This window comes from Cheilinus undulatus, linkage group 22 (genome assembly GCF_018320785.1).
Source record: "Cheilinus undulatus linkage group 22, ASM1832078v1, whole genome shotgun sequence".
Lineage (NCBI taxonomy): Eukaryota > Metazoa > Chordata > Actinopteri > Labriformes > Labridae > Cheilinus > Cheilinus undulatus.
In genome coordinates, this window is record NC_054886.1 from 15,954,267 (window position 1) to 16,025,664 (window position 71,398).

The 71,398-nt window shown below is 39.3% G+C and overlaps 5 protein-coding genes across 6 annotated transcripts in view; 2 read left to right on the top strand and 3 right to left on the bottom strand.

Annotated features, from left to right (window-relative positions):
- Positions 1–2,761: 2,761 nt before the first annotated feature.
- On the bottom strand, positions 2,762–19,851 carry acadvl (acyl-CoA dehydrogenase very long chain). Of its 2 annotated transcripts, none has more exons than XM_041779770.1 (21): positions 19,697–19,851; positions 19,347–19,433; positions 19,190–19,259; positions 17,096–17,167; positions 16,688–16,760; positions 16,510–16,574; positions 15,988–16,122; positions 15,743–15,887; positions 15,066–15,195; positions 14,814–14,939; positions 14,529–14,727; positions 11,893–11,997; positions 11,502–11,588; positions 11,069–11,131; positions 7,022–7,123; positions 6,315–6,412; positions 5,803–5,875; positions 5,527–5,599; positions 5,363–5,435; positions 5,164–5,239; positions 2,762–3,715 (listed from the first exon to the last, which is right to left on the bottom strand). In XM_041779770.1, the coding sequence occupies exons 2-21, from the start codon at positions 19,418–19,420 to the stop codon at positions 3,578–3,580; spliced, it is 1,977 nt and encodes a 658-aa protein (XP_041635704.1). In that variant the 5' UTR covers positions 19,421–19,433; positions 19,697–19,851; the 3' UTR covers positions 2,762–3,577. The 2 variants fall into 2 exon arrangements, with proteins under 2 accessions (XP_041635704.1, XP_041635705.1); XM_041779771.1 differs by having other exon boundaries at positions 19,347–19,453; positions 19,697–19,812.
- A 1,151-nt stretch (positions 19,852–21,002) lies between these two features.
- Positions 21,003–56,264, bottom strand: dvl2 (dishevelled segment polarity protein 2). The gene is made up of 15 exons (XM_041779690.1): positions 55,744–56,264; positions 42,350–42,419; positions 38,676–38,830; positions 32,242–32,351; positions 31,887–32,016; positions 31,145–31,235; positions 30,940–31,009; positions 30,652–30,791; positions 28,547–28,623; positions 28,386–28,453; positions 28,163–28,297; positions 27,731–27,862; positions 25,977–26,153; positions 25,464–25,688; positions 21,003–23,099 (listed from the first exon to the last, which is right to left on the bottom strand). Exons 1-15 carry the CDS (start codon positions 55,902–55,904, stop codon positions 22,537–22,539), a joined length of 2,304 nt encoding a protein of 767 aa, XP_041635624.1. The 5' UTR covers positions 55,905–56,264; the 3' UTR covers positions 21,003–22,536.
- A 2,626-nt stretch (positions 56,265–58,890) lies between these two features.
- On the bottom strand, positions 58,891–59,924 carry si:ch73-335l21.2 (RING finger domain-containing protein). The gene has a single exon (XM_041780133.1). The coding sequence runs from the start codon at positions 59,922–59,924 to the stop codon at positions 59,274–59,276; it is 651 nt and encodes a 216-aa protein (XP_041636067.1). The 3' UTR covers positions 58,891–59,273.
- Positions 59,925–65,910: 5,986 nt separating this feature from the next.
- Positions 65,911–67,973, top strand: si:ch73-335l21.4 (E3 ubiquitin-protein ligase-like). The gene is made up of 2 exons (XM_041779662.1): positions 65,911–66,490; positions 67,212–67,973. The coding sequence occupies exons 1-2, from the start codon at positions 66,004–66,006 to the stop codon at positions 67,268–67,270; spliced, it is 546 nt and encodes a 181-aa protein (XP_041635596.1). The 5' UTR covers positions 65,911–66,003; the 3' UTR covers positions 67,271–67,973.
- Positions 67,974–68,479: 506 nt separating this feature from the next.
- Positions 68,480–71,398, top strand: part of LOC121504132 — a 4,762-nt gene continuing 1,843 nt past the window's right edge. Inside the window, exons 1-3 of the mRNA XM_041778762.1 lie at positions 68,480–68,635; positions 68,769–68,830; positions 70,457–71,398. The exon at positions 70,457–71,398 is cut by the window's right edge and continues 1,843 nt beyond it. Of these exons, the coding sequence (XP_041634696.1) occupies positions 68,607–68,635; positions 68,769–68,830; positions 70,457–71,398 (1,033 nt within the window). The 5' untranslated portion in view covers positions 68,480–68,606. The remainder of the gene's footprint in view (positions 68,636–68,768; positions 68,831–70,456) is intronic.

Consider the following 71,398-nt stretch of genomic DNA (forward strand, 5'->3'; position numbering starts at 1 on the left):
TTTTGCACATTTTAAAGCCCCAAAAGAGGAATGAAAGGCCTGAAAATGAAAACATTTTATATTCTCAAGCTAACTGAGCTTCAAATTTGCTTAGTGATGGATTTTATTAATCTACTGGCTTTGTAAAGCTAGCCGTCTTTATCTCTACAAAAACAGCACATGTAGGAGTATGATTTCATCTGAAGATAGAAATATTCACAAACAAGCACCACTAGAGCACACTTAACTTGGGGGAAGTTGTTCACGTCACACAGAGGCTAAAATGTAAGACATTTCCTGTGTTCATTTGAAAGCTTTAAGATGCTAAGTGTTGTGGTTAGACAGTCTAGATCAGTGATATAGACGATGTGTAGCTTTTGAGCCACATGTGGCTCTTTTCAGTCTCACTTGGAAAAATAATTTGCCCAGAAAACCTTCAACCCCTCAGAAATGATCTACTGCAAGTCGCATCAATCAATTTGTTCCTACACTAATACAGTAGGCTTTAAATATCATATCTAATATTAAACCTTTGTTCTTTGTATATTTCCATCCGATATGTGCAAGAAAGAAGATGCAAAAATTTGACTTTGTACTTTTTACTACAATCATTTGAAGAGATTGGTGTAGGCTAAAGTCTCAACTAGTAGTTGCGTCTGGGAACAGATTCTTCCTTTAGCATTTTTTGTCCAAAACTCCCTTTTTTTGACAATCTTATCTTTATTTTCACCAGCTCCCTCAGGCAGTCTCAATGTGTTCTATGTTTCATTTGATCAATTAAGTATGAATGTTAAGTTTTATCTAATACTGGTATTCAGTAGACCAATGATATTTAGCAATACAGTGCATTATTTTCAATTATTTATTTTTCACTCGTCTGGAAGTATCCTACTTCTGAATTTCATGATTTTCTAGTTTTATCTTTAATATTAAACTTAATGAACTGGTCTTTTTACATAAATTAGTCATTACTGCATAAAGATTAGCTGGTATTTAAGCAATTAAGCAGAATAAATTTAACTGAGAATAACTCATTTTTTTTGTAAATTAAAAACAATCAACATACAGAGTTGACAACGGGAATAAAAAGCGATGGCTTAAACTAGCTTTTTAACCCAAATAATTATCTTAACCTTCTGTAGAGGAAGAAGGTGAGGGCCCATCTCCACACGGGATCTGTGGAGCTCAGGTAGAGTGACTGCCAGGTTCCTGCTCACCTCTTTTACTAAGGCCCTTCTCCCTGATTGCTCAGTTTGGCCAGGTGAACAGCTCTTGGAAGAGTCCTGGTTGTGCCGAATTTCTTCCATTTGACAATTATGGAAGCGACTGTGCTCTTGAGAACTTTTACGGAAATTTTTTGTAGCCTTTCCCAGATTTGTCTTGCTACAATCCTGTCTCTGAGGTCTGCCGGCAGTTCTTTTGACCTCATGGCTTGGTTTCTGCTCTGATTTTATAGAGAGGTGTTTGCCTTTGCAAATTATATCCAATCACTTTAATTTACCTTAGATGGACTCCAATAAAGGTGTAGAAACATCTTAGCAATGTTTAAAAGACATAGGAGTCACAAGAGTTAAATTTCAAGTGTTTTTTGCAAAGGGTGTGAATACGTATGCAAATGTGATATTTCAGCTTTTTATTTTTCATAAATTTGAAAAAAAAAAAAAAATTCAAAAGATTTGTTTTCACTTTGTCATGACGGGGTACTGAGTTTCTGAATGCGCTGTATGTGGCTCTTTGGTTGAGTACCACTGAGTTGGACTAACAGTTTGCTTGGTTTTGACACAATGTGCTTAACTAGATAAAATCTGAAGCTAGCCAGAAATCCCTCCTGTAGAATTGGACTAAAAAAAACAACTACATTTCTTTTCATAAACTGACTTCTTTTTCGAGTGTCTGTTTACCGCAACGACAAAAAAGTAATTATATAATACAGGAAGTAGCTACACGGAAAAATGGTCCGTTTATTTTGACGGTTGCTACTTCTCAGTGACTTTCAGTCAGACAAACAGCAGGGGAATTCTCAGCGTTGAACCCCTGACTTGTGAAGTGTTGGCAGAGCTTTCTACCCCTCTCATTATCATACTCCCACAGTGCTGACACCTTTACTCAAATCAGCGGTGTATGTGAGGCAGGAAGGAGTTCTTCTTCATATTAAAAGCAGCGGCGTTGAGAAAGCGAGACTCTTACTGGCAACTCTGTGGCGTTTTTTGTTTTTCTTGCTCTGCAGAAGTGAAAGCGAAGTTGCAGAAATAGGAAGTGAGTCTAGTGGGAGGAAAGGGACTTATTTTACATTTTTTCCTCCTTTTTTGCTGAGCTTTGACATTGGGATGCTTCTACACAGAAGACACTGCAAAAATCTTTTTTTGACCTCTAAATTGGCAAATATCTTAAGACTCTTGAGTTTAAAGGCCTCAATAAGAAGACCTTAAAGGGGTATTTAATGTCAGAAAAAAAATCACTTGAGTGGTAAAGAAAGCAAACAGATGAATGGTTTATTAATACCAACTTGTCAAAAACCCACTCAAAAAAGATCTGCACAAAACTTGCCATTACGCCAGGGCTGCTGAGATAATCATCTTCATTCCTATACAATAGAATATCTTTTCAAATGCACATCCCATATGAAATTAGCACAAAGCTGAGTGATGCTCAACAAGATAGTGGTATACATAGCAGCATTGCTTATCACCATTCAAGTTAATGGGAAGTAAAAAATGTGCAGATTTAGTTCAAGTTTTCTAAATGCTTTGACACACTTTAACACATGAGATTATACAAGAAGTTTTTTCTTTAGAAGTACCAGGTTTATTTTCTGCATTTACAGTTAATGAGGCCTGCTGACTTCATCAGGAGGAGCAAAGTCAACCTGCACATAAAAAAGTAGCATCTGTGGACCGCTTTGTAAGGCAAAGGCTTTGCTCCTGACACTAATGTTTCTGTGATGAGCACCGAGTGAGCTTAGACATGCAAAAAGGCATTATAGAACATAATCACCACACTGTTATATACATTTGATCTTGACTATGTAAATAAGTGTACAAATTACAGCAGAAATAACACCTCTTCTTTAAAATACAGAGTTAAATCACTTAAACAGATGAGTTTACAGCTTCTTCTGTAAACTTGACTTCTATATTGTTGCATTGATGTAATGATTTAACAGATCATGAGCTAAAGTCATGAAGGTTTGGAGAACGTATATGCAAAATGTCTCAGTCTTTCAGTCATCAGCTGTTTTCCATGCAAAAACGAGCAAGGAAGGATTAAATGTCCCGTTGATTTTAACAGATTGTTGTTCAATCAAATTGAGTTCCCCATCCCATCTACTGAGCTCTTCATTTAGTATTAAATAAATAATGATAGAAAGTTTTTTAAAGACCGAAGACAATACAATCGAGATAACTCTGTATGAGGCTACAGACATGAATCATTCAGCTTTAAGTGCCTGAATCTTCATTTCACAAAGTAAAACGTGTAATGAAGCACTGATGGTGATTAAAAACTTTCCTAAGGACTTGGCATACATGACCAACAGCCTGGTTAGAGATCCAGAGGTAAAAAAATAAAACATGGAACATATGAGGGGGGTGCGATGCGTTTAGAAACCCAGAGGGTGAGGAGCCACCACACCACCGTTCTGCACCACAGCTGATGAGATGGCCTGCAGGTTCTTGAACAGCTTTTTGGACTCACTGGAGCGCAGAGCCTTCAGGTCGTGCATGATCCTATCATAAGCCTGGAGAGAGAAGGAAACTTTGGGTATTGGGTTTCATAGGCAGAGTATTATTGGCTTAGCATTATCTCCTTTTGCCCGTAATCATGTTTCTTCCTTGCAGATAGCTGGGTGAGAGCACTGAAATACCAATAGCCTACGTCTCTACGCTGTGACACTGTATTTGACTCTCTAGCTTTTGGATTTCATTTAAACTTTCAAGGTTTTGAGACTTCTACCATACCTCTTTTTTCCCACAGCTTCCTATTGCCCTACTCCTCATTATCATCTTCATTATCTAATAAGCATTCATCTTCTCCTCTTCTTTCCTCCCAATCATTGCTCTCCTCTCCATTATGTTCTGTTTAAGCCTTTAAACCTCCACAAAACCTCTATTCAATTTATCTTTTAACCACCAACATTGTTACTGACAACTTTTATTTTTGCAAATGGAAGAAATGTACTCCATCTCTATTCGCTGACTAGTAATCGACTAGTTCCATCTTCTTCTACAACTGATTCTGCTTCTCCTGCTACTGTTTCTTCTACTACTGTTTCATCTTCTACAACAATTTCTGTTCTACTGCTAATTATGCTATTGTTTCTTCTTCTTCCACCGTTTCTGCTACTTCTGCTAATAATTCTTCTTAAACCACTGTCTGCCTCTTCTACTACCATTCTTCAACTAGAATTTCTGTTTCTTCTGCATATTCTGCTACTGTTTTGTCTTCTACTACTGTTTCTGCCTCTTCTCCTAGTCTCTTATTCTACTGTCGTTTCTGTTCTTCAGCACATTTTCTTCTGTTTCTTCTACTGCTGTTTCTTCTCTATATTTTGGCTTTTCTTCTGTTACTTCTGCTGTACCTTGTGATTACCCTTACTTCTTGAACTAGTTACAGCTGTTTTTTTACATTTCTGCAAATGGAACTTTTAATGTCACTGACTTTGATGTTATTTCTAGCAATTATTTAAACCTTTTCAGCTATTTTAAGCAGCGTTTTCCACTCTTAGCATCCCCATGCTTTTTCTGCGAGGAAAAGCACTTGTATCTAGTCAAGCTCAGCCTCAGAGAGGGGCTATCAGGGAGCTTAGCTCGGTCCAGGGGACAAGTACTTCTACAGACAATGGATGTAGACTAAACACACCAAGTGAAAACAAATACGGTCCCATTAACAAAGAAAAGCATTAAAAGTAAAGATTTTTTTTTCACATGGTTTTATTCATCTTTGAAAAGTACTAATTCTAGTTTTTTCCTTTCTCAATGTTCTGTGTATGTAACTATTGTCATGTAAAAAAATTTCAAATTGTTTCAGTTAATGATAATAACATGTCTAGAAAAATACTGAGACAACTTGAATCTGAAGGTAAGCAGGTAATGTGGCATTTTATGTTTCTTTCTTTCCATTGACTGTGCTGTATTCCTCATACATATAGAACTTCATACAATTTTATGGCTTTGAAAGGGATCTTACCTCCACACACCAGGTCTCACACAGAATCTTCTCGTGCTGAGCTGAGGGGGAGCCCTGACTCAGAGAGCGAGAAGCTCTGTAGAGGAAAAAGTAGAGGAAAAAGAAAAATTCAGGTGGTGTAGGAGTAGCACCTGTGGGGTGCTTTTAGCATACATGACCATGAGCCCTTTTTATTTCTGCTGTTTAAGGTTCTACGTACCTGGAGAGGACAACAATCATGGCGTAGAGGTCAATGGCGCTGTCAGCAACTCTCTTCAGGACAAACTGTTCATCTATGACAGCACAGCTTGTTAAGTGAATTTGTACACTTTCCAAACAAACTAAGCTCAAACACCTGAATCTGAATGTCTATTAAACACTCACCAATAATTTTTTTGCCATGTTTGATCAGCAGGTCCTCAATGACACCCCCAAATGCCTCGATGGCCTTTGTGGTCTACAAAGACCAGATCAGTTAATGTTAGTAAATAAATAAAAAAACTGAAGAAAATTGCTATATTCAATTCATCAGCAGCCAATAAAATGAAGTGCTCTGGCGCTTAAACACAAACTTTTAAGCCAGAATGCTTCAGATGGGCCTCATCAATGAAAGCCTCAAATGGAAAATGAATGACAAACACATAAAAAAAGTTTCCATACCAGCTCTCCACTGTGAGCGAGCTCAGGATGTACAGTCCCCTGCAGTGTCAGCCCTGTGCCCAAACCTGCCTTCCTACAGAGACAACAGAGGGAGAAAAAGGTGAGATATCCAAACTGTTTGGATTTGCTTGAGCACAAACCTCTGGACAAAAAAGCTGCATTAGAATAATCACAGCAAGCTGTGAAAGCCTTCAGAGTGTGACTGAAAGCACAAACTTCATTCTCATAAGATTAAAGAGTGCATGAAATTTCTACCATGTGTTGTCTGTGATTGTTTGTAAAGCCTGGAAAAAACTGCATAGACTTCTTTATTTCTTCACAGCATTGGCCAAAAATTCTGGAGAAACTGCATTTGCAATGGGGCAATCATGAAAAATGGACTAACATTAAAGTTAAAAGGTCAAATTGATAATCTATCGTAATTCATACGGGAAGTCCAAGTGTCATCTACAGCCGTTAAGAACTTTCTGTTCCAAGAAATTAAATTATGTGTGTGCCTGCTGTGTAACAACCTCTTGGCTCTCTTGGTGATTTCTCCAGCGAGCAGCCCAGCGTTGCCGATGGGGTTCTTCAGGGCCTTCTGCAAGCTCTTCAGCTGGTTACCAGCACTCTGCAGAGAAGAATAGGTGGAAAGTAGCCTCTTTTATTTCACCAATTCAAGGCAGGACTTCTACAACGCTGGGATGTTTCACCTTTAACGTAAATGATGCTCCACTAATAACACAAAAGATTTCTTTATTCCTCATTACCATTGAATTTAGAAGTGTGCATTAACAAAGAAAGATCTGGTAAAAAAAAATATATAGCAGCTGTGATGTTTTAAACATCTACTCATAGTGAAAAATTTTGATAAAGCAAACATACTTCTTTCACATTTTGGAGGCTGATAAAGAAATGTTCTTTAGTATAACTTATGTATTTTGCACTTTTTAAACAGATTTTTTAACACTTTTAGGCTAAAAGTAATAAATCTGCATTGATGTTTGTTAGTTAAAAAAAGGTGCCTGGTTTTAATAAGTAGAGGAAGCTGTGTCTTGATCACTTTTAAACCAAGAGCATGTTACAGCTTCTTGTAAAAGCGCTTAGGAAGTACCGTTTGGAGTTTCAGATGTACAGAAACAACTTCCTCTCTACACAACAGAACATCTGTATTTTTCCACACAGATGTTCTCAGAGCCTCTCAACTAAGTCAGAGACAAAAACTATGAACTGGTTTTACCTGGAAGCCATTCAGGGCAACAAAGAGCCTCAGGATGTCGTTGGTTCCCTCAAAGATACGGAAGATTCTCAGATCTCTCATAATCCTCTCCACTCCAGCATCCTGTACACACAGAAAGATGACGGCCCATTTATTAATATGTATTTATAAGTATTAAAAGTGTTTTAGAGTAAATGTGAGTTAAAAAAAAAAAAAAAAGGAAGAAAGGAAGCAGAAATTAACAGAGCTCAAATGATCAGCTCAGAAAAGGGGCAGGAACCTCAGGGTAACCAACATTACAGTGCAATATGGGATACTACTGATGATGCAATAGGAAACAGCACCCTACATCAGGAGGCCATATGCAGCCTTGGAAATTATTTGTATTCATCCCCTGACTTGTACATTTCAATAACCTTCAGTCTGAGATGCTTGGAGTGTTTTTTTGTCTTCACGGTGTAATGGTAGCCAGGAATACTGATTAACCAGTGACTGGACCTTCCAGACACAGGTGTCTTTATACCACAAACACATGACTCCACTCAGATGATCCCCATTTCACCAATTGTGACATTGGAGAGGCCGCACCTCTGTTGAATTTAGTCAGTCACTAAAAGAAGGTGACTATTTATGCAGTCAATTATTTTACCTCACGTATTTTTGTTTGACATTACGTTGTAGAAATCTACTTTTACATTGACATTAAAGGGGTTACTTTGTAAAGCGTTTTGTCAGAAATATCAAATTACATTCATCATGATTGATTTATAAAAATCAATAAAAGAGAAAAACGTGCACATACTTGCACAAGTTTAACAAACTGATATAGCAAACAGGAATAGTAAAGTATTTTAAGAGGCAAAGTATGTGTATTTATGTCCAAAAGAGCAGAAATGAAAATGTTCAGGGATCACTTCTGACTGCTTCCCACTCTAAAATGAAACCTTGACTCAAATTGTGAACTGTGAGCATCTGAGTCTGTCATTTGTGGGTTTTCCCCCTCTTTCCTCTTTTAGACTGACAGGTTCACATTTAACTCCAAAATCATGCAAGGAGGACAACACTTGTGTCTACCAGCTTTTGTGAGTGTATTGTTGAAGTTTTGGGCAAACACCGAATTTAAGAGCATGTTAACTGTTCTGTAGTTTAACAAACGCATCAAATTATCGATTAAATATAAAAGCATTTTGTGGCAGAATTGCAGCCCATGCTTTTCTTGCTTTTAAGTGTTTGCTCCATGACTGAGCAAAGTTTCCACGGCATCAAGAAGCTGCCAATGTGTCTGTTTCAGAAGCGGTGTCTGGTTTATTTTAAGCTATGCAACATTGTTCACATGACACTGCTCGCCCACGGATCTTCTGCAGGCTTGCTCAGCTCAGAGTGCCTGCCCCGAAAAGGTTGTGGTGTCAGTTTCTACTGAATGTTCATGACTTAGATGACACAATTTCACTTTTAACCGCAATGGCAGAGTATACGTGTTTCTCCTGAGACCTGGGGGTCTGTAGAAGCTTCAACAACAATTGTGAAACGTGACTGAGGGTCAAAGCATTCTTACTGATGGCTTATTATGCAAATGATGGACTTGAAGCCGCTAAGTAAGTTAATATGCTGAGTTCTAGTCAGTGAGAACTCCAAAACAGGGCCACAGCAATGAGCGAATAAAAAGCAGATACAAAATGTTTTTTTTTTTTTTTTAATTAATGCATCACAAACTATAGGGACACAGTCAATGCACTCTCAACTAAATCTCATGTCACATAGAGTCACAAAAACCATGTAACAATAAAGCTTTTGATTTATAATGATTGTACAGAATGATTTATAATGAAAGTACAATTATTAATGCTGCTGCTTTATAATATAAGTGCGTTAAATATGCTGGCAAAACTGGAAATTTCTTAATTAGTTGTTGGATTTTTAGACAGGCTCCTGCTTTGACAACAGCTTATCCTAAACCAGAGGGGTGTTTTTTGTCCAAGGGGCTAACCAGAGAATGATTTAAAACCCCAGGAGGAAATCGAGGTAAAGTTCCAGCTATACTGAAATAATCTAGGTGCAGTAAGAAAATTGCAAAAGCACAAACTATCAATTACTCATTGAGGAATGTATTTGCCACCAAGGACTGTTATCAGTAATGACTCAAACCACAAGTGCTGAAAGTATCACGCTGTCTTCAGTGGATGATGAAATAATTATTTAGAAAGGTGTGTTAAACAAAGTTTAACAGTTATCATGTGTTGAATCTACGCTGAAGCTACGCTGTGATACTCTCCTCCATCATGAGTACTACATACTTTTACAGCAGTGTGTCTTCACTGCAATGCTCTACCATAATGCAAGCTAGGAAATGATGCAATTTTCCAGTTCGGGATAAATAAAGTAAGTCAGTCAGTGAGTAAGTCAATAATTAAGTCATTTACACAACAGTCCAATCAATCAGTAAGTAAACCTGTCAGTCAGTTAGCCAGCAAGTAGATCAGTTAGTAAGTCAGTAAGTAGGTTAGTCAGTAAGGAAGTCAGAGACTGTCAGCCACTCTACAGCACATGCATACCTTAAGTTCTATGTGATAATTTAAATAAAATCAAATAAAATTTACACATTAGTTCTCTGAAGGGAGAATCAAGGATTCTTGTAAATGATGATTCAAATATAAAGATAAAATGCTTGCCTGTTGATAGACGTCAGGATTCAGGTCATTGATGTCAGGTCAGGGCATCAAACTAGGCGATGATGTAAGAAAAATTCTGACATGCTAGTCTTGTTGAATTTGGGTTGTGGGGAGTCTTGGACACGTCGTTAAATATTTCACACTACAAGTCTGTTTGTTGCTCCTGACGCTCAAATCGTGCCAGAGTTTTGATGATGAGCTGCAACGTTGCAGTCGGGCTCAAATCTGGCTGAACTGGTGCAGTCTGAGCCGGCCTTATGTAAGTAGGTCAGTAAGCAAGTACGTCAGTCTGAAAAGCAGTACATTGGTGAGTTAGTCAGTCAGTACTACAGTAGGTCAGTCAGCCAGCAAGTAATAAGTTAGGCAGTAAGGGAGTAATTCAGCAGGTAAGTCAGTGTGAAAATCAGTAAGTTGGTGAGTTAGTCATTAACTCTCTCAGGAAGTAAGAAAGTAAATCAGTGTGCAAGTAAGTCAGTCAATAAGTGATTTATTAAGCAGGTCAGTCTGAAAATAAGTAAGTAAGTCAGTTGGGCTATCAGTCAGTAAGCACATCAGTCAATAAGTCAGCAAGTAAGTTAATCAATAAGTCAGTCATTAACTAAGTCAGTAAGTAAACAAGTTGGTAAGTAAGTAGATCAGTTAATAAGTCAGCAAGAGAGTAAATTGGTCAGTCGGTAAATAAGAAGATCTTTGAATAAGTCAGTAAGTAAGCTAGTCAGGGGGTTAGTAATTCAGTAAGTAAGGGAGGAAGTTAATCAGAGAGTCATTACGCAACTAAATAAGTAAGTAAGTCAGTCAGTCAGTCAGTCAGTCAGTTAGGAAGTAATTAAGTCAGTAAAGCCAATCAGTCACTCAGTCTGTCTAGTTGGTAGAATGATTTTAAATGCTAGTTACATCGCCAGTTTCCTGTCCTGTCGTGTTTTTTGCTTGCTTGTATACCAGAAACCATGGTAACTGAAACAGATTATGTTTGAGATGATTGATGTAAGTATGGTAATTGATTGATTGACTGACTGCAGTAAAAGCAGGCTGCTGAATCAGCTGAGGCAGAGGAGAAGGAGATTTTTCGTGCTTGTGTGGACTTTAAGGATGCGGAAACGCGTCTATGAGATTTTGGATGCCAAGTGTTTGTTGTCTGCAGCCATTAAACTCACACAAGATGCCTGCAGACATTACTCAGAGACTGACAGTCACCTGATGCTACCTAGTGGACCAATCACAAGACTTATAGTCTGCTTTGTTTCTAGCATAGTTGTATTTACAGGGAGGTGCTATCTTGAACTACATGCATAGTTTCCTGCGTAGGTTCAGGACAACTAAGTCAACATTGTAACAGGGGTGTAGAGATGATGCAAAGGTATGAATCAGGCTTTAAAAGGAATGCGAACTAAGGACTCACCTTCATGAAACCCATGCCGCCCATAACCTGAACACACTCGTCTGTCACTGACCAGGCTGCTTCCTGTCACAAGTAGAGAAGAAAAAAAAAACAGGAGCAGGTGAGTTATACTCTCCCAAATACAGAATCAATATCATGTTTAGTTGTTATCATGTTAGTCATGTTTAGCAAACAAGCCTGGAGATGCCTACTTCTGCTATTTACATCCTGAGTCTTCAGGTTTTGATAGAAAAAGCAACAGTGTTAACGTTACCTAAGAGACCCAAGAAGAAGTCCGCTGCTAAAATAAAAGGTATTCAAGTACAAAAAAAAACATGCAGACTTTCTAAAGTGGGTGAAAGATGCTATTTTGACATCAGCTAGGAATAAGTGAGCTGATCTCTCTCTGTTTGCACGTGAATGACAGGTATTTCTGTGTTATCTTTGTTCTTACAGAGGCAAAGATCTTGCTGATGGCAGCCTCTATCTGAAATTCAGTCGCTCCGCTGTCCATGTTGCCGCTGATCATGTAGGCCATCGACTATAAAAAGACAAAGGAAGTGAAACCAGCACACAAAAAGAAGTTTCCTATAGGTGACCACGTGCTAAAACATATTTGACAACTAAATAACTATGAATCATCTTTGTGCTCATTTAAATAAATGAGATTGTGTGACAAAACACAGGAAGCAAATGTAGATTAGACAACTCAACAGAAACTTTTGCCCATAAAACAGGAAATAAAGCCTGTTGTGGAAATGTGTTTTTTGCTGTAGTAATCAGTAACAAAACAGCTGAGATGAATGTGAATAAATATGAAACTGTTGTGCTTTGTGTCCTCCAACCTCAGTGACATACTGCAGCAGAATCATGCGAGCGATCTTCTCCTGAATGGCTCCATAGTTGTGGATCTTGTTGCCAAACTGGGTTCTGTTCACGGCATGATCTACCTGATGAGGATTTTAAAAAAAAATTGTGGTCAGTCTCTAACAGACTGTTGATCATAACAAGCACAGACAGCATGAAGCCAGGGCACTTCCTTGTACTAGCAGAGTGGAAAAAAAAACAGTCAAGCTCTCTTCTTTTGGTCTCTGTTGAAGTGTTGGTATTTGTTTTTGTGCATAAAAAGGAAGTTCTTAAAGGCTTTCAGGCAGCATGATACGGGGCTGGGTCAATGTGGTGGTAAGCTAGTAGCAGCTCAGCACAAGACCACACAGACCAAAAAGCTGAAAACAAACTCTGTACAATCACATGATAACAGATTCATTTAAAACCAGTGCTAGTGAAATATATTGATACCAGTTTTAATACCACAACAAGAAAAACAGCAATCCTAAGCACCAAATATTGGGCAATTGTTGGTTTTAATCAGCAAAACAGGTAACGCTAACTCCTGCACACTATACAAATGTTCTTAAAACATTGTCAATATTGCAGGACTGGTCCCAGGGCCACATTAGGCCCCTCAACATCTTCTTATTAGGCCCCCAGAACATTATTAAATTTAGAAATATGCAGAGGAAAAAATACTTTGTGGTATATCATTCATCTTTTATAAAATTTCCTAAAACAGACCCATTGGTTTAATGTTCATCCATTTCACAGGAATCCACCTAGCAGTCATTTTAGCAAATACGATTCATGATGAAAACAAACCGATCCGTTTGTTATTGACTGTGGTATTATTTTGACTTCAGGCGTTTTCCTGTCAGAGAATCAAAACTAAAGACTTGTTTCTTGCATGTGTTTTTCACCAATCAGGGCGCAGCATACTCAGTGATGAAGAACATGACAGCCCCCGAAACATTTAGTGAAATGTTTCATTCGTCCTCTTGTGACTGCAGGGCTACAGTACAGGCAATGATGTCATTTTTAAAGGCTAAAAATGTCATACATTTCAAAGAAAATAAAAATATTTTTCAAAAACATGCTAATCAGTGTAAACTGTCTATTAATTGTAGTTTATTTGAAAGTCCGGCCTCCGAAGCGTCCATCAAGGAAGAGCTGTCTGAGTACAAATGTAGTTCATGATCCCTGGTCTACAGCATTTGCATGAACAGATACAAAAACGTTATCTGACATATCTACTGCGAGGGATTTTAAAAACAATTGTTTGAAATATAAAGCACCAAAATGCACCCAAACAACATTAAATTATGATATGACAATAATAATAATAATAATTTTGAATTTTATCCAAGCAGAAAGCCCTACATTTATACACTTAATTGATGCTTGAGCAGCCATCTTGCTGATGATCTGCAACACATTCTAGGAACTGGTCAGTTTAAAGGGACACGTTCCCCTAGCACACACTACTCCTGACTTTGATTGGTAAAGATTTCAAACAACAGAGTTTTTTATGCTGAATGAAAGTTGCTCATTTCAAATGCAGAAACAATCAGTTCTTTAACTGCATGCTCTCCAACTGCCAAATATTTGCTGGTTTGAGTTTGTTAAGTGAAAAGATTTATTGCCATTTTATGTTTTACTTAGGTGTAAATGGATAATTTGATGATTTACCTTCACATTTCTCAACTGACAACTTTTCAGCACTTCTATCAGGGGTGGGCAACTGGCAGATCTGCTTCAAAGAGTCGATTTTAGATATCAGAAAACAATGAAAAATTGCCAAGAAAAGAGAAATTAAATTTATTATTGAATTACAGTAACTCTATTTGCTGGCATGTGTTCATTTCTTTGCAAGAAACTAGAAGTATAATTGTTTTTAAAACCTCTTTTATGAAGCTTCACTAGAATGCATAAGAAAAAAATGGAAACTTCAGTAAAATATACTTTAAAAACTTGTCAATAATCTGTGCATTGCATTGAAAAAGTATCTACAAGTATAAATCTTAGTATGACAGATTAAGCTGGAAGCTTTAGATATTTGTTCACTTGGTTAAATGTCCAGTAGTCATAATCATCATCATCAGGACTGATTCTCTGCATGTGTGTCATCACGTTTTAAGTGTCATCATGGCACAAAGCTAAAACCACCCCTTGGGTGTGTTTCTGCAACAATTTACCAGGTTGACTCATTTTTCACACGAGGCTGCTGGTATTGTTGACCCTTGCTGTGTTGAACTTTACACCTCTACTTATGCAACACTATCAGAGTTAAGAAGAGCCCTTAGAATTCACATCGACTACAAACCTAAAGTAGTCCAATTAGCTTGCTGATTTGTTCAAATTATGTTCAATCTGGAAAACAATCAAATTTTTGCAAAAAGAGAACCTATTCAACCGGAGTGCATTTCAGCCTTTGTTGCCTGTAACCTCAGCAGGAAGTCGAGAAGCAGAATCTCACTACCATAGCAAAAAGATGGGGAATTTCCCATAAACCAACACTGAAGAGAGTACACAGTAACACAAACAATAAACTATGTGGACGCCTTAATATCGGTAAGAAAAGCCCATCTTCTGCTTTCACACATCACTTCTCGTCCACATTTTTGTTATCAAAGCTTTTTGTACTTACAGCTTTAGTTATGACGCCCTTCATGGTGCCGGAGAGAGCTGCGGCCATGCCAAAGCGCCCGTTATTCAGGATGTTCATGGCCACCTTGAAACCTCCGCCCAGCTCGCCCAGGAGGCACTCGGCTGGCACACGGACATTATCGAAGTAGACCTCAGCTGTGTTAGACGCCTTAATGCCCATTTTCTTCTCAGGAGGACCGCTGTAGAGGAGAGGACAGGGTGAATAAAGATCAGGTCAGAGTCGGGGAGCTGAGCCATTCATGGTCAATCATGATAATGTGTTCACCTTGTCACGCCTCCAAAGCTCCTCTCCACAATGAAGGCAGAAATCTTGTCCTTCATCTCTCCAGTCTTCGGATCTTTCATGGGCGTCTTGGCAAACACGGTGAAGATTTCAGCAATGCCTCCATTGCTGAGAAGGAAAAACGGGGCATCAGATTTAAAAAGACAAATAGTGCAACCAACTTAGATTGTCCAGTGCTGCCCTCTTATGGTGAAAAGTACAGACAAAGTGATGATGTCTTCATTGTGTGCTCACCTGATCCAGATCTTGCTTCCGTTGAGGGTGAAGTATTTTCCACAGGGGGACTGGACGGCTGTGGACCTGATGGAGGCAGCATCAGAGCCACTGGCAGGCTCAGTGAGGCAGAAGGCAGCTATGGTCTCACCTGTAATATAAACCGACGCAAAAATGATAACAAATACTACTTTTTGGGAGGTTTGTTGTTTTTTTGTTCTCCTGTGACTGGCTTAGACTGGCTTAAAATCAATCAGAGTGGTGACATCTTCAATCAAACCTGGCATTAAACCGATTTGAACTCCTCTCTCTTACTGAATTTCCCAGTTTCTACACATTTTTATTAGTGTCTCTTCATGTTTCATTCTGAAGCCTGTGCTTTACAGCATTCTGACAGAGGGAAAGGGTTATTCTCTCAATCTGACCTCTTCTACGTGAAAGGGAGGTTTTCCATCTTTCATCCAGTTTGTTTCTTCACAACTATAAACAGTCTGATGTTTTTATATGTTCTGACAGGTCACCATGTATTCTTGTATCACACAAAGCAGCTGTTTATAGTAATTATTCAGCAGAAAATATTAAAAATACAAAAGCTTTGTTCTGGCATGATTTCTACTGATCACAGGGCTTCACTTTTCTTTCTGAAGATGCACATAAATCAAAACTCTGACAATATAAAATACCCTTCTTCTGCTTACCTGAGGCAAGCTTCGGCAGATATTTCTCCTTCTGGGCTGCATTCCCAAACAGCAGAATCCCCTTGAAGCCGATTGACTGGTGAGCACCAAGAGTGATGCCAACACCCAGATCATGACTGCCGACGATCTCAACGAGACGGGCGTACTGTGACACGCAAAGATTTTACGATATCACCGCCATGTTTTTACACAGACGTGCAGCAAATATGTAATGTAGAGGTAACACACTGATCAAGTAGTCATACCTGTGTGTTTGTTAGGCCAAGACCGCCTAGATCAGCAGGGACCTGCAGGCCGAAGGCACCCATCTCCTTCAGGCCCTCCATTGTGTGATCCTCCACCTTCTCCAAGGCATCATTCTTGGCAGGGTCGTTCACCTCCTGCCAATCAGAAGCAAAACACAAAGCATGCTGGGTCAAAATGAAGGGCTGGGAAATGTTTAATACTTTGATGCTTTTAGGTAACACATGTTAAAGGATATCATCTCTGTTATTTCAATTAAAAAATGCCCAGACCAGGGAAACAGTGGATTAGTGGTCAAATCTGAAGCTGACATGTAGAGGCTGTTGTGTCCAAAGTAATGGCCCAGGGTCTAGACAAACCTGTGACTACTTTCCTTTGTGTCACACCCTTCTTTCTTTCTCCCCAGTTTCTGACTATCTACTGATTCATCTTAATAAAAGCTGAAAAAAATCTTCAGAGATGAATTAATATATCAAATACTGCAGGGAAATTCATCCTGAGACTGCAAAGAAGTTTGGAATTACCTCAAAAAATTTGCTGCAAGGCCCCACAAGCTCTCGGAGAAACTCCTCCTGCTCTTCATTCAGGACTATGGCACAAAAAAAAAAAAGGTCATTGAACAACAACTCCTGTCACCACTGTTGAGCTTTACAAAGACACGCATGATCAAACGGGCATTAACACTACATCCTCTAAATTTACCTGAGGGGTAGGGGAACACTTGTGCTGTCTGGACCTGGCCTTTGAAAATGTTGACAGCAAAAGATTTGGACTCCTGTAGGAAATAGGGTGAAACAGAGATAAGACTGAGCAAACACAGAGTATGCAAATAATCCCCTGGAGTGCTGCCTTGTTGAAAGGTTATGGTGTGTAAACAAGAGTTATGTGACATTTGAGCTCTCTAGTTTTACAGTTTCCATTCTTTCTTTCTTATTATATCCTTTACTTGATGGAGAAAATGCTCACGACAAAATATAATTATTAATATGTGTGATGTGGATCAAACAAGCTGGTGTATGCTAAAAACTTTTTTAAAGATTCTTTTATTTTGAAATGAAGTGAGCATGATGTGATTTGAACATGATAATAACAGAGAGGGAGATAACATACAGTAACAACCGCCTTTTTTTCCGCTTTGGTGGCAGCCTCAGTGCTGACTGCTGCAGGTTTCTCCAGCACAGCCTGAAGGGAAAATTAAGAAAATAAAAAAAAAATGAGTTGAGATCAGACAAACAGAAGTCTGTACAAAGCAGAGCTCTTAAATAAACAACTTGAATAAGAACGGTGAAAAGATTTTGTAGGAAAACACTCCTTGAAAAAAAATACATCTGCCCTGAAGTGAAAGATTTCCTAAAACAGCAGACAACAAAAGTCAACAGAAGCAGACAGCGTGCTGTTCAAACTGCAAATAAAATGCTTAATGATTAAAATACAGTGTTACAAGATGAAGTAACAAGAGTGAAAATGTTTCCACTTCCAGCCAGGGTATCTGACTGAGAAGGTTTGATTTCAAGATCAAAATGGGTGAAAGTTAATGCCAAGGGCATAAATACACCTGAGTCAGCAGGAATATTTTAGAAGGAGAATTTTAAAACTGTTCTTCCCATAATCTGACTGGACTGCTTTTTGCATAACATATGAATAAACTACTTAAAAACAAGTCAACAGAGTTGATAGGCTTTGCAGAATTATAAAGTGAAAGTCAAATGTATCACATCAAAGCAGATTAATGACTAAAGCTCAGAAAAAAAAGGATTAAGAATAAATGAAAGTAAAAATCCACGTAGTCCCGCTTTCCACCAGCACCACACAACTGGGATCAAATCACAGTGTTTCTGGTCAATCTTTGGGTATTCAAAGTTCGTGCCACAAACTGTCTCTGGCCACCTGAAGTGCCACAAGCATCACTCTGCTCTGCTCAACATAAACATCAGGTCCATTTTCAATAGAGCCTTCTGCTGGCAGCAATAAGCACAAAGCAAATCAACCAAAACAGGCACAGGAACACATGGAGCATTTGGTCAATTCAAAACAAAACACCAGGAACAGACAGCCCATCATTTAACTAATCACTTCATCACCATTACATCAAAGCAGGCAGCAAATGAACAGAAAATCAACCTAAGACAGGCAAAGAGGCATGATGTTTTAATATCGTTCTCTTTGTTCCCACACATGAACAGGTAATCTCATAATTCTGCTGCTTTGAACAGCGCTGTACACAGTGGGCAAGGGCGTGTGCCATCAGTCAGAATAAAACTGTGGCAAAGGCAAAATGCTGCCGGCATTGGACGTTGTGGAAATTGCAGGAATGCACAATCATTTCATACAGACTGTCTATGACAGAGGAAAACATTTCTACTGATATTACATTTTCTATAAAACCCACAAAACAAATGTCGCACTAATTTCAATGTAAAAAAGTTGACTTTATTTCTTTTTTTTCTCCCCTCACGAAGAGATCAGTAAATAACTATGGACAGCGAAAAAAGTCACAGTAACTTGGAGGTGGGAGTGGGAGCATCATCTGAGAAATTAACTTTTGTGTACACACTTTATACATAGTAATTATTCTACATTAAAATCTACGTATTCTTTCCTATGCATATTCAGCAAAAAATTAAAACAACAGACACAACACCATACTGCCAATAGTGGCAATGAGTGACAAATAAGAATGCTGTTGCACTTAATTCAAGCTTCTCACCTCCTCTTGGAATGGAAATTTTGGCAAGGCAAAGCCCTTTAACCCTGGGGCTAAGATATGTAAAGATCAATGATCAACATATAATGCTTTCATGGAACTAAATAAAATGCATTCATGAGTTTAGACACCAGCAAGTCTAAATGAAATTTAAAATGTGGCTGCAGAGGAATGAAAGACATTAAAACCTATTAATTTGTTTGTTTTTTTATAGACAATGGATGATACTTCTGTCTGTCCTGGACAACCGCTGTCTCCCACTTTCCCAGTGTCACCTTTATGACGACATGTGACCAGTGAACTTTCCCCCACTTCCAGCAGGGGCTGTCAGTGTTATGTCAGCCAGCCTCTATGTAAGGCCAAACAAGGACAATCGACCACCTCTACGTGATAACAAAACCACCGCCTGTGTTACTGACCTGGCATAAAGCATGCTGAATCAAGATATTTATAAAACATACATGTTTTATAATAATGATATAATACCAATGTAACGTTACCTCTGCGGCTTGGCTGGCATAGAAACGAGCGTTTTGTGCAGCAATCACAGCCCCTGCATGACGCTGACCTCTGCAGTAAAAACACAAAGAGACAGGATATTTTTCATATTTTTGAGCGTCAAGGGAAAAAATCTGGTACCTTTAATAATAACCTTACCCAGACAGGACGGGAGGAATCCTCAGAATGGCGCCGCACAGTGCGGAGGACTGGCTCACTTTACGAAGCAGCATGACTTAATTTATTCTAGAGGAAAATAAAGAAACCTGAAAAAACAATATTTGCTTTACAAAGTCAAAACAAAACCTCAAAACACGGACAAGTGAGACGACTGAGATAAGCTAACAGGTAAATAGCCACAGGGAGGCTAGCAGGCAGCTAGCTACGTCATTACGTTGTCTTGTTTTGTAACTTGGTCAGTTTTGATTCCTCGCATAAAACAGGGAAAGTCGAGGAATTATGCTAGTTTTCTGAATCAAATATCAAGAATTTAGGTGTATAGTTATTACCTAGGCAAATGATAAAAAGATACTTCCCCAACGTCCGCGTTCAAGCCGACTGTTCCTCCAAATGACCCACTGACGTTTAACCTAAATTTTCCTCTTCACAGCCCGGTCCGCCGGATGCCGTCTGGCCCGCCGAGGTGCTCGATGGGATATGTAGTTGTAGAGTACAGACAGATGCGAGAATGCAGTTCTCTCCAAACAGCAGAGGTAACAACTTTACTGCACAACTTTATTTCTCATATTTCCCGACTTTTTAAAGTTTAAATCTTGATGATTAATGCTTACAGGTCACCAAAATCAAAACTCCGCTATCTCAAATGATTAGAATATCACAAAATATCAGTCCGTAAGCCTTCAGCTTGTCTGTATTGTTGAGTCTGGTGTCTCTCATCTTTCTGTTGACTTTTCCCCAATAGTTATTTGTGGAGTTCAGTTTGTAAAGCACAGTGGACCATCATCTACAATGACATGGCATCCCAAAAAATCAATGACTGTGGACACCGAAAACACTGGATTATAAGCACCTTGAATTATTTGCCTTACGATCATCCTCCAGACTCTGGGACCTTGATTTCCCAATGAAATAAAAATGTACTTTCATTTGAAGACAGGACTTTGGAGCACTGAGCACCAACCCAGTTCTTTTTCTCCTTGGGCTACATGGGACACTTAGGACGTTTATCTGTGGTTCAGGATTGGCTTGACTCTAAACACAACACTTGTAGTCCAATTCCTGGGCCTGCCTGTGTGTGGTGGCAGTCTGCCTTATGATTGTGTTTGTGTGTAATGAACCAGCATGAAAGAATCAAGGCTCGGGAAACCTTTGCAGATTGGACTTTACCAGAATATTCAAATATTTTGGGATAGTGGATTTTGAGCCGTGATCATCAAGATTAAAACAAAAGTCTTGAAATGTTTCACTTTGTTTGAGGTGAATTTAGAATATATGGAAATTTAATTTTCTGGAGTAAATTACTGAAAAAATGAACCTTTACGTGATATTCTATTTTTTTAGATGCACCTGTAAATACAGTTTGGTTCACATTCTAAAATGTGATTGTATATAAAAATCAAAGGAGCATTCATCTGAAAAACCTATAAGTATATGTAAGAAAACCACTCCTGCATCCAAACGACAAAAGATTTATCCAGGGATATGACACCTTATCTTACATAGGGAGCAAGAAAAAGATTGAAACGTAGCCTTTGGTGCATAAATATGAAGAATACAAGCTTTGACATAATTGTAGTGAGTAAAAGCCTGTTTAAAAGAAACTTGAAAATAAGAGTCAAAAAGTCAAACAAAACGTAAGTATCAAATTTATTTTCAAATACACAAACAAAGGTGGCATTATGAAATCAAACAACATGACACAGTCAATGTCAATCTTTTAGAAATGTTGAATCTTCATTTAGCACCTTAATAGTTTGGTTATACATGATTTATATAGTCACTCATACAAAAATGAAATGGGTGAATAATGCAAGTCAGTAACATAAAAATAAGCATGGGGAGCTGGGCTTTTGGGTCACAGTAACTTAAGATACACACTGAATGTAATCAAAAAGTACCGCTGTCAGTCAGACGTCCTGTTCCTAATAGTACCGTTAAGCCTCTACAGTCCCACACCGAGAAGTCCTTACATTTAGAGTTATTGACGACTAGGCCTAGGCATTGACAACTAAACACAAGTTCACCTGACATTCTTGGACCTATTTTCACATTAGCTGATCTGTGTTGTTGTATTTATGTAAGAGTAGTAGATATATACAGAGGTTCATTGTCAGACAATGTTGGAACATTAGGATTTATTTTAATGTACCTGGAGTGTGAAAATGTCTCTTAGAATAAAAGAGTAAGGCACTCATTAAATCTGTGCTGTAGTGGATTTGGGCACATGTTGTGGATATGTTTACAGGATTTGATCCTTTTCAAGCACAGTGTACCTGGCACCCTGGGGTGGTAAAATGTGCGATGTCTAGATGGACAGCTCTGGCGTACGTAGCGAGTGGAAAAAATGTAACTTCTGCTTTGAGAGGAGCTTGAAAAGGAACTCTGTGGAGTCCCTGAAGGCTCAAGTAAAAAAAGAAACTATTTCTAAACCATGGGCATCACGTAGAAAACTGTGGGTAATGATTTTCATTTAAATCTGCTCTCCCAGTCTGCAAATCCTGGGACACGGTTCCACAGCAGAACCCACAGTTAGCAGAGCCATGTCTGTGGTTTAGAAAAAAACATGCTCACAGATTGCTAACCATTAGGCATGGCTAAAAGATTTTTATTTCATCTAACTCTGGCCTTCAGAAGCTTTCAGAGACCAAGGAGTTTATTGAATCAGCAAAATAAACAAGCTCACTACTGAGGTTTAAAATGCTCCTGATAGCAATATTCAGTGATCAGCTGTTAACGAGTACCTCTCCAATACCAGTGCAAAAAAAAAAAAAGGTGGGAAAACTGATGGCTAACATTTGATATCTACAAATAAATTATGTTGTGTCAGAGTGTTGCATTGACTTGCGTACTCACAAACTCTGAATTTGAGGGTGTATCAGAAGGCTAATAGCAACACTGGTACCAGCACTAGCATTGATACTGGATTGGTAATGCTGGAATAAAGTTGGAAAAAAGGAGCAATGTTGTTGATTAGAATGTGAAAAACGTAACTGTGGAAATTATTTCGAAACATAACCTACTTTAGTCTATTTTTATTTGTTGATGTGAAACCCTGTTCTCACCATATTTTTAACAAGTGCCCTCACTCCTAAAGGCCCTTGTCCGCTCCAAAGCTACGACCAGATCCTCGTCATAGAAGTGTGAACCGTACTCTAACTTCACAGAGAAACTACATGACGTCCACAAAGAATTCGCTGGGATTTCCCATGGCCAGGTGGAAAGACTGGCGCGATGCCGTCAGCTCAGGAGGTACAGAGCCGAGGTCACGAGTGGGTGGGGCTCCAGGAGGCCCCCCTGGAGTGGAAGAAGGAGGTGGGGGCAGAGCTGGATGCATGGGTGCTGTCGCCATCTGCTGTGGGTGAGGAAGGGCGTGAGCGGTGGCCATGGCCGGGTGTGGGTGCTGAGGTACCATCATTACCATCATGGGGTTGTATGGGAGGATACCAGGTGGGTAGGGGGACATGTGGGGGGGTTGGGGCATGCGGTGGTGATGAGAGCGTTGGGAAGAGGCGTGGCTGTGCTCGCTGGGAGCCGCTGAGCCGTGGCCCCGTCTCAGGCTGCTGCGGGTGGAGTATTCTGATTCGCTGCCGCTGCCAGAGCGTGAATCAGCACCGCCGCCTTCTCCGGGAGCACCTGAGGGGGATTTTTCTCCTCCACCCACCGTGCTGCCAGGACCTTTAGTGCTGCGACGTCGCTCACCCTCGCTCCTCGTTGAGCCGCTGCTCCGGCTCCCTGAGGGCAGACAGAAATATGCTGTTAGATGGGATTAAACAGGTCTGAGGAGTTAAACTAGCTATAATAGCCTTTTTATCTTGGTCAGTTGAACAATTAACAGTTGTTTGTAATGTTTATTCTCCCTTGCAACAAGTCACAAGTATGCTGACATTTGTATTTGATTTTACTACCATTTGTGCAGCAGGAGCTTCATGGAATTGATTTTCATGGCTGAGCAGCTGTATGAAAACCTCACATTACCAAATCAAACACCAACAGAAGGATGGAGTGTTGTAAAGCACACCGACACTGGAGTGGAGCAGTGGAAACGTGTTCTGTGAAGTAACAAATCAAACTTCTCTGTTTGGCAGTCAGATGGATGACTCTGGGTTTGCCTGCCATAATGGTAAGGGGCTGTTTTCAGTGTTTGGGCTAGACCCCTTATCTCCTGTGAAAGAGATCAAGACTACACCAAGACATTTTAGAAAATTCTGTTTCCAACTTTGCAGCAACAGTTTGAGGTAGCCCCTTTCTCTAGTCCAACATGACTGTGCCCCAGTGCACAAAGCAAGGACTATAAAGACATGGCTTGATGAGTTTGTGAGGAAGAAGTTCACTGGCCTGCTCAGAGCCCTGATCTCAACGCCCTCGAGCAACTTTGGGATGAACTGGAATGGAGAATGGGAGTCAGGTCTTCTTGTCCAACATCAGTGCCTGACCTCATAAATGCTTTACTGAATGAATGGGCACAAATACCCACAAAAACACTCCAAAATCTTGTGGAAAGCCTTAAAAGAAGCACAGAGGCTGCTCTAGCTGCAAAAGGGGGGCTGACTCTATGTTAAAGTACATGTATTTTAATACAATGTCATTGCAGCCTGTGTTAGTGTAAAAAGCAGGCAGCCAATAGGTTTGTCCCTGGTTCTTCAAAAGTAATCCAAACGGATTAGTCCTACTGGATAAGATTAGACCTTGAAATAAGGTTGCTCTAAGGTTGATAGTACAGTATATTCAGGTAGGTGATCAAATTTTGGTTGTTATCCAGATAATATCTGATTTACTGAGATCCCAAAAAAATATGACTAATTTGATCTCAGGTAAAAGTAAGAAAATTAACAAATAATCAGGCAAAACCAGATTTTAGGAGGTCATTTGTAAGACATGCTTACAAAAGAATGCTGTATTTTCTTTTAATTTGTGTGAATTTTGGCGCCCCCCTCTGGACAAAGTTGTAGTGTGAAGTCCTTCTACAGCACTGATAATACTGATTTTATAAACCTAAAATGTCTGTACCTGGATCAGCTTGCTCATGTTTCTCCTTAAACAACCAGGATAACAGTGATTCTATGGTAGAAAAAAGTTGAAAACCGTATCTGGATGATTTCTATCCAGAAGAAACTTTCGAAGATCCAGGCTCTGATTATATAGTCTGTGAATGCACCACTGTCTGTTGACTCTTGCGTGTCAAAATGTCAGAGTCTCCCTAAGGAAGAATCAAGTAATTAAGTACAGAGAAGAAGAATGAAACCAGAACTTCTTGCTTCTTCTCCAGTAGCAAAAAACCCTATTAAAAGTCTCTTTGACATTTCTAACAATGCTAATAAAACCCTAAACGCTATCTCCTGTGGCTTGCTAGATTTATCCACTAAAGGTCAGACCAAAAAAACACCTAAACTGTTGTTTTGCATTTTTTAGCTGCATTTTAAAACCACAGGTCTACAATCCTTTAAAATTGGTGGCTCAACAAAAGAGGCAAGTTTATGAAGTTGTCACTGAGTTGTTGTGGCAAGAAAATCTTTAACAACATAGACTTAAGGGTCCTCTAGATTTAACTTTTTAACCATAAAGGAATTAATAAATAAAAGTATGAAGTAAGGTTTTCTGCATATAAATACATTATTTCCTAAGTTAGCAATAACTCTTACATTTTGAACCTCAACTGCCCAAAAAAAGGCTGTACAAAAAAATATTACACTTCATTTTAAAGGGACAAAATTTATCAAAACATAATGCACAAGCATTATTAAGAAAAACATCTACTGACCTATGTCATGTCTGTGGCTGTGAGTCCTGCTGTTGTAAAGTTATAGGACCATGAAATGGACTTTGAAGAAAAAATTGAATATTGGTGCTTTATTTTTGTTTTACAGGGGTTTAATATTCTTGATCCTATAGTTCCCATAATCCATTAGCAAACTTGATATTCATATCCAATGCCATAAATAAAATATCTTTTTAGCACAAATTAGGATAAAAAGAAAAAATGATGGAATTTCCCTTTAAAAAAAGAAAAAGCTTTCCCCCTCACAGCTGAAGAACCTTGTAGTTCACATTAGTGATCCATCCCTCCTTTAATTAGGACCATGATGCTCTCTGTCTCACCTTCGCTGTGCTGGCTGCCCGTGCTGCCGGGGGTGTAGCTGTAGCTGGTGAGCTCATGGTACGGGGGCGGCTGGCTGGAGAAGGGGTGCGTGGGGTACGGCTGGTAGGGGAAGGTGTGCATCATGGGCCAGGGGGACGCTCCAGGGAGGGGCAGAGGGGCTAGAGTGTCCTGGTCTGAGGCACCACTGGAGCCGTCATTGTCATTCAGGGACAGGTTGGCCATGTCTGTAAGGGGAGGAGATGAGTGAATTAGCAACTGTTAAAGAATTAGGATAAACAAGCTGAACTACTTCTGGTGCAAAAAAAAACACTTAAAGAGAAGCTCTAGAAGGTTCTTTTTCATCTGATTATTAGATTTTAGTTTACTGCTGGCAAGACATTAGAGAAATTCACAACCAGAATTTCCAATTTGACTTGCTTGACTCTCTGTGTGTCCAGAAGCAGCAAAATGAGAACAAGAACAACATTCATGCTGGCGGATAGAGTTTGATGTTTATGTTTCGTGTTACTCACAGTTCTCACAGTCGCTTAAATCTCCGAACACGTAGTAACACTGCTCAGAGAAGGTGATCTTGTTGACCGTGTGTCGGATGAAACCGGCCTTCAGCAGGTTGCTGGCGTACTTCCTGGCTTCGCGGCGATCCTGGAAGCCCTCGATGTGATGGAAGAGCCACTCCACAACATCAGAGCCTGATGGAGAGAGCAGGGCATGAAAGATGAGACAAAAATTACTCCAAAAAAATCAGTTTTAGAGCCAAACATAACAGGAGAAGAAAAGAGATCATTGTTAGTGCAGATGTTACTTTTTAATCATGCAAATCTGCCAGTGTATCCAAAACCTGCTGCTGCAGTAGCTATCAGCTCAGATGTAGCTGTAGAAAAGTGGCTGTTTAATCAGAACTGGACAACATTTTGTTTCAAAACAAGTACAAAGAGTGACACCAAAATCTTTTCTTGACAGAGATGTTTATGGTTGTCTCCTGACTGGCCTTGTAATCAATTGTATATACCGAAGAGCTCTGCCATTCACAATTTCAGCAGCTATGGAGAAGCGTATGCGTACTACCTTATTTGGTTTGTCGCTCTGATTGGCGCATCATGAATGTCACAGACAAAATGTTCCTCCAATCATCTGAGAATTTTTTTAAAAGTCCTGCCCTTCCCAAACGCTTTCTGTGGGAGCTTCCCCAAATAAATGTAAAACAAATCCATGCAGTAGATTTATGAAGCAGTCTATTTGGCGTTTCAGGTTATGGCACCACCACAGGGCGGCTGAAACCAGGATGTCCATATAATAGTCCTATTTTTGAAGAGAAGCTCTGTTTTCCTCTTTCTTTTCATGATAAAGTTGTGAATGTTGTCACTGACTCACTTCATCTGTCCTTTGGTAAACTCTCCTGTCTTCTGTGTGCCTCTGAGTATTTCTGGTATCAGTCATGAGCAAAAGATTTGATTGGCTGAGTAGTGTCTCGACCAAGAAAAGCTGCTCCATTTCAAAGAGACTAAAGCATTAAACGCTGTGCTGTTTTAAAGAACAATCACATGGGAAATAAGATATTAATCCTCCATTATTACCTAGCCAATAAATGGTGGCCAGCCCTTATTTGTTCTTGTGGATGACAACCCCCGCCACAGTTTGACTCTCAGTCTTAGAGAAATACAGTAGGTATTTAATTTACCATATTGCCCATCATAATACAAAATGAAATTTGCTAAGTTTTGCCACTAGGTGGTCCTCACCAGAGGCTTTATGCTACATGGAGGAGAAAGTTTGAGAACCCTGGATTCTGAGTAGAAAAAAACAACCAGTGCCTCTACTGGTAGAATGACTAATATTGATTATTGCCATTGCTAGAATAATCTTGAATTCTTCATAAGCCTGAGCTCGATACAGCCCTTAGTTAAAAGATTAGGTAGGTCATGGAACAACAGTTTGAGAATCTGAAATCTGTTTGATTTGTATTTATATCACAAAATCAAAGTTGAATTCAGGGACTGAAAAAAAGTATTTCAAGTTTGAATTCAATAATCACACAATGCACAGAATTGTAGTTTACATGGTTGTAATGAAGATGCAGGTGACTCCAATTTAGCAGATGTTTCCATTCACAACACACCAGCTAGTTTGGATTTGTTTTTTTCCCCTACAAGTCACACGGTTTTAATTCTGGGAACATAATGCCTGCCCTGTAAAGCCCTGTGAGGCTCCTAGTGATCATTAAATCAATGTTCTCTCTTTTTTCCCAGTCTCTTCTTCAGAGTCTTACCAAGGAAAGCGTTGGGGATGGTGATTTTCAGCCACATGCGGTCTCTGACCTCCAGGCCTGACTCTGGTGAGGCCATAGCCTTGGCGACTGAAGCCATGTCGGAGTGCAGCGATAAGTTGAAGTCATCAAAACCTGTAAAAAGAAGAGGAAATGTAGACGTGAGGATAAAAGAGATGACATCCAAACTGGGCTAAACTAGACAGAGGGGAGTGAAGCACTGAAGTGAAGATCAAAGGCAGGAAAGCAGCAGACTTCATTCGTCACATCAGGACACAACGGCAACAAAAGCAGAATGACAGATGTGAAATTCTGCTGCCAGGAGAACGACAGAGAGAGACAGGAGAGGAAAAAGATCCGACAGACGGACAAAGGAACAAGGCCAGTGTTAAAAGATGAGGATACAGCTTTATGAGGGACATTAGAGCGCCTTACGTTCAGTCTCTGTGACGGAGGATGAGGATGTGATGGTGCTGAGGGAGGAGCTGCCTGGAAAAGGAGGGTATGCCCCGGTCATGGCCACAGAGTGGCTCACCCACGCTGCCGGGTCGATGGGTCGGATTGGTTCATCTGCACGGGTGCAGAAAGAGGTTAGGATGCTTTTCAAAAACACAACAAAATAAAAACAGATGTTATATGAGAGTGTTTGAGGACTTACTGCGAGGCAGAGTGAAGTAGCCCTGAGGAGAAGGATCCCAACACTTCGCCACTGTGAGGATGATGGGCCTGGAATAGAAATAAAATAAGAAATCCTCACATGAACAGCTGACCACTTTATTTTTGATAGACTGGACTGAAAATGACAGAACGGCAGCTCACCCTGGCTTGTGTACAATCTCTCTCAGCACCCGCACCGCATCGTCGTTGCTCATGTTCTCAAAGTTGATGTCATTCACCTGAAAGTAGAAGAAAAAAGAACCTGTGTGAGCTCAAAAGAAACGATTGCTCACACTAATAAACTACAACTTTACCATCTCACATTTGAACAAACTGAAAATCTCTTAATTTCAAAAATGATGTTTATCTATTTACTACTTCACCACAATATAATTTAGCAAAAATTCAGAATATCAAATGCAAATTAATCAAAGATGAGACTGATATAAAAAAACAGAAGCACTAAACATTATATTTCTTTAAAACAACATCAAGCGTAAAAATTGAGAAAGAAATAATGTTTAATGTACGTAAATAGCAATATTCACCATTTCAATACATTAACAAACCTTTTATTCAAGATAATTTTTTGGGGCATTTTGCCTCTATTTCATTGGACAGCTGAAGAAAGACAGTAAACGGGGGGGGGGGACGTGGGAAGATGTGCACCAAGGACCAAAGCCCCCGTCTACGGGCGCCTGTTTGCTTCACCAGCACCCACACATCTCCTTTTTTGTTTTAATTTTTTTCAGCACCAAAGAATATTTGTTACTGTGGGCTACATAAAGTAAGTATTTTAATTCTATACAACGTGAGTGGAATAACTTAAATCTTTTTTGTGTGCTTGCAACTTTTGTAAAAACAGATGTACAGTTAGACACTTTTTAAAAATTTGGATAAAGCTATTGATTGATTTTGGGTAACAGTTTTCTTTACAAAGATGCATGGACTATAAACCTGATCCTATTCATGGTAATCAATACTTCTTTTCTTTCACTGCAATAAACCTCTTAAAGGGATACTTCAACATTTTGGCAAATTCCCCCATTGCCATAATCCCTATAGTCTTAGTAATAGCTTTGTTACCTTTAGTTGTCGGTGCAAGCTATTTTTAGATCATCGGGGCTGAGATACTAGCTGCTCTGCCAACGCTTTGAAGTCTTGTGGTATTCTGGCTTTCCCACATCAAACTCACCAAATACACAATCCAACAACTCCAAAACGCTCTCGTGGACAAGTTGTGACCTGCACATTCACCACGCTATGAAATAATCATGGAACATTACAAGACGGAGGGCAAATGCAAAGCTGGAACTACCAAGTAACTACAGCACTGCCTGAGGCACGCACTGTGTCACTCCGCCCAGTGGTTTACTCAAGAAAGTAGTTCAGAGTATTTGCTTCATGTGTCGTAATGTTACATAATTATTAGGGCTGCAACAAATGATTATTTTTTATGTCGACTAATCTAGCGATTATTTTGGTCGACTAATCGTGGCTATCTGGCATACTATTTTGGATTCCCGTTTTACCTTGCCTTCTTATGCATGCACACCTGTGAAAACTTAATGGTTTAGCAAATTGACATGACATGTCAAGTTGCTACATCATCAAGGTTTGTTTTTCCTCTAATATAAAAGTGTTGAACTGATAACTAAAGTAAATTGCACACTAAATAGCGTTACTGAAAAAAACGTTACCCTAACAAATATCAAAGATGGCTTTCCGACTGATTAACGTATGGCAACAACGTTATTAGTAGGCTACTGGAATTAATACTCGTGCCTGAAGCACAAAGGACTCAGTAACTAAATGCAAAAGATTTAAAAGATATTCATGCAACTTGCAAACTTGCCCACTCGCGGTATTTGAAGACGCGGCAGCTACAGTGTGTTTACGTTTTCAGGTGTTCGTGCATTGCCGTAGTGCTGCCATGGTACGAGAGTTTGACTTGACACAGTTTGCAGTTGACTTGTTTCGCCAATTTGTTTTCTGTAAAATGTTCCCAAACTTTAGAAGCTCTGGGTTGGCTTTTTGGTGCATTATCCGTGCTTTCCGCCATGCTTAACTTCTTTTTCTCAGAGCACCAAGAAATGGATCTGTGAACAAGTGTTTAGCTTCCTAAAAGCATAAAAGCAGGTGATAAACACCCTCAAAGCAGCATAAAAATATCACCAAAAATGCTACACCAGTGTTTTCTTCAGCCCAAATTTCATGTTAAAGCTAATTATGACTCCATTCAGTTTAAGATTCATTATTCTTCTTACCTGCAGCAGCATGTCTCCAGGCTCGATGCGTCCGTCTGCAGCCACAGCTCCACCCTTCATAATGGAGCCGATGTAGATCCCTCCATCTCCACGTTCATTGCTCTGACCCACAATGCTGATGCCCAGGAAGTTGTACTTCTCTGTAGTGGTAAGAAATCAGAAAATGTCAACACTACGCACACAATATCAGGACAAAAAAGTTAAGTAGCCATGTTTGACACTCTCAGATCTGATTTTATGTTTGCAAGAACTTTAAGGAAACTGTGAAGCTAGCAGGAGTTTACAAACCCATGTTGAGGGTGACGGTGATGATGTTCAGGGACATCGTGGAGTCTGTCACGCTGCTGAAGGAGGATGCCTTGAGTTGGGGGAAAAAAAAACAAGCAAGTTCACAAAAGTGAAAAATAAAATATCCTTCTCCAAATACAGAACACAAACACGTGATCATTAAGGGGAGAGAAAAAGGGTAAAAAGAAAACTCAGCAGTACTAACCCTCTCTAAACGTGGAGGGCGCTGTTTCCTGCGTCTGCGGTGTCGTTTGAGAAGTCTCGAGGCTGTGCTCTGCTCTGTCGCACTGCTGAACCTGCATGGTGGAGGATCAATAAAAGGGAAAGTTTGAGGAGAAATAAGCCATTAGTAGTCATTTAACTAAATCCTGTCTGCCCTGTTGCTTCTCTTTTTGTGTTTCAGTGTGGTTTAGACTTTGGCGTTGTATCTCCTCCATGGCTATACTCTAGTGGCCTACGCTTTCATCAGCACTAGAGGTTAGATCCTATGTGTGAATCCAAGACTGGCTCGACATTACCAGTTCACACATAAAGATATATTTCATTCAAATTTGTCTCATTCTTTAATCACAAAATCTGACCAAATAAAGACCATTAGGGCCTTTTTAAGAGAATTACTGTAACCTCTACCACAATACTATTTTTCTTACAATGTTTCAGTCATTAGACACAAATAGAGATTGAGGAACGACTTAAATATAGTTCAGCTATCAGCTCAACAGTGCAAATGTTTGGCATTGGTTTTCATCTTTGTTCAAAATGCACTTTTAGTAATTTAACATGAACATTAAAGAGTTTTGCAAGTCAAGGACATAACTACAAAGAAAAGAAAATTTCTGAATTGCAAGTAATAGATAGAAATAATTAAAGTAAAGTGTCAGCAGCAGATTTTAAGAATAAAAAACCCTCCTTGATGTATTATTTAGTGTCTGCTCTCCCCGGCCCACCTGCTCATGGTGTCGTCGTCCTCTGAGTCACAGAAGCTGGTGGTCTCCAGCTCACTGCTCATCACGGTGCTGGAGCTCTCATAGCCTGCCAGGTGGCGCTCTAGCCGACTCTGTCCGTTCATCCGAGGTCCTGAGACACCACAGAGTGAAAAAGAGAGAAGATGACTGAGTGAGTATTCATGTTTGCTCAGGTCCCTGTTTGCTTTTGTTTCCCTATAGATCACAAAAACTCCTCCTTTCTCCACATTCCTTGATTCATATCACACTCTGCTCCTTGTTTGGCTGCTGGCGGCCAGCCACATCTTGATGGCTAACAGTCATAAAAACAGCATTTTTGTGATCTGCTCTTTCTCACCGTGCGGCTCCATGCTCTCTCTGTGCCGAGGCCTCTCTCTCCTGAAGGAAACGACAGACTCGGTTTCAGTCTGCTCGTCCAGTGTCTCCACGCTGCCAGTGGCGTTGGGACTGTAAAAAAAAGCAGCAGTAAGAATTAGAGCATGAACAAAGTTTATGTCTGATTTTACTGTTTTAATGTAAAAACTTTGCCAAAGTGATGAATAAGATGGGTTTTCCAGATGTGAGATACACATGAATAATAACACAAGTATGTTTGATGACTCTAAAGTGTCCTCAGAGGATTTCACAGCATACTCCTGTGAAAGTCTGACTCAGAGGACAATTTAGGGAAACTGCTGCAGCAGAACCGCATTATCTTTATTTTTCTGCTTTCTTTTACAGTGCAATTATCTGGCATCTACATGAATATTACCAAAATTGTGACTCAAGTCTAAGTTTGGAGGTTTCTCATGTTAAATAAAAATTAAACTTTGCTGCCAAATATTAATATCTTAATGTAAACTGATTTCCATGCCAATTTGACTCACTATATCACACATGTATCTGGAGCTGAACAATTTTGGAAAACAATCTAATTGCGATTCATCAACATTTATTAATCCTTGATCAATCAAATCCAAATGATCAGCAACCATCCTCTTCAAACATGTCCCTTTTGCATTGAGCCTTGGCTGGTGGCTTTAATGTCATAGCATAATCCAGATTGAGGTCAACTCATCTATCTAAAACACCTTGCTCGGGTTGTCAGACATCGTCTACTGCACACTACTCATCCTAAAAATCTTTTCATCCACCAGATTATCCGCATAGAGGTTCAAGAGGCCAAAACAACTTTTAGTGAGGCTCAAATCTGGATTTTAGCCAATTATGTAGGTCACATGTCTTGAAAGCAATACGACCATCCAATCATATCAGATCTTAAGGTCTGTTTCAGACTGGACACCTGAAATGTTTGTCTTGATCACGACACAGCTTGATTTTCAGTTTTTTTGCATGTGAACAGGTCAGAGCTTTCAGACTGTCTGCACATGAGCAGCATCTCACAAATATTCAAAAGTTTTACTAGTTAGGGAGCGTCTGAGCAGAGAATTTAGAAACTGAGGTCTTGCTTATTCTTTTTGTGTGCAGGAAAATGATAATTAATGCTGTATTTACCTTGTAGCACATATGCAAGTCTGTTTTAATTGAACAGGTTTACAACATATTTCTTGATGACCCTGATGAAGGCCACAAGCTTAAATGCACCTCTTGAATGAAGTTGTTCTCTAAACTTATATTAGTGGAGCTCTCTGTTTCCACACTGGTAGATTATGTCCCAGAAAAGATAAACACAGTATAAGTGAACTTCTGGTTTGTATTTTTCAAAATAAAAGCTCAGTTTAGCATTTTTTGGAGAAGCTCTCATCGTTTGTACAGAATGCTTTTATTTTGAATAGTTCCCGACATTACTACACACTGAATCCAGTCACTTGTAAGGAGATTTACTGAGACAAAATTTATGAAAAATGACGGGCCTGTGACAGCAGGAATATGCAGCCAATACGCACACAACTCCCGCCTGGTTTGAGCGCTGCACTGGCAGCCAGTCTGAAACAGGCTTAAAGGTGCAGCACACCAGTGTCTCATCTGTTTTTTGTTTTTTTTGTTTTGTTTTGTTTTGTTTTTAAAGTTGTTTGCATTTTTAAAAATGCAGATCTGTGACCATCTCAGTTTTTTAGAACACAGGATTTGAACACGCTAAAGATAACTGAGCCGCAGTATACTCTTCCTTTAGTTATCGTGTTATAAAAGTAATTTATTTACAAGCAAAAGCTGATGTAAACTTGTTACATGTCAGAGGTCAGCTCTCAGGACTGCTGGGAGGACTCCACTATACTGTCCCAGAAGTGTTTTTAGGGTCACTCTGTGCTCAAAGAGCATCACAAAAGTGTTAGGTTAAAAAAGCCAAAAGGAGGCAGTGCCTTTCCCAGCTGCTTGAAGTTAATTTCTCTAAAAATATAAATTTTGTGTAATTTCTTTAAATCCCCATCATTCTGTAATGCCAAAAATGGCAATTATGTATTCAACAAAGACTTGTAACATTCACAGACGTATTTTGCTGATCAGGAGTTCTACATCCTGTTGGAAAGTGTTTTACTCTTATGTAATATTTTCTGCAGGCTTTTATTGCCTTTTTTGATTCCTTGAGTACAACTTTATTTGTCTCTTGAGGTGCAATTATATGTTGAAAAGCACAGAAATTTCACTTGAACACATGTGAACACATGTTCCAAATGGAAAAAATTCAATAAATAGTTGGTTCCAAACAGTATAAAATAAACATTTTATGCATTTTAGGTTTAAGACTCAAGAGATACAGTTTTACTTTCTTATGTGTAAAAGTATGAGATTACATTAAATCATATCTTGAACTGACATTGAAATTTTTGATAGCTGTAATAAAATTTTAATCGCACACATGAGACACTTTTAACCATCATGCACAGGCACGGTTTTGCTCCAGGGGTGGGAAGATAAGAGGCTTTGAGTGAATGCACAGGAAGGGAGGAAATGCATCAATTGTTTGATTACATTAGCCTACACTGTCTGTAAATCTTGTAATCTAAGACGCTGGACTTAAAATGTGATATGGAGGATGTCATATGATGAATAGTAGGGGTGTAAAGGTATGTGTATTCGTACCGAACCGATTCGGTACGGGCCTCTCGGTACAGTGCAGACGTGTACCGAACGAGCAGCTGTATTTAATTCAGCCCCAAATGACACTAGTTTGGTGATTAAAATAGACTGTTCTTTTGGATTTTTAATAAAACTGTATGCAGAAAGTAAAAATCAATATAAAGTCAAATTTAGCAGTTATATTTTGAAATGGACTTTACTCAATCTTTTACTAATAAATCAAAAATACAATCATTAAATACTTGGTCTTGAAAGTCCTGAAATGTTTATCATGTTATGTTTACTATTGCTGATTATAAAATGACTATTTCCCTCATTAAGGGTGAAGCAAACCTACACAAAACTCACCAATCCTGCTTGCAACCAGAGGCCAAAACCCTGCAGTCTAGTCCATCATTCAGGCTCACAGCTGTGTCCATTATCTGTGCTGATGAACGCTGGACCAGTTTATGACAAGTTCATAACATGAGAGTGTCTTTAGACCTTATTCAATAAACTCTCCTGTGTGATCATGGGGGAAAAAGCTTGTGTGGAGGCAGGAACATTTTAACTCCTGTTGTCAGTGTTTTGAACTGTAAGGCTGAGATAAGTCTCCGTTGTTGTGGACAAGTGGATCACATCTGTCTGCTGCTGGGCCGTCTTCTCTCTGACCTGTACAACTCTGGCAGGGAGTTTTCAGCAAAATGTTCGCACCCAGGCAAATTTTGTTTTCTGGGTTAAGTGTTTTTATGAGATTTTTAAATCCTGGCTTTTCAACAACACTGGGCTCATGGCGGTCCGCCACAAATAAATGAATGTATGGGAAACACTGACATGGCAAAGTCAGGACTACAGCGTCTTTGAGGTGTTGGGTTTAATTCTGATACTATCACATGCTACATTACCTTTAGTTTCAATTCAACAATAAATCAGTTTTACCTACAAAGCCCTGGAGTTAAAAGTATTGAATATCATGCCTGCTCACTGCACTAACACAGGAAGCATTTTGCAGTTGAGATAAAAAACTTATTGATTCTTTAAACCCCTTAAGTGACGATAAACATCTGAATCTAAAAACAGTACAGATGAAAAAAAACAGAGACGTTACTTCATCAGACAGCTTCAGGACTTTCTAATTTTCAGTGCTGCTCGAGCTCCAAATACAGCTCGGAAAGAAGCAATGTGGAGAAATTTTCCGGTAACTGTAAACCGCACATTTATGCAGCTGAGAAGAAATTGTTTAATTTGAAACTGGATTCAGAAACAGTCAGGACTGTCAGAGACAGACAGGAAAAGGACTAAACAGAAATTAATGAGAGCTCTGCAGAGTAATGGGAGGTTACACTGGCGGTTGTAAACTCCATCTGACCCCTAAACCCAAACTTAGAGAGCTCCAGACGACTTTTGAGGACAGCAGATCGACGGCATGAAGCTATAAAAGTCACAGTTAATAGTTTTCTCACAAATTAGAATTTGAAAAGGATTTTCTTTTAATGTCTGTGGCATTACAGCATTTTCATTTCACATTTTAAAACATGACAATGACTTTTAGTGACGACATGACAGAGAATGATCCAGTGTTGTCTGCTCAATCAGAACTTTTGTAGCATCTGTCAGCTCATGTTTTCCCAACTTCTTTAGACTGTTTTTTTTTTCTTTTAAAAGAATCTTTCAATGTCTCACCATTTCATATCAATCTTAATTTTTGAGGCCACAATCCAATCCAAAATCAGTTTACTAATCAAACCTATCACAGATTCACAACACACATCCTTTTCACTACACAGGGGAGAGATTATCTTAGGAACCACTCTAGTCTGCTGTGCACTCAGAAGCCACAAATTATTCAGTAAAACTTTTCCATCTAGATTTGGCTGCAGCTTATAAACCAGTATAAAGAGATTAGACACGCCATGTCATGACCAGAAGTGTGCGCAGCTGTCACACTGTGCTTGATTGCCCAATTCATTTTATATTGAAAACGGCTGCTTCACTGCTCAGAACAAGCCAGTATCCATAACAAAACAGACCAGACCAGCAGGGTTTAGCACAACTTTTTAACAGCTTTTCTCCCTTGTTAGATCATAACCGTTCATGTGAAGAAAACTCTGTCAAAGTTATTGCTGAGGGCTGGTTTGACAGGAAAAACTCCTCAGTGAGGACGATGAGTGGCCATCTGAGGAAAGCAGAGTGGTTCACAGCTGTGAGTCTGTCTTAGAACAATCACTGGAGGCCGAGAGCTCAACTACCATACTGTAGCTAGTAGGGCTGTAACAACCAATCATTAAAGTCAATAAAAGTGGATGATCAAAAGTGTTTTTTGTGTCACGCAGAGCTGTTTACGTCACACCCAGACAGTTCAGAAACTTTACTTTTGCTTAGTTTAGTACATTTCTGATAATAATCTAATGATTAGCAGAAAATTAAGGCAAATGTTCATCTACGACCATTTCCCATTATGGAGCAGAGAAGCTGGCGATCTAAAAAGAGCTCTTTGTCATATAAACTCCAGCAGAACCTAAGTTTTGCTTCTGTTATGAGACATGACTGGATAAAAAACCAAAGCAGTGGGCTTTTGGACATTCATTCAATCCATGATATTGTGTGGGTCTGCTCAGCTCTGTTCATAAAGTCAGAAAGGACAAGCAAAAAACTGTGACTCAGTTTTTGCCATTTACTTACGTAAAATAACTTTTTTGTTTGTTTGTTTGTTTTTTTTACCTGCCCCAGTGGTGAGTAGGGTGGGCAAATTTACCCACCACTGCCAAAAAAAACCCTGCATTTGGCCAGTGGCGGGTGCGGATTGCCTACCCTGTAAAATATACTGGATTTTACGGTATTTTGTTTAAAAGCTCTAAAAATTTTGTTCATAAAGTGTGCTGCATGTTGAAAACATCATCTCAAGCTTCTGCTCGCCTGTGCAATCAGTAAGTATCTTCACGATTGCAGAAAAAATAAACAAGTCCAACTTTTCTCAGATTCCAAGAACAAAGTCTAAAAACCTACCTCTTCAGAAAAGCTTTTCACTGAACTCACTCACATTGCTGTTGTTTTATCATTGTCTATTTGCTATGTGCTCTTATCTGTTTTTATCTTGTTTTTAACCCTGTAGCACTTTGAGATTTTCTTTAAATATAAAGTGCGTTACAAATAAAATTTATTATTATTATTAAAGTCGGAATTCCAACTCATTAGAATTTTGATTTTTTTTCTTAAAATTCAGACCCTTTTTCCTCAGAATTCTCAGATTAAAAAAAACAGTTGTACCTTAAAAAAACACTCAAAAATGAAAATTCAGTGCCCCTTATCCTCTCTCTACACTCTAGTACTAATCAAACCTTTGGAAAAAAAGAGGTTTATAATATCTAAAAAGAAAAAACACAAGCTTTCTTTCTTCTTTCTTGCATCTTTAACGTTTAAAAAGAAATACATGTAAGGTGTACGCCAAAATTAACTTTACATATTGTGTAACAGCACTGTCAAATCAAGTCTGTGGTTGTGTGTGTTTTTCTGACAGCTTTAACAAGAACCGGTCATGTTAACAACAAGGGCGTCACCAGCACAGATCAGGTTGAAATGAGCTGCACTTTTCCTGCTGTTCTTGTTGTAACTTGATATTGGGAGTATATGAGATATTCAGGAAATGATACAGTAGCTACATTACAGCGATAGAAGAAGAAGTACATGCTGAGTGCTTTATCCTTGGAAATATTCAGCATTTGAGGAGGTTTTTAGCCTCTGAAAATCAGATGAATGTGTGGGTGCTTTGCTTACTGGAAGGAGGGCGGCCTGGAGTCCCCGATGCCCCCGGTTCTTTCTGCAGGTGGGGGTGGGAGGGGCGGAGGAGGGGGCGAAGGTTGGGTCGTCGTTTCCACAGGGGGGACCACAGCAACTGGAGGCTCTGCAGCTGGAGTGTCTGAAGATACCAGCTGAGAAAGAAGGAAAAAAAGGTCAGGTAAAGGGGCAAAAACAGAACGGCAGAGGTAGAGAGAAGCTTGAGATAATAAGAAAAGCTGAGAGAAATTGGCACTAAAGAAAATGAGTGACGAGATTGTGAGAAAGCAGAGGAATGAAAGCAGGTGGAGGGAGGAGAAACGGCTAAGATGTCAATTGCTTTGACACACAAACACTGTACTCTTTTCAGACGGACGTCTCACGGGCAAACTGAAACACTATCCTACACTTAACCTGTCTCTGTTCATTATACAACAAAAGTGTCCACGTAGACACACACAGGTAACACACAGCCACAATTAGGATGACTGACATTCAGCATCTTATTACATCAAACACAGAGAGAGGGAATATAAAGGAGTTAGGAAAGGATATGGGCGTATTTGGCTGAAATATATAAAATAATACAGTTTTTTCCAAGCAAATGGAGTCTGTCATCCCGCACCGAGTGACGTTAACCCTCTTTACTGCGCCCCCTCCCCATTAAGAGCAAAGACACTCTGGTCTTCTGGGATCCCTCCATGCTTCAGTCTTAGCCTGCAGATCATATATCAGTCCCTCTGCTCCCTCTGAGCTTTGTTCCCCCTCCTCCTTTAAGTCCTCCCCTCGTTCTTATGCACTTAACAGATGCTTCAGCCTCAAACCTGCTTATCTAGGCCCCCTTCCTGATGTTTTGTCTCTATTCAAATTCAACCTGCATGGTGGGAGGAAGGGGGACAAATGGAGAAATTGGAAGAATGGAAAAAGCTGGCTGACGACTGCACTGAAACTTCTGACTGAAGTTAGAAATCTTAAAATCTGTGAGAAGCAAGAAAAAAACCCTACCAATCATATCAACCAGGCAAAATTTCAGTAAGTTTTAAAGAACGTTTAGAGTCATGGAAAACTGGGTAATGACACATGCTCTGGGATGCTGAGGGTGTGTCTGCTGACATGCAGAAAACCTGCCCACTCATGGGAAAGTCACGACTCTCTAATGTCAAACAGTGCAATTCAAATTCTTCAAATTCTGGCATTCAGGGAAGAGCTACATGCAGAAGGCACAGCTAGCTAAGTAACGAGAAAAACTGTAGACTGTGAAGAACCAAAGATGCTAAAGCTTGTGAGCTACCCATAAAAATGTTCTGACTTGCTGCCAAATAAAACAGGCATAAATCTGGCACATCTGGGATGAGACAAAACACAAAACCCCAATCAGATGTCCTGTTTGCATTTTGCATCAATGATTTGATTTGAGCATTTGGAAACCAAGTGGCTGTTCTGAAGTATGTGCACACATGTAAAGTGTGAAATATACATCCTTGTTGACGACCTCACATTTTAACTCGCTTGGCTGCTGGTTATGCAAACGGCCCGTACATCATTTCCTCATCTCGCTCACCCATAGCTTGACTGGCAATGCAAATGAATGGAAGTAAATTAGCCCCAAGTTACTCCTGATGTTAAAAGAATCTGCTCTTTCATTTCTCATTTTCCTTTCTTTACATTTTGTTGTTTAACAGATACAAAACAGGCCAGATGGTACCAAATGAAGAGCTGTTTGTTAGCAGAAAGACTGGCTCTTCTACCAGGCTGAGCCAACTAATCCTGATCTCTAAAATGAGATGCAATACCAATCACTCCAAGGGTATGCTGCTTTATATACGCAATGAGTCTACACAACCAAACCAATCTGGATGAAGGAATTACAGACCGTCTTTGTATGCAGTCTGAGCTATCAGATCAGGGGTGTCCCAATTCCGTGTATCGTATTGGAGCAAAAAAAAATATACATTAGCAAGCAGCAGGGCTGTGTTTAACACAATTTGATCCAATATCTCTCTGAACTAAACATGTAACAGAATACGGTGACTTCAAAATAGAAACAGAGGAGAACGCTGCTACACCGACACATCAAACTCTGCACTAAGAGGAAAGATAAATACCCCTGAGAGAGGCAAAAAGATCCCAGTAAAGGCTGGCTCAGACTACACGATTTTTTTGGGTTGTTCACGATGGCACCGTGAGAGACAATGCAACTAAAATCTTGTCCCATTTTTCCCGACAGCCTGGCCACACCAGAAGAGTGATCCCGACCGCTCACCGCATGCAGACGTCACCACTGTCCATGCAACTGAGTGCGAGTTCACCGGTTGGGGGGGGGGCGGCAAAGAGAATCAGTCACTCTACAACAGAAGCGCTCTACGTTTGCAGCGGTGTTTTGCTTGAATAATATGGACTGGCTCAACTTCAGATAGAACTTAAGGTATGCATGTGATAATGTAAATAAAATAAAATGTACACATTAGTTCTCTGAAGAGAGAAAAGGGGATTCTTGTAAATGATGATGCAAAGGAGCAAATGCTCTCCTGTTGGTAGACATCAGGATTCACGTCATGACATGCTAGTCTTGTTGAATTGTAGTCATGGGGCGTCCTGGACGTGTTCTTAATTATGTTACACTAAAACACTATCTGTCGTCCCTGACACTCTAAATCGGACCCAAGTTTTGACAATGAGCTGTGACGTTGCAGTCAAGTTAAAATCTGGCTGAATTGGTCTAGTCTGAGCTGGCCTAAAGGTGACTGAGATGCAGGTTTTCCTAAACACTGTATTCAGTTAGGTGTTTTATGATCTTAATCCAACTTTATTATCTACTTTTATTGTTTTCCACGACAAAACCTTGAATCTGCTTCTCTTCCTTCCAACTTTTGTTGTTATATAGCAATTACAATTAAGATCTATTCTTTGTGCATACACATTTTCTCAAACCAGCCATAAAACACAAGAAGACTGACTGCATGTCTTCATGTACTCTGCATCTTTAAATGGCTGGTTTCTAACACAAATGCAAATAAAAGCAATAAAATGGTAATTTGAAAAAATAAAAGGAATGTCCAGGGCAAAAGAGAGAATGGAAAACAGATAACACAGGAAATATTTGAGATTGAAAGATATTTCCTAGACAACAAAAAAAATGACTGGCTTTCCTGAAAACATCAAGAATGTCTTATGATAAAGGGCAATACAGATATGAAGGCAGAAAACCCGATGTTTTTAGAGAACATTTCCTCTGTCTTTGTAAAATATCATGAAAGGTACAAAAAATACAACACTGTTGAATACTGGCATCAATTACACTTAAAAAAAAATCAATTCTCCTACAGTGTAAATAATCTACAGTATGAGAAGTTGGCTGCTGTGACTGTACTGTGACTAAATCTGCTTTTTTATTGATCTTATGAGTCTGACTTCTTCTGTTTGGCCTGGCTGAACACTCAACCTGCATCCATGTTTCTCACATTTTCCTGCCGATTTTACCCAAGCTACTTCTTACCAAACACTCACCAAAAACATACGCTTGAAAAGGAACTGGAAAAGAGTGAGAAGAATCTAACGAGGGAAGATGATTCGCCCAGGGAAGTAAAAGTTAAAGAAAAGATGTTTTCTGAAAACTGCATTTCTCTGATGATGTTCAATGATTCTAAAGAAATGCAACAGGTTAATTTTCTTACCCATGACACCACTCTGCCGTTGAAACATGGCAGCTTGGCACTGTCGTCAGAAATCTCTTCTTTAACCACCCTGAAAGAGAGAGAAAGAGAGAGAGAGAAAGGAAACAAAGGAAATTTATTGGTTTGTCTTTATAACATCATGGCTTATCTAGATGGTGCAGAACTATAAAAACAAAGTTTTAGTGCAGACACGATTCCTCTACTGATTTATACAGCTTATATTATTGACACATTACAACAGATAAGTCTGTACTAAAACAAAAGCACAGCTGAGCTCATTTAAACATCAGCTTGATTCTAAAATGGCACTAAATCACGTTTTGACATACTCTTTTTTTTTTACTTTTTTTCTAAGCAAGTCTCTCCTGATCTTTTTCAAATACAGACATTCAGTAGTAAGAAACTGAAACTCCGTGGGTTAGATGGCATGTACAGTATGTGCAAAATGTGCTAAGCTTCATCTGCTTTTTTGAGAGCTACAAATAGCACTATGAATAAATTGTTAGTTAGTTTAGTTTATTCAATCATAACACAACACCAAACATTTTGCACAGTATAGACATTTCAAACAAAATCAATAGTCATGTGTTGAATAATGAATGAAAAGGCATAGGCAGAAGCATACTGCTTATAAAAGCCTATCCTACATTTTTAACTTTTTAAGCTACTAACTTCCAGCAATGCAAAGAAACAACAACAGATAATCAGTCACACTTATACGCTTCAAAGATAGCTTTACAAACCATTTTCTTAATAAATACATAATAGGAAACCTGGTGAATTGTTAATAAATGTTGATACCAATATTGATGCAAAATCTTAAGTGTTATTATGCTTTTCTTAAAATGACCTTTCCAGCACACTAAAGCAGCTCTAGCTGAGTAAAGCTTTAGCCTAAATCATATAAATGCAAAGTTTTAAACTCTTAAGATTCACAAGAATTTTATCAGAAAGTCATGTTAAAAAAATACCATATTAAACATACAGGAGGAAGGTCTTTGCAAGCAACTGAGGGCACACTCACACTAGCCCTAGATCTGCCCTGCACTCCCATTGCTCCAAGCCCAACTGGGCCCAGGAACACACATGTCATCACGTAAGATGACAGGCAGTTTGCAAGATGTGTCGTATCACCCAGCTGGCATAAAGGAGAAGTACACTATACCGTATCACAGGGTATTAAAAAATAGCCATGGTATTGCTTTAAACGCTGTCATGAAGACGGTGCTGTGTAATGACCGCATGTTAAGAAAAAATGCCTTGAGAGTATGTGTCCAGCCCCACCAGCAGCACCACTGTCTGTGTGTGAAGATGCTTTAAAAAGTGATGCCAGAACTCCTGATAAAGCTGTCGCGGGCTAATTAGCAAACAACAAATGTGCACGCATGTACCGGCAAATAGAAACTTGTGCGCCATTGCCTGGCACAGCACTTGCACCGCGGTATGATTTTTTTTAAAGTCAAAGTGCACCCTTGCCTTAAAGTGATCTACAACAACATGAGTTTAAAAACACTTTAATTCTTGTTTCTGGGTGTACCTCAGTGGTAAAATTATGAATTTTATTAACAACCACATGTGCAGCAGCAATGACAGGTACAATTAAAACCATTGAAGGTTTTTAAAGATTTTTTTTTACCCATTTTCATGTTAAATAGATGAAGTTACTTTGTGTTTGTTGGTTATTTTAGGCACTGAAGTAGTCTGTAACTTTTTATAAGCCCCCTGCAGAGTGATCTGGCAGCTGGATGGCGCTCAGCATTGTTGTGCTACACAGAAATAATATTTGAAGCCAATCTGTATGTTGAAAAGCACACTGAACTTTAGTTAATGATCCCCATTGAACGTAATCGCTTTTTCCAAAGCGTGCAGATGTGCAGACAGTTCAAAAGTTATCTTTTCTTCATGTTAAGTCCACATGACTTTATTTCTGAGATGGAGAATTGCAGTGATGATCAGTGCAATGCAGCCAGCTAACTAGAGAGCGTTTACGGCTAACATAAGTCTCATTTAAAGGAAAAGCAACACGCAAGATTAGAAGGACTGAGCCAAAGCATGGCAGAACAAGCAGCAGAGCTTCAATGAGCTGGTCTCTAATATTAAAACTGGTGCACAGACCAATTCATGTTACATTTTACCAATCCAGGACTCCACAGACCGATGTACCCAGACCTTTGACATTGAGATCGGCTAACTAATCCACAAATTGAATACAGCCAACACGGACAACTAACACAGTTGTCTAACACAGACAACATGACAGTAATAGCTACTTATTTTGTGTTGTTTCTTTCAGATTTGCACTCCACATTTTTAAATGACTGTCCAGGCAGATGTTCAGATTAATTAGGCTACACATCAAATGCAGGTTAAGCACCCATGCTTGTGCACATGCATAAGCAATCGTACTGTGCTAAAGATGCATCTTCCATCCATTGCTTCCAGGGTTGTTAATGGTGCCAGAGCACAAAGCAAAGCACTCAGACTGGTAAAAAAAAAAGAAAAAAAAAAAAAACTGGACTTTGGGGCTCAAGCATGCAATATGGATTGCTCAAAGTGAGTGCACCCTGGTTCTGTACGCTATTATAAGACATCTTTATTTTATTTTTAAAGATGCTTCATGAAAAACACAAGGCCCTGGTTGATCTGACATGCATAAGAAGTCTAATCATGAATATCTTAACTGTTTGAAATGACTTTAGCTGTAGGGTGTTCTTACTTTAAGGCTAAATCCCAAACTCTACACATACTCAGGTTCATGGACTTTGAGGCGCATTGTTGCAAGGATATGAGGGCTCTGATGCAGACCTTTCAACAGCAAATTAGGCACTTTCCTTGAGTGTGCATTTTTGTACATTTTCCTGTGGGACCTACTCAGAGTTCATTGTGGACTTGGAGCACATGACTGTTCATCCCCCACTGAGCAAAAGCTTTGAGTGTAAATGTATACAAATCAAGCGTGGATGCAGCTCTTCATGGCATGTTTGTGAGTTGTTTATGTTTGTCCATCAAAAATGAAAGTATAATTATTTGTTTCTTGAGTTTTGAAGCATACTAAAGCATACAAGCACTGTAATAAAAGAAATACAAACATACTGGAGGTGGGGTTCTTCGTTATTATATAACACAATATCTTGTTTCCAGGCAACATGTGATGACATGATAATGTCTCCCATTACTCAGTTTGTACACCATCTAAAGCCCTGACAAACTTACACGCCAACTCTCCACATACCTGACGTCACTGAAGTCTGTGAGGGTTCAGTGTCCAGGCTTTAGTGCAGGCATCGTGTTTGGGCCGTGGAGTTTTTAGAACAAGACACACTTGTGATTGTCCAGTTGTGTTGCAGAATGATGCATTATCCAGACGGCAGACATGTTTAATTTTGGCCTTCTATTAAGTTTCACTTTTATTAGCCATAACAGCTGATATAGCTGACGGTCTGTGAACAACTTTTGCTTTTTAGTTACTGTTCATTTTTCCTCCAACAACTGATACAGACAAGAATGATCTTAATAGTGATATTGTAATTATAAATCTTGGATGTTTCAGAATGGTACATAGTGTTTCCCCCCTAGGTTTACAGCCTTTTGGGGGGGGGGGGCACCTGGGCTGTCAGAGACACCGACACTTAATACTTAAAGGAATCATGGTGTTCATGGTGGCCGGGTCTGGTTCCCTGGTTTCCTTATTTATGCATGCATGTATGAATGACAGGGTTAGAAAGTAACTTTTTGCCGACCTGCCACATCAGGAGTAACTTTAGCACTGTATCAGACCAATTTTAAGTGTAAAGTTGACCTCTGCTGTCAAAAAGGCCTCCCCACATACAAATGTGTCTGACATCTGATAGATTTAACAAAAAATAACCAAATAGTTATTTAAGAAACAGTTTACTGTAACATGTAACACATTTATAATATGTACGATTATGTATTTTGGTAAATGTTCTTTATAATGAAATCTGTTTGTCCTCCACTGACTTAATCTACTAACTTTCTCTCTCTTCACTATTAATATGCACACACATGCATGTCTCTGTCTCCTCCTGTTGTCTCTATGCCTGTGTGATCTTTTGTCAATGCTCCTACGTTTATAAAGGTTAAAGAGTTTCTTTCGCAATCTGCATGTGGATGAGGTTTATCTATGAGCGTAAATAACGATCATAAATAACGCCAATAACGTCAGGCGCTATGAGAAACAAGCACGCCAGGAATAAAAAGACAAAAAGGATCCTACACCAGTTTATTAATCCCAGATGAATGAATTTGAAAATGATAAAATGATCGTCAGGTGACCCGTGGATTGGCCGCTCAGTTATAGTCTGTCTAGGAGCCGAGCTGATCCCCACACACCTGTGAGGGACCGTGTGTATTTCTGCCTGCTGTGGTGAGAAGATCAAGAGGGAGTTGGTGCGGACATGAACCCAACTGTTGCTAATTTTAACCACGTTTCCCACTGGTGTGTCAGTTTGCAGCGTGATATACAGTGGATTGCAGGGTTTTTATGCTTTACAAGTGTCAGACTTGCTGCGAGAATTCAATAAATCACGCACAATTGCTGCAATCTTGCGCCGGAATTCAGCGCTCGTTTAACTATCTCGGACGTAAAACAAGCGGGACATCGGTTCATACACAGCTATAGAGGATAAACTAGCTGCATTAGAGAACTCTCTCGTGATACTGAGTCAAAGCATCCCAGCACACATGTGACTGCAGCTCTGACAAGGGGAGGAGGAGGCGGGGCTCTCTGCTCAGTGAGCTTGCTCAGGTCTGGTTATAAAGTTAGACGGAACGAGCAGAAAACCAGGACTCAAAAATTACATGCATTAATGTAAACTACAAGAGTAAAAGAGGGCTATTTAGTTTTTTAATAAAGGGACTAGGTAGAGACCTGCTCTGTAGGAGAGGTATCCTTAAATGTCTTCTGTTGTGATCGGCGCTACGTAGAAAATACAGATTAGAGCTCCCCTAAATGTAAACTTCACAGTCTGATCATATAGCCAGTGGAAAAAGCTGCAGCTGAAAACACCCAATATCCTGGTGTGGCTGTTCACAATAAAAGGATTTGAACAACATAACAAACGGGGACTTAAACTGTGAGAATTTTCAGGAAATAATGCATTCTTATTAACTTAGTTTTTACAGAGACAGTAGCAGGTTTATGGATTTACAGTGTTTACAGTAGCTTCTTGACAACCATCAGAGCTGCAGCTACTTTTTGAATCATACTGGACTTAATAAATGCATGTCATAAATCGAAACACTCTTTTAAAAGTTTTTTAGGCTGTTGTAATAGAGATACAAATCACTGCAGCACTGAACTCAACAAACCAAGTAGAGCAATTAAAGCACATAGCCTGTGTTAAAGCCCTTGACAGAAAGAAAACAAAAATGGTGCACGCTCACTCTGAAAAGGTAGCATGCACACTTATTGTTGCTGTCATGACTGAGACCAAACTTGGAGAGGAGAGAACACACGTTAACCTCATTTCTCTGTTACACATTAATTAGAAACACTGACGATGCTTTGGCATGAGGAGGAAGCAGCTGTTTGGTCAGTGGGTCAGGCTCTGCTCTTTAGGAGTCAGAGAGAACATGCAGATATCTCACGTATCTTCCGTAATCGATGCTTTTTTTTTTCTCAGTCACCATGGCTAAAAGGTTGAGCTATCAATGGCACTGGTTTGTCCTCGTGTGCACTTCTGCAAAACACCCTGCATTTAAACTAGAGATGATCAGATGCATCAGTTTACCATCAGTATCAGCTGATATCAGCGTAATGTGTCATGAAAAGATGGGTTTTATCTGTTGTGTCCAATCAGTCTGATATATCTAGCTTCTGAATTAAGTACGTTTTTTTTATTTTACATTGCACATGAAGGGGCCTGTTGGACAAACTGATTGATTTCATGGTCAAACATGAGAGAAAATGTTGGAATACTACAATTCTTACACATAAAAATATATAAAAAACATTGACATTGATATCAGCCAAATTGTTGCATTAAACATCAGTATTTGCCTCCACTTTCATATCATTGCATCTCTAGTTTAAATTGGTAATGAAGGTATTATAAAAAAAAAAATCTTATGGCCCACCACTCCTGTCACAGTCTTACTGTGCATTTTCTATAAACCATGCCAAGCTTGACTGCACAATATTTGCATTAACAGTCAGTTTGTTACACATAAAGCAGCAGATCAAGTGTACTTGTGTACAGTTTGCATAACTAGTGATTATCAAAAACTACAGACAGTGATGAAACATTTAAGACTTTAAACATTTTGTGTGATGCCATACCACAGGCTTTATTTTCCTTAAAGGCATGAGATCATTGCCTTTCTTTTGTGTTTTTTGCAATTGATCATTCAGCCAATTACATCAGTAAGGGGTATGTTATTATCACAATGTTAATGGGTTTTTCAGTTATTAGGATTTGTTGTTAGGCTCTGCCAATTTGTGCAAGCAAATTCTTACTCTTATTTATATTTGATATAAGAATGTATTAAATACTTTATTCCGACAATAAAGCATAGCAACAGTCTGCTGCCTCTCGATTGCACATTGTTAAGAATCAACAGTCACTATGAATAGCAGACAGCTGCTAAAGGTGCAGCTCTAATCACAAAATCTGGAGGACTAAATTTGATCGTGTCAATCTGCAGAATGAAGTCTGGTTGTTGGACATCAGTCTTATGTAAACAGTTTAAAAGAGGTAAAAAGAGAGAACATCAATATGACAAGTTAGGAATTTAAGGAAATGAGGACAGCACAAAACAGAACATGGCATGGATTCAGGCAGGCTTTAAAGAATTAAAAAAGAAATGTAAATTCAATCAGTAATGAGATGGAAAAATGATCACATGGTGACAGAATGGTGGTGAAATGGTTGTAGAATATACAGATATGCTGAAGAGCTAAGGTTGAAGTTCAATTAGTCCACTTAATTGGTCAGTTTTCTTTGTGGCAGCATACATGCACTAGGGAAATTACACCTTTCATGCAGTTGGTCGGATGATTGGTTGATATGCTCTCATCTGACCAAGATTCCTGCTTGCTGGTTGGTTAGAGTTAGAGATGAGCAAAGCAGCGCTGGGCAATACATGCAGAGAGGCAGAAAAAGTGCCACAAAGCATATCATATTTAGATTGTTCCACAGCTGTTATGCTGCAAATATCTTAGAAACAACATATCTTAAATTTGACACAAAGATGCTGATTGTTTGTACTGAAATAGCGCTGTTGAGTCTCTGCTCTACGCTCCTTCAGACCTAAACTTCCATGCCTTCCAAGGGTGTGTGGGTGTGATTTCAGTCGACCAAGTTTTTCTTGGTCAACAATCAACAAACAAGTAAAAATGAGTGCAACATTGTCTCTCCACATTTCCTCTCCTTGTTTGTCCAAAAATGCAAGACTCTTACTCAGACATTTGCAATGTCAATACTTTCATCCTGTTTGTTCCAGGCTTTCTTCTACGCATTTACGCACCAGTTTAGCACATGTTGTGGGAACTGTGGAGTATGTGCACAACACCTAGGCCAAAAGGGGCAGACTAAGGTGTACATGGATCTCTAGCCACTTTATAACACTGTGTTAGTCCAACTTTAGTCAATCTGTATTGGTACAACTTCAGTTGGACAAACATGTTTACATTTATATTTATTCTCAAAGTCCAGTTTTAGTCAGACAAACATAATATGCCAACTCTTTCTATCATCATGTAAACATACTGATGGAGAATCGCAGCTCTCCAATTAAAAGCTGTCATTAGCTCTGTTATTTGGATCATAAAGCATCTTTTTTGACACAAACCATAAGAAGCTGTTCAACTAGTGACTGGCAGATGAAGAAAGCCCTGAATATGGATGCAAATCCAATACACACAACAACAATAACTTTCTCAGTGAGAGCCTCTGCAGGGCACTGAGCTCACACGGCCAAAGCTCCTCAAAGTCAACACATCCGTCTGGCTCGTCTTGCCTCCTCTGTGCTCTTCCTCCATGTTTAGTCAGAAAGGCAAACATTCGCCTTCAGCTGTGTAATTTCCCCCCAGCAGCCTGCCAACATGTTATTACACCAGTTCACTGGGACAGTGCTACACAGAGGGCACTTGACTTGACTTTTAATGTTTTCCAGCTTCATCCGCCAGCGTGCCTCCTCTTCTCGGTCAGGCTCCACTGGGCTTTAGTAAGCAGCTGTTGAGAGCTGGTTTTGTGGGTGAGTGTTAGCATACGGCCAGATTGTTGTGGGAGCTAGTGGGGAGCTGTGACAGGACAACTTTGTGTGTGGCTACTGAATGTAAGCTAGCAGAAATTCTTTCTTCATCAGATTTATTTAACCCCCCCCTTCATGCTGCAAAAAACACGCAACTCAACAGCGGCCGAACAGATGCAACATTCTTCCCTGGAGAGTGTAATTGTCTTCATTCCTCACTCCTCCAAACAAACAAGCGAACACAGACAAGAGTCAATTCACACACACTCTAAAATGCTTCAAATAATGTGCAAACAAGCCTAAAATATGCTGCTGGATTTAAACCTGAAGACTTCAACCCCCACTTCCTTTTTCCTCCAGTCCCTTGCTAGCATTAAATTCCTTTAACCCAACACGGCACCCCCTGTCTGACAATTCATCTTCCTTACAGCTCATGTACACAGGAGAATATCTAATAACTCTGAGAGAACACCAACCCACTCGTTCTCCTCTTTATTCTCCCCCGTGGACGCCCCAGACACCCAGCAAATGGCCCCCGTCCAGCCCCTAGTCTGTCGCCCTAGCTCAGGCCTGCTCAGCTCCATGGATCTCCCCCACCGCCACACACACAGCTCTCTCAGGTCGACAGCTGGCCTCGTACCAGGGCAAATGAAAACACACACTATTACACACTTCTCTCCTGGGTCCAAAAGAGAGAAGGGGGGCGAGGAGAGGGAGGGAAATGTCCCTACTTTGATTGGACAGCTGACTGAGCTATGTTTGAAAATTTTCATCTGAACTCAGTCGGATATTCAGATGAGGGAGCGTGATGCCGCGCTGCGAGATTTGAACTACGAACTGTGAGGTTTTTCTTTGAAAGCCTCTCTTTGCTCTGCTGGAAAAGTTTGGAGTGGGTGGCTGTTTGAAGAAAAGGACTTTTTGCATTTTGAAAAAACACAAATATGGCGGGCTCACTTACAAGCACACGAGATCTAAATGTAATCATGTCCTTTCCAGTAACACAGGGACAAACATGAAAACAACCAGGAAAGTACACTGATGGTTGTGGTGAGGCTGGCCGAGTTAAAATAACACAAAGAGAACTAGTAACAATAAAAAGGCCCAAACGCTAACTCAGTATGACTGCAGTCCTAACATGAATCCTACCTTGCATCATAAAATGACTTTATATACATGTTTAAATAAGTTAACATGCAAATTTGACTCCCCCTATCACTACTTCATGACTCATCATAGCTGTATCTATGGCATGAACGAGGGAAACATCAAAAGATAACCAGCCAAAAATGAACTTTACAGGGGTCTAATGTCTCTGCAGTTAATCCTTTTTAGGCAAACTTTTGTATTGTTCAGTTTATCAGACACTGTGATGTCTCATTAAATGACCATCTTGAAATACATCACAATACATCAGTTATTGTAGAATCCGTGCATCATCATCAAATCACAAGTATCCCTGTAATTTCTATCCATAGTAACAGTATAAAAAGTAAAAGTAATTCATGGCTTTTTTTTTACAACAATCCAATCACTAACTGGCAGAACTCAATTTCTGGAGACAGTTTAGCAGTTTAAAGAATCTGACAAAGAGGCATACATTTAAAGTAACATTACCACCAGAAGGCCATTGGTAATAATTCAAATAAAATTCAAGCTTTTGTCAAAAACTCATTTTCTAACAGGGGGACTGGGATGTCATCTGAGTATTACCTTGATGCTACTATATAATGGAAATCACCTTTAATAGGCTAACAGGTTTAGCATTTAGTGATTGCATTGGTTTTAACTTAAGAATTTGTTTTACTTAGCTATAGGGATGGGTACTGAAATACGGTACCAACACATCAGATCCCTCCGTACCAAATTACAAGACTGATTTCAGTGCTTCATTTCAGTACTTCACCACCCCAAAACAGTTGCCGCCATTCCAAAGGAAAGGCATCAAATACGTTACGTGAATGGGTTACCTCTGCCGCCATTACGTGTGTGTTTTGTATGAATCTTATCTCTGAATCATTTTCAATACTGCGACAGCCTCAGTTCATTTTCCAATGTTTAAACCATTTTATTTCTCTGAATAGTATCGATTGGCCTTGTGGTTCAGGGCGCTCCCCATGTACAAAGGCGGCCAGGGTTCAAATCCGGGCAGTGGCTACACTCCCACATGTGGAAGCTTTCCCCCACTTTCTCATCCCTGCTTCTGACTCTATCCACTGTCCTCCTCTATGAAAAAAAGGCTAAAATGGCCCAAAAATATATCTTTAAACATACCTATCAATTCAGACAAAGTCTGGCCATCTGCACCTTTCAAAAAGTATCAACTTAGAATCGATATTGGGAAAGAACCAAAACAATACCCAACCCTACTTAGCAATGTGAAGTTTCTAAATTTCAACATTAAGAGTAAAGTCTAGACATGTCATCTTGGTAAAATGTACTGAAAAAACATTTGTTATGGATCAGCACTATACAAATAAAGACTGATGATGATGAACTTTCAGATACTCTTAAGCCACTGTCTGTCTGTGGTACTGAGCAATGACTGAGCAGAGCTCCGTCAACATGAGAAGTAGTACAGAGCAACACAGGAGCTGCAGAAACATGGGAAATGCATGGTACCTTATGTTTGCAATGTGAGTGGCACCCAGGTGCCAGTGTTGATTGGCTAGGACTCGTGTGACACCTAGCTAGTCACATAGTGTTGTTGGTGGGACATTAGGTGAGAGCCAGAGGGTATACATACCACAAAAAGTAGAGCTAAAGTAGCAAACTTTTTCATTAACTAATTTTAGCTATTATCGGTTAATTAAAATGCCAATACATATGATCATCCAAATTCCAAATATTGGCCTCAGTAATCAACCAGGCCGATTATCAGTCAACCAAAATGAGTTGAAGGTTGCATGAGCAGTTACAATTTATAGGAATGAATTAACTTATGAATACTTGAAAATCACAGCCCATTCCTAACCAGAATATCTGGACTATGCAAAGACCATATAATGTGTCTGAAAAGCTGTGCAAAGATTCTACCTGCTGGTCTTTACATACAGTCCTGGTAGCAACTTCTGAAACAGCTGCATATGAATGTAGAGATGGCTTTAAAAAGAAGCACACAAAATAAAAATTAAAAAAGAAATCTAACAATCAACTAAAAAAAAAACAGTGAGAAACTTTTCCCATAACAAATTTATCCTTTGCCTACAAATTATATATTCATATTTTAAATTGTTTTTGTAATTCACACCAATTGTGAAAATTAGGGCTGATAGTGGTGTTTTTTTCATCACCTCTTTCGGTGTAACACTCCAAGTTGGCCAACATTTTCCCTCATATTTGACCATGACATCAGACCAGACTTTGTCCAACAGGTCATTTTTTCATCCCTGTAAAAACACTGTATTCGATTCAGCAGCTAGATATACCAGGTGCCAGCATAACATTGAATTGACATATCTGATAAACATTGGCACAGTTGTTTATCAGATGTCAGATAATGTGGCATCTGCTGATGTTTTTTAAACAATATTGGAGATCCTGATGTTAAACTGATGCGTCTGTGCATTCCTACTATTGTCTGTTTATTCTGCTCTGAATTTAATGTGTTTGCATTTGGATGTTTGCTTCAACAGAACTGCAACCTGAGCTTTTTTAAAATACGTGTTCCCCCTTAATATTCAGCAAACATTCTAAGACAGAACAATCAAACAAGTTACTAATGTTTTTTAAACAAAAAGATTTAACTATAAATTGTACATAGTTCTACTAACTTGATTTTATCAATAAACATAGGAGTAAGAGTTGATGAGGCAACATTTACTCTTTTTAAGGAAACATGTGGTTGCTGTCGTCATTTATTCTCTGCCTTTGTTGTGAATTTGCCAAACATGCACTTAAAGTGTTGAGAAATATTGCTGGAAAAAAAAGGTCCAAGACACCAGTGTGACCTCATTATTTTATAGTCTGAACAGGCATGACTAAAGCCATGGCTGCAGACAGAAATGTAACAAGCTGACCTCATTTTAGGACTGAATCCTTACTTTGTAATCACATTACTGGTAACTAACAGTTCTTTAAATGAATACTTCAATGACTACAACAATGGATGATTGGGCATTTTCAGATTTTCTCAAAAGAATACCTCTTCACAAGTGAGTAAATTATGTTGCTGCTATTAATATTCAACTGGTCTGCATCCACAGGGCAGCTCCAGCCTGCTAGCTCTGCCAAGGCCTGATAAAAAGCCATCACATCCATTTCATTTCTGATGTTTGGGGTTGTTACTGCAGTTCCCTTGGCACAGACTCTGATGGTGCCATCCAACGTGAAAAAGAAGCAAATGGCCCGACCTTAATACTCATCCACGACTACAATGTATTTAACAGGAGCCCTAAGGGTCTCACTGGGTGAATAAACCGCAAACATGCATTCCTCTGCAGGAAAAAGCACAGCCAGTCCCACTGAAAAAAAAAAGATTAATTGATAGAGGAGAGGAGACAGCTCTTTTCTAGGAGAAAAAGGGGGAGAGGAAGGGGAATGAAAGGATGGCTGGCAGGCCAAAGTGTTAAAGAGGGGAGACAAAACCCTGGCTTCAGTCCCCACTGAAAGAAAAGGCGAGGATTTCACAAGATGATGGACTGAAGGAGGGAGGGAGGCATGAGGATTAGGGTAAAGAAAAGCAGCAGGGACAGGGAATGCCTCCCATTGTAATGATGATGTTTTCTGAGAAATGTCCCAGCCTACAAACTCTTAGTATGTATAAAAGCACTTGTTTATTCATCACCAGTCATTATAACTGTGCACTTTTTGATAAGGGGTGTGTGGGCTGGCTTTGAGTATATTACCCTTGTCCCATAAGTTATTCCCTGTGACCAATACACGACAGCCGGTCACAAGATAGGATTGCATGACTTATTTGACACGCAAACATGCACAAATTCCGACACAGATGCATTTTAATTTATAAAAGAAAACTTTTAAGGTGAAAGCTAGAGCTACAGTCGTGCCAGTCCTCTCTGAATTTAAAGACACATTCAGTGGCTTCTTTCCGACTTTTGTCAACACATTTAAAGTTTTATTTTATCTTCATTTGTACCACAAAGTTGCTAACAGAGTGTCTTACTTTGTATGCAACCCACAAAGCTCTTCCCTGCAGAAAGAGAAAAAATAAAGGGGCTTACCCGAAGTCCTGGTCCATAGACTTGAAGAAGAATTTGTAGTTTGGCTTATTCAGGACCTGTTTAAAATCCAGCAAAGTGATATTTTCGGCAGCAATGGGTATCTTCACCAAATACGGCGTCTCCTCTTCATCGATGTGATAAATTATTTTGGTTTCCGCCATCTCTACGGTTATTTTTTATTCCTCCAAAGCTGGAAGTCACCGCAAGAAACACACTGAGGCGAGGTAGCGTTAACTTTGTTGGGTAGTTAGCTAGCGGCGCAGCTAGCTAGGTGGCTAACGAGACGGCAGAGGTGAAACGGTGATGGCCACTGAGATTTTTTAGCCCGAGCCAGAGGACGTAAAGCGAAGAAACCCTGCTCGAAAAGCTCGCTGTCCGACGGTAAAGAAGTAAAAACTCGCATTCCCCCTGTGACCGAGGGGCGAAAACGACGGACACGCTACATTCACACGACCTAACTTCCAACAACTTTTCCCCCAACAAAAACATACAGGGGAGGGGGTCTAAAAACTTTTCACCACTTTTTGCGAGCCAACGCGGCGTGTGACGTAAGCGCGTATCCCCCCTTTTACGTACTCTCCCAGGCATGGTTTGTGCTTGGAGAAGTAAGTTTGGGAATTATCTTGTGTTTTTAGAAAAAAAAAATCTGAAATAATTAAAGTAACTTTCACACATTTGCAGGAAAATTATGAAAAAGATGTATCTTTTTTTCCTGTTTGCATTAATTCTTTAACTATTAGGTGAATTATCTGTCATCACATGCTTTGTTTAGTGTGACTCAATAGTCTCTGCATTTTAAACAACTCACTATTTTTTCACACAAGGATTTGCAAGGTAATAAAAACACACTACATAGTAATACCAAATATGTTATTGTTTTAAAAAGCTTATTCATATGAAAGTTTTTAGTAATTGCATCAAAAACAATTATTTCCCAAACTTAATCTGAATTAATATTGAATTTAAAAATAAATTATAATTAATGCTTTCAATTTTTTTGATTTATTCATATTAATTAATCACAGGGGTGAAAATTTTGATTGAAAATTTTCCTGCCGATTAATCGCACTCTGATACCATCACACAACCAACTAAAGTGGCTTTGTAACTTCAAATGGAACATGTAAAAATCTTTTATACTCTTATTTTTATATAATTATTTGATAAAATCCATACCTTACAGATTAGCCCCAACCTAGATTGACTAATAAGGGGACAATCTGCCCTCATTCCCACCTCTCCTGTTTCAAAGCTAGTAGAACATTTTGACAACATTAAGAAGCATGTGCTTTCTAATTGTTTAGTTACTTTTATCTTTAATTTGACCAGTTATGCAATCTTTCTCAAATCATCAACATACGCAATTAATTAATTGCAAAGTATGTAATTAATTTGTTTTTATTGACTGACAGCAATAATCAAAATATATGAATGTATGTTGATTATATTCCACATAATTTATTACTCCCGTTGCTTAAACCCCAGATGTTTTCTGTACCTTAATACAAGTCTTATAACACTGTATTTATATCATGCCTGCACAAAACACCTGAAAATCCCCAGATTTTCTCTTCATTGAGATGCATGTGTGAATGCAAATAGTAAATTTTTTCATCCTGACTTAAATGTGAAACTTCCCTGCCAGTCCCCTTTCCCAGCACTTCATAGACTGACAGGTAACCTGCAGGAAAACATCTTGCTATGAGTGACCAGTGTGAACAGACAAGTCAGGAAAGTAGAGGAAGAAGATGGTTCAACATGTACGCCCCTTCAGCTGTACAACTAACTCACTAGGTCCTCCACTGCACTGGAGCAAGGCACCAAAGGCTGTGTGTTAGTACTGGTTAGTTTGTTGAATCCCAAAATTTATTGTCGATTATGAGACAATCAATTATAGGGCCGATTCTGGGTATAAGCAATATAGAAGGGTGCCTAGTGTGCCATGCTGAAGGGGGCACCAACGTGAGCTTTGCACATTTTGAATGAAGCAGCAACACAACACATTATCAACTCCTGGATTTCATACTCAGAGTTCATAAAATATAATCAAAATAGAGCTTTTTATCAAAAAATCATGGGGGAAAAACCACGAGTAATGTCAAATCATCACTGAATTCATTTTTCAACATGTCACTGTGCATTATATGAAAAATGATTTTAACTACAGTCAAAAACAAAAATCATATGCTAGTTTTAGTGAGTAAACTTTCTTAACATTCTCAGGGGTGATGATGGAGAACTGGGGACGGGGGGGCACCAATTTAATCTAACATAGGGCGGCAAAATAATAGAGCTGGATCTGCTTAAACCATAACTTCAACATGACTGGACACTCAATAAATATTAGTTTAGAACTTCAGTTGTTGGACGTTTTGTACTGAATTAGATTTACTCTTCATGTAAACTGATAACCAGGTTTAGAAGTCAAATGATTCCCCGATTACATGACAAAAACAAATCCACATAGCTCGAAGGAAGTACAAGAACACTGATGGAGCACAGTACATTTCTAGAGCTTTAATCCATTTGTATCAATAAAGATAATAAACGATACCATTTCAGTTTAGCTAATCATCTTTATTCGTCAGGGACCATGCATAACACAACTGTTAAGTCAGAGTTAGCTATAAAGCTAATTTAAATCTCTGATCTCTGGACAGGAAGATGTAAAAACATACAAAACAATTTAAAACAATATGAAAAAAGTCAAAGCAAAACAAATTTCACAGCAGTAAATCACATCAGACACTTCAAATCACATTACATTCTCTTTAAGACAGTTGCATTCTAAGGTTTGAATCAGTGATCATGTTTTATTTGCCTTGAGCCATGATTTCAGGCTAGCTGAAAAACACTGAAGCTCACCTAGTCTCTGATCTGGGTGAGAAATGAGTTTCGCTTTTCTGCTGCTCTGACTGAAAATGCAGATTCCAAGTTTCATCGTCACAGTATCCAAAAGCCAACAACAAAATAAGGCACTGTTGAGGGTTTTTTGACCCAGGACTCTGACTGAATTATGAATAATCTATGAACTTTTATGGCATGAAATGCCTTACAACTGAAAGTGATCACATGTATCCAAGGAAACCCTTTTTTTAACTCAGTGTAGCAGAAAGGCTGTGAATGTGTTGAGTAAGCCAGCGAGGCAGCCATCAGAAGGATAATAATTTAATAATAGTATATATTAGCAATAATCAAACAAGCATGGAAAAAATGTTGAAACTGTGAAGGAAAAAAAGAAATGTATTTTAGTTTTATATTCCTTGGCTTTGTCATTTCCACTTTAACCACTAGAGGGAGCACTCTGCCTGTCTATCATCTATGAAGAGCCCTATGCTGTTATTTTTGACTGTAAATGGGCTTTTCTGTAAATAAAGAGCTAGAGCCATGGATAGCAACCAAAACATTCAACTATATTTTCACAACAAACATAATTTTAGAAAATATTTTTTTTCCAACACTTCTAGATTTACAGAGAGATTCCCCTGTTAGCTATGATTGTGTTACTAAAGGATATTCCTAATCTCTTTTTAGAGTTTTCTGTTTAAGAAATGTGGCCCAAACACAACCCCAACCACACAGGTGATCATAAACAGCACCCAGAAGATGACAGCCAGCAGCTGCACGCAGAACAGCGTCTTCTTACTCTGCTGTATGACTTCCTCTTCTCCCATCAGGCCTGGCGCCGTGCCGTACGACCTGTCCGGGTCCATCTGCTGTACCCTTAGGCTGACGGTGGGCAGGATGATGAAGCGGGTGTCGCTACTGTTGCCCTCCAGGGACAACACCACCCTCTGGGTGACTGTTGCCAGACGAGTTGCCATGGGTACAGGCATGTGGAAGGCCACGGGGGGCAGCCTGGCCAAGATGTGGGAGTTGCAGGGTAAGGAGAGGGCATCCCCAGCCTCTAAAAGGGTGAGGTGGCGGCAGAGTGGGCAAGGGATGGCAGGCGGGCTGTGAGGGTCAGCGGGATCAGAGGAGCAGAGCTGGATCCTCTGGAGGCACTCGGTGCAGAAAACATGGAGGCACTCCAGCATCCGGGGGCATTTGTTGTACTGGTTGTACTCTTGGTAGCAGATGGGACACTCCACATCCATTGGCTCCCCAGGGGTTGAGCTAGGGATGGGTGCTGCTGCAGCTGTGTCCCCCTGCTGGGGAAGTGGGACAACATCCCCTGTCATTGTGAGTGGAGGGTGCTTATGGAGGCGCTCTGGGAACTCAGCGATGATAAGAATAAATCTGTCAAGAGAGAACAACTTCTGTAAGGCCTCCAGATGTTTTAAATGTCCCAATCTGCTCTCCTCAAGATGCTGCTTTGTGTCGTCTTTGTTTAATGAAGCACATTCTTCAGCCCATGAGTCATTGCATTCATTCATTAAACCAGTCAGACATCCACTGTCTCACTATTCCCCCCTACAACCTACTCGTAATAACCCCTGTCCCATGTAGAGTAAGCTGGCCTGCACACTCAGCATGTCCGGGAAGTTAAGAAATAAAAAACACAAGAGCTGTTTAAGGAAGTCATAAGTCACTGCAATAACAGTTACTGCATGAACACATGTGCCTGTGCACATCCTCTTTTTCTAAAACCAGATATCTTGGTATAATTCCCCTTTAATTCTGGGAATTATACCACTGCTTTTTTAAAGATGCTTCTTTGAATACATGAGACAAGATTGAGTAAAGGAAGTCATGTTAAAAATATTATCAGTTAGCTTAACTTGGATGTTAATGTGTTATTTTGGCTGATAGCACATAGCTCAAAAGGTGGGAGTGTTTTCTAGATTGGGATGGTGAACCATGCAGAAAGGTGAAGTTAATGTTGTGGTTTATTGTTGTTATAAGTTTGCCATTTTAATGAGGTGCAACTGTAATTTTCCTTTACCCATGAACTTCTTTAGAAGAGACCTCCATTCACATTGAATAGATGTGAAATGGTGATGATGGTATTCAATGATTTTCCTGCCATAAAATGTGTCATAGTGGTCTGCTGAAGAATTATTATGCTTTTTTGTTAAAAGTTAGATTTCTCACCCTTGGATGTATCTCTGGCCAATAAGCCTAACTACTTCACCAAATCAATCATGGTCGTCTACGATGCCACAATTGGACCCGAAGTAGGGTCACGAAGCCATTTTCAGCGGGTCTTAGATATGTGCCCAGAAGACAAACATGTCCCAAAAAGTCTATAACATGCTTTTAATTTGAAGGACATGTCAGGGCATGACCAGGATTTCAAAATAAAACACACTCAACGGTGTCTCAAAATAAGACGCTTATCAAAATGAAATACTGTTTCAAAATAAATACTGATCTACCTGATGATATGCAAACTTTTACCCTTTGACATAGCTAGTTGGACCTTTATTTACAGTCATTCAGCTTTGTAAGGATAACAAAACTCACCTCAAAGAGGATAAATGAGCATTTTTACAATTACTCTAAGTTGTTACTGGAACTTGTCTGACTTTTATTGTGTCTTTATGGATGTATGACTTACAATTACAATTTGATTTATGATTAAAAAATTTAGATTTTGATTTGCTTTCGAGACATTTATCATTTGTACCTGTGTGTAGCTCACATGGTACAACAACAAGGCAATCCCAGTTCACTCATGAGAAGATTGTTGCTAAGCAGAGGGGGTCTCCTTTGAGTTGGTTCATGGAATTAAAGCAATTGTAATTGTTGTTAAAAATCTAACTGCATGTACCTTTGAGAGAAAAACTTTGAAGTTAGAACAGCATAGATTCTTTGCATGAATAATTGAGCTCTTTGGTTTCTATGTAGGCCACCAGTTTCAGTGAGATTAGACTGAGAATTTGGCAGCGATCCATCAGAACACACTCAGCAGCAGATAAGAGCGCCACTTACCCGCTGCACTCTCCCTTTGATCACAGCTCACTTTGATGCCCACCTCCGACCCGGGTACTTCCCCAGCTCTCACTAATCACACTCTTCCTCATGTTGGTACATCTCATCCTGGCAGAGTGTCTTCCTCCCTTTTCTTGTGTGCACATTAAAAACTCAAGTTTCTCTCCTGCTGCATGTCTGAGCCTTGTTCACTGTCAGCCTCCTGTTTTGCTCCGTCTCACCTGATTCTACTTGTCCTCATTTCTGCGTCTCTTCCCCCATGAGGCATCTCTGTGTGGTTTGCGCTGCATTAATTAAACCCTTGGTGATGTGCAGGTTACCAGGATACATAAGCTAGAAAATGACAGATTGGAGGCTCTTGATCCTGAGCAGTCTTACTCTACTCCTATACTATGTTATTAAGTGTCCACATAGTCAGCATGTTGGGCTTTTTAAATTCCACAGTGTGGATTAGGGTGTTATCATTATTATTATTCATTTTTTACATTTAATGAAGAAGTCATCTGTCTTTTAAAATAACTTGTGTGCAGCATGCCATGTACTGGAAATCAGTATGCTGTGGGCACAGCACAGCTGATGTGTTTTTATTTAGAGGGCTAGGGAACATTACTGTGTAGAGCAAACATTTGAATTATTGACAGATCAGTTCTGCACATATCATTGGCTCCTGATTAAGTGATTTAATGTTACCAACTTGTGCAAGACAACTACACTGTTATGTTCAGTAGTAATGATTGAACACAACCGGTCGGACTAAAGTAAACAAACAGGGTGCTAGTAGCCTAGATTTGTTTGAGTGGTACGTGCGCCACATGTGCAGAAGCTGTTGTCCTCCAAGTGGGTGGCTCAGGTTCTAATCAGGCCTGCAACTTCTTCCTCACAGGTCAATCAAGACTACCTCTCTCACAGTTTCCAACCTAATTTATTGTCCTTTATATAAAAGGCATACAAAATATTTGAAATACAGTGCCTATATAAAGTATTCATCCACTTGGATGTTTTCTTCTTTTATTAATTTTACAAATCAATCATGGTCAATGTACTTTGGCTTTCTTGACAAAAAAACAACAACAAAAAAAACTCTTTAATGTCAAAGTGAAAACAGATTTCTACACAGTGACTGATCTAATCCAGCAGAGGTCCAGCCAATCTGTTCTAGTAGTCTCACAATTAGTGAAATAGGGATCACCTGAGTACAGCAAAAGGGTCTCAGATGATTGTAGTATAAAGACGCCTGTGTCTGGAAGGTCTGGTCACTAATTACTAGTGTTCCTGGCTACCATTACATCATGAAGACAAAAGAACACTCTCAGAGGACTAAGAGAAAAGGTTACTGAAAAGTATAAAATAGATAGATAGATAGATAGATAGATAGATAGATAGATAGATAGATAGATAGATAGATAGCATAATAAATACGGATATGTACATAGAAAATACACAGTGACATACAAAAAAAACAGAATAAAGATTATACAGTAAAATATACAATACAGTGCAGCTTGAACATAGTGAATAATAATAAGTTAGGGGATGGATACAAAAAAATCCAAGGTACTGAACACCCATGGATTTTAGTTAAATCCATCATCAAGTAATGGAAGGAAAAAGGCACATGTGTAAATTTGCCTAGATCAGGCTGTCCTCACACATTGAGTGACAGTGCAAGAAGGAGACTAGTGAGAGAGGCCACCAAGACACCTATGACTACACCGAAGGAGTTACAAGCTTCAGCAGCTGAGATGGGAGAGCCTCTGCATACAACTGGTGCCTGATTTCTTCACCAGTCAAAGTTTTATGGTAGAGTTGCAAAGAGGAAGCCACTGTTGCAGAAAACTCAGCTTAAATCTTGTTTAGAGGTTGCCAAAAACCATGTGGGAGACTCCATGGTCAAGTGGAAGAACGTCCTTTGGCCTGATAAGGCCGAAATGGTACTTTTGGGCCATCAGGCAATTTGCTGTTTGGCAGACACCAGACACTGCACATCACCACAAGCGCAGAGGTGGCAGCATAATGCTGTGGGGATGCTTCTTGGCAGCTGGCCCCGGATGGCTTGAAAAGGTAGAGGGTAAAATGAATACGGCAGAATATAGGAAAATCCTGGAAGACAATCTTATTCAGTCTGTAAGAGAGCTATGGCTTTAGAGAAGATTTATTTTCCAGCAAGACAATGACCTGAAGCATACAGAGAAAGCTACACAGAAATGGTTTAAAGTCAACAAGGTGAATGTTCTGGAGTGGCTGAGTCAAAGCCCAGACCTCAGTCCAACAGAGAATATATATGGCTGGACATAAAAAGGGCTGTGAGTTTGAGCAGTTTTGCAAAGAAGAATGGAGTAGAATTACAGTGTTCAGATGTGCAAGCCTGATTTAGACCTATCCACACAGACTCAGTGCTGTCATTCCAGCCAAAGGTGGATCTACTAAATACTGACTTGAAGGGGGTGAATATTTATGCAGACACTTATTTTACCTTACATAATATAATTAACATCACTTTGTAGAAATCTGTTTTCACTTTGATATTTAAAGTTTTTTTTGGTCTTGACAAAAAAGACAAGTTATATTGACCATGACTGGTTTATAAAATCAAAGAACTGACCTAATTCAAAAAGGACTAGCCATTAAGTGCTTGTAGTCCCAGTGCCTTGGATTTTTTTTTTAAAATACATACCCTGACTTATACTTTTCAATAATCTTTCTTCTGAGTTGCTTGGAGTGTTCTTTTGTCTTCATGGTGTAATGGTAGCCAGGAATACTGATTAAACAGTGACTGGACCTTGCAGACACAGGTTTCTTCATACTACAATCACTTCAGACACATTCATTGCACTCAGGTGATCCCCAGCTTAAAAGGCTGCATGTTTTGCTCTTTCTTCCAAAGACTTTTTGCCTTTATAAGAGAACTTTATAAAATATTAGTTGAAGAGAGAGAGAAAATATGGGGAGAGAGAGTTGGGGAAAATATGCATCAACCAGTGTCAGGTTTTTTTGCAGAGTAGTTAACCCTGGACACTTTGGCACCAGAAGTTATAATGTTAGTGTGGATTAAACCAGCTGTCTAAAACTCAGCTGGAGAATAAAATACAGTATTTTAAGAACCAAATTCTGCTTTGTTTAATTCCCCCTAACCTTTTTAAAAAGCTTATCAGTTCTGCTAAATCTAATTCACCAGTAAAAATAAACAATTTTTTACTGTTAGACACATGAAAAGATTGTGCAATAAACTAACAAACATGTTACAGTAAGTCCAGGGTCAAAGCGGGAAGGCCCCTACAAAAAATTAACAAAAGATTATAAAATCCATGCACACAGGCATGGAGGCATACACACACTTACTGACTCAGGGTAAGACAGTGTGTGATTGTTGGCCAAGATTTCAGCGGAAATCACCATGAAAGGAGTTCAGGCTGTAACAACAGCTAGGAAGTGGCTTGTTTGGGAATTACCAAAGAGAGGGTTGACGTCACCGCACTCACGCAGAGATACACACCTGCAAGTATCAATGAGGGCAGTAGCTAAGCTCCAGTTAGGTTAAGAAAGGGAATCATTAATAGAGACCAGTGGTGGATAAAGGCCGTTAGAGTGGCTTTGGCAAAATGAAACTAAAAGGGCACCAGCTACACACTCAGTAGGACATGGAAAAGTAAAAACAATTCCAAAAAAGGTGGGATGTTGAGAATGAAAACAGAAAAGAGTGATTTTCAGTGAAATCCTTTTCAATCTACATCCATTTGAACACAGCACAAAGACAGAATATCTAATGTTCAAACTGATAAACTTTGTTGTTTGTTTTTGTTAAATACGGACACATGCTGAATTTGGTCAGTCCATCTCAGATTAACCAAAGCCCAGAGAAGTTGGTTGAGCTTCAGGGTGTTGATGATGTCCCAACTTTTTTGGAAAGTTGGCTTGTATATTTTCTAGCATGCAGGGCATCATAAAAGGTGCCGGGTTAAGTTTTTGCCACCGTATTGGCACCAAACACTGCTCCTCTTCAGTTCTGGGAAAGCCTTGATGGCATTTAGAGGGGGGTTTTCCACTGAAACAAGTCTGTACAATTTATAACACCTAAATAGAGTCTGATAACAATCTTCCAGCTAAAATATGAAACTAGAGTTTAATCAATAACATCTGTTAGTGTAACTTATCAGTTCTGGATAATCAAACTTAATATTCTCTTAAATGTTTGTCACAGTGTCTTTGTGTGTTACTTCTTATTGCATCACGTGTATTTTGAGAGTGATGACTCACTTTATTTGGCTCAAATCTACTACTGCCCTCCCACGCACTTCCTCACACCCTCCGGTATAAGTCTGGGCAACTCACTTCTCACTGCTTATTCAAACCTCGAGGTGAATCCCGGAGCCTCCACCAAACAGCACCATGTATTCAGAGCTTGAGTGCGGAATTTGTTACCGGATTTATAACGCAGGTCGACGGTGTCCCCGGGAGCTCCACTGCAAACACAGCTTCTGTGAGAGCTGCCTGCTGGCCCTCTCACGAGCTCCTCCTCGGGGGGGAGCCGGTGATGAGGCACGTCTGGGAGCCGACAGGTCCATCGTCTGCCCGCTGTGTCGACATACCACATCCATCCCGGGCGACAGACGGATCAGAGTCGAGCTAAGGGTGGATGAAGACGTCCTGGAGCGGCTACTAGCTGTGGGAGTCCTCGATAGAGAGGACGAGGACGACCAGGAGGAGGAGGAAGAGGAAGGTCGCGTTCTAGAAGGCAGCGATGACAACGAAGAGAGGACGCTTCCCGGGACTACAGCCGAAGAAAGCAACTCTTCCCCGGGCTCTCGAGGAGGCAGGCTGCGGCGGTCCTGGAGTAAAGTTTGGAGGACGATTAGCGGAAGGAGTTCACGACAAAGTAAGTAGTTCTTTAAGTTCTGAAAGCTTTTTCTAAATATGGTCGGTGGCAATGGCTGCACTTACTGTATGAGATTCAAATACCATTTAATTATGAACTTTAACGAAAAAATCTGCCAGGAAAATATAAATATAAATTCTCTCTTACAGTCTTTCACCACTGGTATATGGTAAACTCTTTTATTTATTTATTATTTATTTATTTTATTGTTTTTATCAAAATTACTTGTGTTTTTTTCAATTTCATTTGATTTTTTGTATTATTGTTCTAATGTTTTATTTTATTTCTTTTTATTTTAACTGTATTTATTTCTATTTTCATAATTTTTTATCTGTTAAGAAATAGAAAGTAATTTAGGAATATATATATATTTTTTTTTCATTTTTTGTTTATTCATTTTCAATTTAATTTACTTGATTTTTCTTTCTTAATATATTTTCTTAAATTATTCTTTCTTTTCTTTTAAGGAGATTTTATTGGCTGCCAGTGTTTGTGTAAAACTTTTTTATGCAGCACTAAATGCACTTGTAATGCAATACACAATGCTAGCATAAAGTGTCCCCCCTATTTAGCATATAGGCTAATTTTTTATATTTACAGAAGAAGCCCTGAAATAGTCTAGAGCAGAATAAAATGAGCATTTACATACCAGTGCCTTTTTTAATTTAGTGGATAAACCAGTATTCTAATGTGTTCTAATGTGTTCTGTTTTCTTTTACAGACTGTATGACCAACGATGACATGAGGAACCTCGCCATGATGGCCAGCTACATGTTTTAAGGAATCTACTGCTTCAGATAACCTGGACAATATTTATATAATTTATATTTATTCTAAATCGGTGGCCCTTAACTGATGGGTCATGACCAAAAGTTGGTCGATGAGCTGTTTTCATTGGGTCATGAATGTAGTAAATGTGGCAAAAAATCTATGATGTACGGAAGCCCTAAGCAGACACACATAATATATTTAATTCCATTACTCTGTTGGTTGTGAGTATTTTCTTTCTTTGTGAACTCTACATATGTATCAATGTCCTGGGATAACAAAACTGGTTTTCCTATTACAAGGTGTTGAGAAAATACGCATTTTTAAATATTCTCACAGGAAACAGAGTGAAATCAAATATGAATGCACTTTTAAAAATGTTTGTTTTATCGTATGTTTTGTGCCATTTAACCTCCAAATGGCAACATTTTCATTGATTAATTCAAGTGGTCGAAATTGTATGGAAATTTGTGTTGTAATTTCTCATGAAAAGCTGGTAGTGGGTCCTCAAAATAAACCAGTTGAGATCCACTGTGTGTGGACCACTCTGTCACTGTGAAACAAAAATGAAAAACTTTTGAATTTAGAATAACAATTTTTTTACGACTGTTACTGTACTTATGTATATTATTTATTACTTTAATTATATTTATTTTTAAATCAACATGTGTTAAATATATTCAAGTGTAAATAAACGAGTATTGGTCTAAACTTACTTTCTGTGGTTGAGTTTTTTTCCAGTATAAATATTTTAAATTTTTTGATTCATCACATCCTCAGAAGTATTTTGTATGAACACTGGTTGAGAGTTTTAATAAGATGAGTCAGCATGTGCTTTATGAACTTACCATGATCTGAAACAAAACTGATCCATCACTTCAACTCTGGCCACATGTGTAGCTTTAAAATGAGCTTTAACGGCATTTTCTAAGGTGACAGTAAACCTTTTTTATTTAGTGTATTTGTATTTACTGTATGACAAAGTCACCCACAACCAGTTTCTAGCTGCCTCTTCCATCTTCATTTCATATAAACATATGATGAGAATAAAATAGATGCAAAACAAAAATCATGAAGAACTTCAAGCCTGTGTTGATCCAAAGAAAACACCAATGCTTACAGACATAATCACATTTTAAAGCCACAAAGCAGAAATCAGCTTCAGGAAGTGGTTTCTCTCCCAGCCAGGTGATCAGCATTTCCTCCAATCAGTTTCCCAACCAGCAGCAGAGTCCAGAGCACAGTCACTCCTTTGTTTGACAAGGAAAACACATGGATTGACATCACAACCACAACTCATCTCAAAGCCTGTTTTTACAATCACGGCCCTGGGAGGAAGCTGTCCATCATGTTAGAAAATCTTGCTCTCAATTTAAGGTAAATACATCTGATCGACTTCTTCTACTGTGGTTTGAACCTTTGATAGATAGGTGGTTATTTTTGGTGGAGAGCCTCAAGATTCTAATAAATTCAAACAATGGTAATGGGCATATTTTCTTCCTCCCTTCAGGCTCTTTGTGCTGGTCTGTGCAGCTGTCATGTCGTTTATCATGTGTCCAGATGCTGCAAGAGGTGAGAGCGAACAGGCCTGTGTCTGCGAGGCTAAAACTGCTGTGTGTGCAGTTTCAGTGAGCTATTGCTCATCTTAATGTCTCTTGCATGTGTTAGCTGATTGGAAGGAGATATAGCTGTGTTTTTAAAGCCACAGCTGATTGGTTTTAGTCCAGATTGAGCACAGGATAATGGTTTTATCTTCACAAGATTAAAGTAGAACAAACTGCAAATAAGTGTTGGAATTTTATACCTGGGTCATTTTTTATTATATTATTTTGGTTTCACATTCAGTGTCTAAGCAATATTACACCATAGGGAATGCTGCTATAAAAATTAGAAGTACTACTGAAAGTAGTCTCAGCTGTGTAGATATTAAGTACAGTTTTTCTCATTCATTTTGGCTCATTATATGCAATGGTCTTAATATTCTCTTACCTGTAAGCATAAATGTTCCAGGGTCAATGGCGTATGGTTTCAGTCATTGCGGTTGCACCACCTGACATTTGCAGTTTATCTGATTTACCAATAAAATTTAAAATAGCAAACTTCCTGTTGATTTGGCAATATGGGTCCAAGAGTTTTTTGTAGGTCCTTGCATTGTTCATATGCCTGTCAGATTTTTATAATTCTAGGCTGTTTAGCTGTATGGGGAGATATTAATGGCTCATCTCCACATTTAGACACAAAAGAAGAGCAAAACGCACAAAGTTGCCAAACTTTATAAACTATAAGAGCTGGGAGGTGATAAGCATGATCCGCCTTATAAATTGAACCATGAGACAAAGCAGAAAGTGGAGCAAATGTATGCAATTAGTGCTGCTATTAACTACCAAAATCCTTTTGTCTTTACTTACCAGGTTGTTGAGAATCAAGATATTGGTTGCCAATAAGTCTACAATTAACAATGTGGTCTCGATTTAATCATGAAAAAAGCATATCAATAGCTTCTGCTTGACAAAACGTTTGTTTACAGAATTAACAGGAAGTAAAATACAGTCACATACAAACTTCATGTTGTTTTTAGCATTTGACACCCTTTTTTAGTTAAAAAAAAAAAAAGCACAGAGGGCTGTGGTTTGGACACCGCAGGTTTAGAGGTTTGAGCAAAATGTTTTATAAAAAAGCATTTCTCATTAGAGAATTGAGCCAAAGTGAAAGAGAAAAACTGTTAAAACAACAGTTCTAGTGGAATAAATGTCATAGTGAAAATCCAATCCAATCCATTGATCCATTTATAGTGGAAGTGCAATGACAAATTATAATTCTTTGTGGATTAGATTATTTGTTTCTACTGGCTGGTACGGGACTGTTGCCAAGCAACACAAACATTTTTCTGCTCTCTTGCCACTCCCTGCATGTTCACATGTAAATGCAAACCAGTCGCTTTGTATTAATTTTGTTTAACAGTAAAATGAGAATCTGCCAGTTACTTGGTTGCCTATGGAGCTGTTTAAATTTCCCAGATACCATTTGCTGTAAGGTAATTAACAGTATTCAGAATATCAAAGCATAAGGATAATGTTTAAAGCTGCTGTGCCTTTATCCTCAAAACCAGCAGCTGCAATGGTTATTGCCCATTCAAATGACTTGTTAGTTTTATCACTGACTTATTTTTCTTATTTCCCGTATCCTTTCCACCTTTAGTCAGTCCAATAACGACCCAAGTGGAAAACAGAGTGAAGTACAAAGTCCTTAGACAACTGTACACCCCAAACAGCCTGCATCATCACTTTGTGACTGGTCCATTATCAACCGAAACTGGATTCCAATCAGGATCTTCAAGCAAAACCGAGAACGTGAAGCATTTTAAAAAGACTTCGTCAATCATTAACCGCCAATCAAAACCTTTGACAGGCGGTGGCTTTGGTTACAATCAAAACAACCCAGATAACAGACACTCCCATGCTGGAATAACAAGAGTGCAGAGTGGAAAGCTGCCAGAAAACAGCATTTTCACTAGCAACAATCAACATGAAAGAGATGGCACTGAGAGGCCTCAAACCAGAGCAAATTACCACACTACAACTGGAAATGTGTACAGTTCATACCCAGCAATCATTAGGAAATCATCCAGACATAAAGCTTCAAGTCCCTTTTATCAGAGCTCCAGTCATTCACAAGTTGCTCAGGAATCTTACAAAGTTCCTATGATTGACTTTTCAAACCAGGCGGAAGATAAAACTACTTGGCAATCCTCTTACTCTTCCCCCTTTTCATCCCAGACTCGTAGTGCTTCACTGCCAGCTCAAAGACGGCATTACAGCAGTGATAAGGAGACAAATGAGCTCCCTGGATCCCTGGTGCAGAGTGCATCTAGAGCAATCCAATCAAGAAAATATCAAAGCTTCACAGGTCAAACTGCTCCTCACGCGCCATCAATCAGCAAAAGTGTAGACATCAATGTTATTAAAAGCAACCCTAGGATAAAATCCCCAATATCATCCATCACAGATTTCTCGCAGGGTTGGCGATCCCTGGGAAGCACAGAGACGCCAAGATTGAACATCCAGTCGTATCTGTTTAAAGATTCCCAGACGTCTTCTGGTGGATATCAGTCAGTGAATACAAAACCTGGCAGTCCTCCTG

Excerpts from the sequence above, each read along its gene's own strand:
- acadvl (XM_041779770.1), bottom strand. The coding sequence starts at position 19,420 with ATGCTGCTTCGTAAAGTGAGCCAGTCCTCCGCACTGTGCGGCGCCATT. Across the intron at positions 5,436-5,526 it reads ACATGGCAAAAAAATTATTG|ATGAACAGTTTGTCCTGAAG; the intron begins GTGAGTGTTTAA and ends GTGCTGTCATAG. Across the intron at positions 3,716-5,163 it reads GTGAGACCTGGTGTGTGGAG|GCTTATGATAGGATCATGCA; the intron begins GTAAGATCCCTT and ends TTCTCTCTCCAG.
- dvl2 (XM_041779690.1), bottom strand. The coding sequence starts at position 55,904 with ATGGCGGAAACCAAAATAATTTATCACATCGATGAAGAGGAGACGCCG. Across the intron at positions 38,831-42,349 it reads ACGGCAGAGTGGTGTCATGG|CTGGTATCTTCAGACACTCC; the intron begins GTAAGAAAATTA and ends CTTCTTTCTCAG. Across the intron at positions 28,624-30,651 it reads CTGGAGACATGCTGCTGCAG|GTGAATGACATCAACTTTGA; the intron begins GTAAGAAGAATA and ends TTCTACTTTCAG.
- si:ch73-335l21.2 (XM_041780133.1), bottom strand. The coding sequence starts at position 59,924 with ATGACAGGGGATGTTGTCCCACTTCCCCAGCAGGGGGACACAGCTGCA.
- si:ch73-335l21.4 (XM_041779662.1), top strand. The coding sequence starts at position 66,004 with ATGTATTCAGAGCTTGAGTGCGGAATTTGTTACCGGATTTATAACGCA. Across the intron at positions 66,491-67,211 it reads CGGAAGGAGTTCACGACAAA|ACTGTATGACCAACGATGAC; the intron begins GTAAGTAGTTCT and ends TTTCTTTTACAG.